The sequence below is a fragment of the Culex quinquefasciatus genome, chromosome 2, assembly GCF_015732765.1.
Source record: "Culex quinquefasciatus strain JHB chromosome 2, VPISU_Cqui_1.0_pri_paternal, whole genome shotgun sequence".
NCBI classification, from domain to species: Eukaryota; Metazoa; Arthropoda; class Insecta; order Diptera; family Culicidae; genus Culex; species Culex quinquefasciatus.
In genome coordinates, this window is record NC_051862.1 from 170,893,145 (window position 1) to 170,965,233 (window position 72,089).

The 72,089-nt window shown below is 34.1% G+C and overlaps 1 protein-coding gene across 1 annotated transcript; it reads right to left on the reverse strand.

Annotated features, from left to right (window-relative positions):
- Window positions 1–467: 467 nt before the first annotated feature.
- Window positions 468–48,999, reverse strand: LOC119766396. Its single transcript, XM_038250912.1, has 3 exons — window positions 48,799–48,999; window positions 33,535–33,643; window positions 468–699 (listed from the first exon to the last, which is right to left on the reverse strand). Exons 1-3 carry the CDS (start codon window positions 48,997–48,999, stop codon window positions 584–586), a joined length of 426 nt encoding a protein of 141 aa, XP_038106840.1. The 3' UTR covers window positions 468–583.
- Window positions 49,000–72,089: the final 23,090 nt, after the last annotated feature.

Below are 72,089 nucleotides of genomic sequence, written 5' to 3' on the forward strand. Positions count from 1 at the left end.
TGCAACAGCCAACTGCCAAAATTGTGTGTGGCAATGTATTCAACTATCTAGTTTACATTTTATGTCTGTTTGATTCTCGTGTCGAAAACGAAATTGGTCCACCGGATTACGGTGGTAAAAATACGAGTTTTCGAGTTCGTTTCGCAACAAAAAAAAGGACGAAATGTTATGCTCACCGGTTGACTGCGTATTTCTGACCTGGCCGGGGAGAGTCAAGTCGTCGTCGTCGACTCCACTGGTGGGAATTGCGAAGGAATAAAATGTGATAACTTTGCCGTTTTTATATTGTAATTTTGGGATTTGAGTTTATTTGTATTTATGATTATGAAAATTGGTTTACATCTCTCATAACACCTCGTGTTCTCGCCGTCCCTGGGACCTGCTGCCACACCTGCCGGTACAAGGTTGTCCTTTGGCAACAACGACTGTTGCGAAGGATTCGACTGTGTGTCGTGTGATGATCCCTTGGTACTTTATTTAGATTTCAACGCCATGTGTATGCTAAGCTGCTTCCACCTGGCAACACTCCCTGTGACGACCAACCTTCTCCGGGTCCCTGGGATGGTAAGCTCTCCAAAGCGAGTTATACTTTGGTTTGGATGGATTCGGAGGTTGTTATTTGGAATAACATCGGAGACGCCTTTTGGAAGATCGTAAAGTAGAAGGATCTGCGGAGCTTAGACAACAGGTCTACGGACTCTGGAAAGTGTGATTGGGTTTGAAAGGCAGGGAAGAGTTTTATAGATTAGAGTTTAAAATGTTTTCATTGGCTCACTAAAAATTCCATTTGCGATATTGGAAAACAATAATCCTGGTCGTTCAAATAATGCACTTTTAAGACTTGATTGAATAGACCTCCAACAAAAATTTGAGACAGCGAATGATATTCGAAACACAAACGGACTACCAACAAACTAATTTAATCTACTTTACCTTATTAACTTATCATTAAATATCATCAAACCAATTTCCCAAGCAAAAAAAAAAGAAACAACAAAACAAAAAAAAAGAAACAACAAAACAAAAAACAAAACATTCAAAAAAACAACAAAATAACAAAACAACAAAACAACAAAACAACAAAACAACAAAACGAGAAATTAAAATTTATGATATTTATCACTCAAAAAGAACAGTCCAGACTCGATTATCCGAAGCCTCTATTATCCGAAGTTTCGATTATCCTAAGGTTTGTAATGGACTTCGGATAATCGAATCATGACCAAAAAAATTGTGTTTTCAAGTTTTTTTTTTAATTTTTTATTGGAGTTCTGCGACCTCATTTTAGTCAAATTTAAATGTATGATTGCCTTTTGAATTTAAAAATTGATTTTTTTATCTGTTATCACTGCCATTTAGGCCGCCATCTTGGATTTTAAAATTCTAAATCATTTTAGAGTAGTTTATGGGTCATATCATGAGTCATGGTCGAGCTTAGGGACCATAAAAATATGACATAAAAAAATCGTGATTCGATTATCCGAAGATTTGATTATCGGAAATGAAATATTTCCGAGACCTTCTGATAATAGAGTCTGGACTGTACTGATACTGGTGATGAAAATGCAGAAAGAATATTTTAGATTAATTGGTACTTTTTCGACGCTTGGCGTTGCAAAAGAAAAGTATTTCAAGTTACCACTTTGTATTATACTGTTATTAATTCATGGAATTGCTTTATCCTTCTTTTCAACTGATTTATCTTAGCCAGATCCATAATAAATTGAGTACCAGAGTCACACTTAGGTCTATGTTTTCAGATATTGTTAAGGCTGTTAACAACTTTGGAATAGGATTTTGAAATATGTTTCTTTAACTAATACGAATGTGCATCAAAATTTTCTCATTTCTGTTCTATTAAAAAGTTAAAAAATCCCCTCTGTCCGCCTCTGTCCCAGTCTTAACTGTTGCAAAAAATTGCACCATCATCACGGTGACGGACCATGGCAGCCAAGTCTCTTCTCTCCTGCACGAAAGAATAAACTCACACACACAATTGGAAAACTACACCTGAGGGAGATTAAAATATACCAAAGTTGTGTGGAACGCTGGAAAACTGCTACCGGAGACCCCCAGGCCCTGGTGGCCCAAGATTGTGGCATCATATTGAAGGCATCAGAGCGGGCCCACCTCCTGCCCAAGCTGGAAGACTTTTGGAGCAGGTTCAAGCAAGCCGAAGTTCTGGGGTGCCTATAGAGGTAGGATGTTGTTCCACCGTCAGAAAGAGAGAGAGAGAGGAGAACCAAAGAAACAACATTCAGTGCCCGAGGTGTCGTCTGATAGCAGCCTGCCTGCTCGGAGTTGTTCCTGTGTATACAGCATAAAACGTTAAATAAACAACTTATGAAACTTAAACGAGCTGGAATGGATGAGAAAATGCTGTTTGATCATTACACAAGGCTCAGGCAAAGGAACGAGAAAGTGCCCTGGCGGTACACAAAACTTTCCCAGGCTACAAAGATTCTGGATTGACAGGTACGTTGACGATATTGAATTTAAAATTCGTTTCAAAGTTTAGCAACGAGCAGGCTCCATCAAAAGCATCAATTTTCGAGCTGGAAGGTAGCAGTGAAGGTACACACTCATAAATATCAATTTCAAATGAGGCATGCATTTTGCACCACTCTAGGGCGTGCAAGTTTTTGCAATTAAGTTTTCAATTGAGATGCGTTTTTCATCTTGATATTTCTCTAGTTTATGCAAATACTTTGAAAATTGAAAATGTGTCATCAAAGTTTATCCGAGCTTACATTTGTGTATCTGCTCTCCGTTTATCATTGAACACGATGTATGCCAAATACCGTAACTAACATTCGTTTGAACAAAAATGTTATCAGCATCAGAAACAGAGCCGTTTTTGTTCCAGTACATACCGAATAGATGTACCAGTACTCGTTCTAACTGAAATTTCCTGGCTTTTTTTCCTCCTCCTCCCATGGGACGACTCCAAGCTGCCGATTGCTCTGCTCACAATCAAATGCCTCAATCCAATTTTCGTTGATTGCTGGCAGGCTGCGCTGAATGCGGGTGGAAGGATAGATTTTTTTCGATTTTTTTTTGTAACCATCGGTGGAGGATTCTGGTTAAAAATGGCATTACATAATTTTGCATTATTTGATTTCTAAATAAATAAGTAAATTTATCAACCATAATGTATGATAATTTTTTGAAGACCTTCATAATCAACTAATAAATAATTCTGATTCTGCAGAGAACTTTTTCAGACTATAAGAGTAACATTAAATGTAGAATTTTGGATTCAATCATTCAAAATTGAAGAGAGATATTGTTGATTGATAGGTATCATGTGCTTTTTCGAACAGAAAAAGCATTTGTTTCTGTTTAAAATTTTATCCTTTAATGGAAAATAGCTTGAAATTTAAAACTTTTTGAAAATCAAACTTTCAATGCGATTTTTATGAACATAATACAGCAATTCCAGTTGAAAAGAGCCTAAACCGAAAAAAAAATCCTTGGCCAAAATAATTAGACACGTATTTTTTTGTTTGGCCATTAGGGTGACCTACATCGTGCTAGGGTGGTTCAAAAAATGGAAATTTTCGTCATTTTTCGCAAAAACCTCTTTTTCCAAAAAATCATATGTCCGCGCCATTGCATCCGATTTTAGCTGTCTTAGACGCAAAAGAAAGGTGATGAGTTTGGCTATTTGGGAAAAATAGTAAGAAGTTTCAAAAATCTAGCTTAACATTTGAAAAAGTCGTATGAAAACTTAAAATGGCGTTTTGACCGTGTCTGGACCAAAGAGCCTATGTCTGAAAATATTTTTATCGGATTCCTCGGAAAATTTCACATAACATATCAAAAAATTGGCGATGTCGAACCGTACGTTTCGGAGATATGATTTTTTGAAAATAAAAACTGAGTTTTCGACGCACCACGCGCAAAAACGGGAAAATGACGAAATCGGCAAAAAAATATTTTTTTCACTAAAACTGCGATAACTATACAATTTCAGCGATGTTTGGGTATCAAAATTTTTGTAATTGAAAGACGCAACTTTTGGTACCATTACATCTATAGGTCATTGCTGAAATTTTAAAGTTATCGCAGTTTTAGTGGAAAAAGTTGATTTTTTGCCGATTTCGTCATTTTCCCGTTTTTGCGCGTAGTGCGTCGAAAAACTCAGTTTTTATTTTCAAAAAATCATATCTCCGAAACATACGGTTCGATATCGACAATTTTTTTTGAATATTATGTGAAATTTTCCGAGGCATCCGATAAAAATATTTCCAGACATAGGCTCTTTGGTCCAGACACGGTCAAAACGCCATTTTAAGTTTTCATGCGACTTTTTCAAATATTAAGCTAGATTTTTGAAACTTCTTACTATTTTTCCCAAATAGTCAAACTCACCACCTTTCTTTTGCGTCTAAGACAGCTAAAATCGGATGAAATGGCGCGGAGATATGATTTTTCGAAAAAAGAGGTTTTTGCGAAAAATAACGAAAATTTCCATTTTTTGAACCACCCTTGCACGATGTAAGTCACCCTAATGGCCAAACACAAATATAGGGGTCTAATTATTTTGGCCAAGGAACCCCTAGAAAAATTTTGAGCCCGATCGGAGAACTTTATTTCGGTTATGGCTCTTTTCAAATGGAATTGCTGAATAATTATAGTTCAAACATAAAGCAGGAAAATGCATCAGAAAAGTTGATCAGTTAAATCGTTTTCAAAGTCCATTAACATTTTGGATTTCTATATGTACAAAGTGACAATTTTTTCCATTTTTCTTGTATTTTCAAAATACAATGTTTTCCGAAAATGCAAAACATGTAAGCTGTTGCAATGTGGGTATGAAGCGATCGGGAATTTTTCTAAACATTTCCGTAGAATTTTTTTGTTTCAGAATCCATTATTAAATGATCGGTAATTTTTCATACAATTCGATAGAAATAATACAAAGTTTTAAATTTCCACAAGGCCACGTATTTTAGTGTTTAACGATATAAGTATCAATCAATCGGGAAGTTTAAACGTTTTCTCATTTCTCACAAGACTACAATTTTTTCAACAAATTACTCAATTTTGTTGTTGTTGCAGTATGATTTCAAATATTCTAGATTTTTTTTTTATAATTTTAAACGTAATAATAAAATTTGCGAGTACATTGATTATTTTTCCATGATTATAAATTACGACCTTTCAAGAAATATCTACAATTTCAGTTAAGTGCTTTTTTAAAAATACGTAGCGAATTAAAAATTCTTCAGAAAATACTTTAAAAGTGTTTTAAAAATTCTCGATCAATTGATATCCATTTGCAACAAGGTTGATGCAAATATTTTCTTGAAGTTTAACATAATCTTTATAATATATTTGCAACGGCATGTCTAAAAATTTGAGTATTGATTCGGAAATACGTTACTAAATGAACATTTTGAGTATTTTGCTTTCTAAATAAATGCAAAAATCCAAATCATTTGATGCGAAATCACCCGTACGTTTTTGGAAATTCGTAGTTTTCTAAAATTTCAAGTATTTTGAAATAAAAAAATATTTTTAATTCAAAATTAAGGAAAAATTTCCGATCTTTTGACATGCATAACGTAATAACTGAAATATAGATTTTTTTATATTTTTTTTATGAAAATGTTGAGTTTGAATACGACCTATTTTTTGGTTCACTCATAATTCCAAAAAACTGTATTTTTCTTCGAAAATAATGCAATATATAATAATAAGTCTACTGCCATTTATCGTAACTCAATTTTTTTTTATGAAGGGTTATTTCCTGGGAAATTAAATTTACTTATTAAATAAAAAAAATAGAAGGGTCTTTTTCATTAAGAACATTCGTTTGCAAATTTTGAAAATTTAGTATTTTGTAACTTTGCAGGACTATTTGTATGTGTGACCACAGTGATTCTCAACATTTTTTTTTATCAATACCCATATTTTTATTGTTTATTAGTTTCTATCAATAAATATAATCAAATAAAGAAGTCAAATTTATGTAGGAAATTTTCTCAAGAAAGAAAAAGCAAATGAATGCAAAACCTCACAAATATATTTTGTTCGAGTAAAAAAATCTTTCGAAAATTCTTCTTTTTTAAACATTCTCAGGAACTGCTCATTTTGAGTGGATCAGGAAACTCACATGAATTCTCTTTTTTTTTAATGCAAAATGCATTGACAGGCATGTAGGCACGTGAGTTTAAAATTAATTATTTCCAGCCTATAAACAATAAAAAACATGAATTTCTAGAAAGTCTATTGAAGCTGTCCGAACGAAAATGGCCATTTTTGAAGGCTAATATTTTTTTAGTAAAAAAACAAAAAAATGTGATGTTTTCGGTAAAATTTTATTTCCAAATGAAATGATGTACTTAGTTCCGACAAAAGGGAAAAAAAAATATAAATATTGCACAGGTAAAAAAACTGAAACAGTTGCCTTTCTTCAAACAGTTTGACGATCTTTCCCATACAAACTTCAAGGGCTTATAAGGAGGGGTTTCCGTGGTCAGAATGAGCTCAAATTTGGAATTTAGCCTAGTGATGAGTCAATCTTTGATTTCAGGGGGTAGCCTCTAAGAAAACTAGGATTTGGACCATCCAAATCTTCATTCCACCCTCTCTCCCCCCCCCCTCTCCCCACCAATCTTACCGGTTGAGAAACACTGTTCCACAAAGTGTAGAGCAGACAATTAAAAAAAATATTTCTACAGATTAAACGTTGAATCGTATAAAATCTAGGAGTTCCAAATCCAAAGCTCCTTCTAACTCCTAGCCGAACCCAAACTACAACCAAATGACAAACTACTCATTGAATGCTGGCCAGCACTGATAAATGATCCCGGCGACACAACGCACGACGGTCACATACATTAGGGAGGGACCAACGAAGAAGAAGAATAAGAAGAAAAAAAAGTTACACACGACGAGAACGCGCCAAATACCCAGCTCAAATTGACTAAATTTGAATAAATAAAGCATAAATTGGACACAATAGGGACAGCAAGCGCAAGATGACGATGATGAAGATGGGGAAGGTGGGTCCGGAATTGAGCGGGGTGGGGTGGGAAAAGGAAAAAAGGAAAAAAAGGACAACAGTAACAACAACAACAAAAGCACACACAAAAGAAGATTCGAAAATGTGTAGAAAATGGATATCATATATTTGCTTCTTCCCCCCCTGATTTCCCTCCCGTACAGATAAGGTGAATGCGTCGTACATGACTAGCAGAAGTTTTGCAAAACGAAACCAGATCCTCTGCTAAGAGGGGTTGTTTTGCCTCCTTACTACCCTAACCTACCCTTTCTCGCATCAAACCCCCCAACGGTTAGTTGGGAACAAGACGACGACTCTTGTTTTTCGGTCGAATCATCCCCCTCTGCGCTGCTGGTCGCTTGTGGACCACGACAAAAGCTTTCTTTAAGGGTGTGAGGGAGGTGAAGAAGGGTGACGAAAGGAAGAAAAGCTGGAAGTTACCGAGAAAAATGAACATAAATAAAGCGAATCATAAATATATTTATACCACCGCTTCTTTCAATATTGCTTCGGTACGGGATTTCGGCGAACGAAGCGTATCGAAGCGTTCCGATGCATTGGGCGGGAGGTGTTAGGATGGTTCACAGAAAAAAAATGCAGATCTTTTGTGTAATGCTAACAAAAGTTGAAAACATTTTACTTCTCTCACGTCATTTTGATGAATTTCTTTTTGTTTGATAATTCTCAAAATTTTAATTAAAACCTTCAATATTTTAAACAAAGACGGTTAAAAAAACTTTTCGAAAAAAAATTGACAGTTTGATTCCTAAACAAAACAAACCATCCACATTAACGACCCCCGGGTCTTTTGTGGTCTCTATTGCAAGTTCCTGCTCGAACCATGGAGTCCGAAGGCTTGAATGGGGAGGGCACCCAAACCTCTTTCTACTCCAAGGAACCTTCCACCCCAGTGTTTGAACTGACGACCTTTGGATTGCGAGTCCAACCACCGCCAGCGATTCCACCGGAGCAGGCGTGTTGTTTGTACTTATGGCATGGAGACGATTCCTACACCTGGAATGACTTGACGGCCTAACAACCAAGGCCGGGACCGACATTTTACTTCCTCATCCGATGGAAGGTTGGAGCAGATGGGAATCGAACCCAGAATCATCCGCTTACAAAGCGAACAGCGTAACCATTCGGCCACGCACTGCCAGTTTGATTCCTATAAAAACTAATTTTCTGAAGTTTTGAGGTATCAAAAGAACAAAATTGTGTATTTATTGTTAATGAACCTTAATCGTGCAAAAAAATAAATGTCAAAATTGAAATTTTCTAATCTAATCTAATCAATTCTGTTCAAATCCTAGAGCAGCCACCATTCTTTCAGAAGCATCATGGAGGATGTTGAGGTGATTACATCCAACATCCTTCTTTTCTAAACTGCCAGGCCAACTGCGTACAGTTAACCGCAAATATGATTAGTTGAAGAGGATTGAGTTTGAGCATGGAATCAACATTTTCTGATCAATCTCAGATTTGGTAGCTCCAAACAAGCAAGAATCCTGATTTCCATTCAATCGGACCACACCCTCCTTTTTGGTACCACCCCAAAGTTTTGATTTTTTCTTTAAAAACAATCGAAAAACTTCAATTTTCAAACTTGATAGTGTCTATTTTCCAACTACATAGTGTTTTTGTGGGTATTGCTTTCATGAAAACTAATTGTTTGATTTACACTCAGAGCGCATAATTTAACATGAGTTTTAACTCATCCAGCGTGTTTCTGGGAATTTTACACATGAACAACTTTTTATCTGAATGCTTTTTGCACGAAAGATATCAATTCAATTGAATTTGAAGGTTAGAATTTAAAATAACCTTAAAAATGTCCCCGTGAGTACGCGTGTAGATTAGTATCAGAGCAATATCCTGCCTAATAGAGGGTTTTATTCTTTAAAAAATCAGTTTCTTGAGAACGAACTCTGAAGTAAATTGTATTTATGTAATTTAAATTGTTTCACTTTAGAAAAAAACAAACAAATTTTATTACAATACTTAGAACATTTGTTGAAAATGTGCAAAACTTTTGTTTGGGTAAATTATTTTTGAGAAAAAGTTTATTTTATTGGATTTAAAGAAATTAACCAGCTTTGAAGTTTTCGTGTCATAGGAAAAGTTGCTGGAAATAAAAGTTATTGTATTGAATGGGTTGAAAATTAGGGTGGTTCACTGTTAGGATAGTTTAAGATTTTTTATTTTTTTAGGTATACTTTTAAGATTTTTTTTTCTCTTTTAGAAAATTGTTGAGCATGCCTGTCTAAGCTGATTTTATGCAGACACTTACTTTTTTTAAAATGCTATCCCTAATAAATCAGTGTGCCTAACAACTAATTCCCCATATAGTGACAAATTATTTGTGGTATAGTGAACTATACCACAAATAGTTTTCACTATATAGGAAATTAGTTGTTAGGCACACCGATTTTATAAGGGATGCCTCTTTCTTTGACTTATTGTTTGAAAGCATCAAAGCAATCTCATAAAAATTATTAAAAATTAAGATTTAGAGGAATGTGATGTTCTGAGCACTCAAAATATTGGACTTATTAGTTAAACACGTTACTTAATCCATCTTTAGGTGGTTGGTGCCTTCCTCACATTCATATAGCGAATATACCACACAGCCTCAAAAATTTGTATAAATAAAACTTATTTTTATCAAAATATCTGAGATCCGGCCTCAAAAAAAGTTTATTAAAAACACTAAAGTACTTATTACTTTTGATATGGTCGTCAGATCTTCAATCTTTTGGGCACGTTGGAAAGGTATTTTGATTACCTATCCAACGATGGGTCGCATGATAGATCCGGACAACTTTTCCATCAAAATATTTTAGATCCGGCCTCAAAAAAGTGTATAAATAATACTTAAGTGCTCATAACTTTTGATGGGGTTGTCAGATCTTCAATCTTTTGGACGCGTTGGTAAGGTCTTTCAAATACCTTTCTAACAATATGTAGCATGACGGGTTTTCTTACAAAAACCACCCTTTTTTACAATATTTCAAACTCTAGCCAAATCGTTTTTTAGCATAACTTTTGAAGTACTTTTCCAAACTTCATAATATTAACTAGGGTCATGTGGGGCAACGAGACGGATCGAATGAAAACGGTCCAAATCGGTTCAGCCAGTCCGGAGTATGTGTGCATATTTTTCGGAGCACGGACTCACATCCAGACACACGCACAGACATTTGTTCAGAATTTTATTCTGAGTCGATAGGTATACGTGGAGGTGGGTCTACGAGGTCGAATAAAGAAGTTCATTTTTCAAGTGATTTTATAGCCTTTCCTCATTGAGGTGAGGAAGGCAAAAAATCTTTTTTACGGGTTGAATCCCATTTAAAGTTCAAATGCAAAGCGCCAGCTCCTGTTACGTCCAATCAAGCTCTTAATTAGGATTTAGGCTCAGTATGCCCACCGGAACAAACTCCTGAATGCCCGCCAAAAAGTCATTTTTGTTTCACCCTAGTGTTAGAGTTTACTGGTACACGGAAGAATAAATTGAGCAGGGGAAGGAAAAAAGTTACAAAATAACCTTCGAGTTGTAATTTCAGAAATCTGAAAATATATTTAAAAAAGTTGAGAAATTTTCACACAGGTATTTTTTTCGAGATATTTGATAATATAATTGCATCTTTTTTACCTTGAAATGGCAATGTTTTTAACTAATAAGTCCATTTTTTCCTTAGCAAAATGTTTCATTTTGAGTGCTCAGAACATCACATTCCTCTAAATCTTAACTTTTAATAATTTTTAAGAGATTGCTTTGATGCTTTCAAGCAATAAGTCAAAGAAAGAGGTATAGAATATAAAAAAAAGTATTGATCCTTGCACTGTAACTTGGATTTAGCCCGCACTTTTTTTTCGCACTTTGGCAGCAAGAGTTCAAAAAGCTAGGCAACCACGTTTTGTTTATTTACATTTCCAGTCGCAGTTTCCACCAAACTGAACTTTTAGCACTTTAAAAGTGCGATTGACAGGTGAAAACGAGCCAGCAACCTCGGCTCGCTTTGATCATTTTTGAGGAAAATTTACATTTCCCAAGGCAGTTTGACAAGTCGCAATAGTGCGATCGATAGCAATAATATAGTGCGAAGTCCATGTTAGTGGGAATTGCGCAATAAGTGTCTGCACAAAATCAGTTTAGACAGTTTCACACCGTTGGAATTAGTCAGCTGTTGAAAGGTACCCCATATCTCAGCTTAGGTTAATTACTGCACTGATATTTTTGCCAAAACAATCCAATAAATGAAATGTAATGAAACTACAATTTACATTTCAGTAGGGCCGATTAAATTGATGTGGCCAATTTGAAATGTATGTCATATTTTTAGTAATTAGGAAATATATTTTTTGGGAGTTGAAAAAAATCGATCACGTTGAACTTTCAAACATTCCCTAGTAACATTTTAGGTTTTAAGTAGGCCATAAAAGCCTTTTTAGGCCGTATGAGGGTTTTCAGAACCATGATAAAACCTGTAAGTTTAAAAATGTTACTAGGGTTTAAAATGTTGATTTCCAAGAAATCAACGATTGAAAATTCAAGTTCAATTGGGTAGAACTTAAAAAAATCTTATCTTTGGTGTTATTTTTCTATGTTGTAGAGAATTTTCTCAGCCTTTCAAATATGTTTTTTCATGAAGAAGAGTTTTAACTTTACAACTTAAATAGGCTTTTATGGCCTGCTTAAAACCTAACATGTTAGTTGGAAATTCAATCAGCAAGACAATTTCGTTGAATAATTGAACTAAAAAATGGCTTTAATTACAAACGCACGTTATCAAAATTTGACAAAATTTTGTTGCGATTTAGAATTATTTTTTGATTATTTTGTGTGCGTTTTCGATACATTCTTAAAAACACTATTATTTCAAAAAATCATAACTCATAACCAAAAACAAAACGTCCATCATACTCTATAGCTTAAAAATGGCAATTCTTGTCTGCTGAAACAGATTAAAAATTAATCAAATTCAAGGAGGTAAAGTTGTTGAAAATTGATTTTTTGTGATACAATGTTATGTAAAAAAACGGATTATTTTACAGAGTAACAACTTGTTTCTCAAAACTTCTTATCATAACATACATCTTTCCTTCAGACACCAAATCGATCAGAAAATCCCTTTTAGAGTTAGAGATTTTAGAATGTTTTCATAGCATTTTTGTATGGACAGCCCCCAAATTTGTATGGAGACTTGTATGAAGAAACTCATAATGCAAAATGGCTTTATGGTGAGGGAACAGTAGACAAAGTTTCTAACGAATCAAAATAATAAAATCAGGATTTTTTGCGGAATTCGTGATCTGGGACAAATATGTCCCCTCAGTATAAAGTTTCACGCAAATCTAAGAGAGAGGTCGGGCATTTTTTCAGATTTCGTGTGAGTTGGCGGGGATATACTTTTATGGTTTTTTTTTTTTTCAAAACATTGTCAAAATTTGCAGTCGAGCACTCAAAAATCACAAGAAAAGTTTTTAGTCAGAATATGAGTAATAACTGATGGTATATTAGGTATCCACAAAAAAAAAATGAAAGGCAACCGTCATCGTTAATCAAGAAAATTAAATACTACGGGTTTCCGCTGTTATTTTGATCAACAAATTACAAATAAATAAAAAGTACTGAACCACCCTAATGCCACTGTTTGTACTGCCAATTGCTTCTCCACTGATACACACACTTACACTGTGTCCCCTTTCGGTCGGGTGTATTACTTATTTTATGCTGCGTTGCTTTGCTTCTACGAGGAGCCGAGGATGCCGAGCTTTCCTTTCGTAGAGCTTCTGAGCTGACAGCTTAGCAGCGTTGCATAGCCGGATCGTATTGGCTGGGTGTACGACTGATACCGATACTGAACCAACTGGAAGGAAATCAGACGCACGGAATCAGTCTTCTTCGACGCGATGCTTAGCAATGATGTGTGTCGAAAGATTTCGTCTGGGTGGTTGGGGGGCAGAAGAATAGGGGACAACTTTCTGGTGACGGTGAATATTTGTTTGTTGAACAGCAACAACAGCTGTGCAGAAGCTCAGTTTAGTTGTTGGGGGGAACTTTGCAATCTGGCACGTTTTTATGACGTTTGTAGATCTGACAAGTTTTTTTTAATGTTAAATTTGTTCCATGCAAAAAATAATCTTGTTTTGTGTTATTTTTGGAGAAATGTAATAATTTAAAAAAAAAATATTTAATAATCTATAAACCCTTTCACAAATAATTCGATACAATATTTTCCAGTATGTACATTTCCCAGAGGTCCCAACTCTGGCGCAAACAAGCTTCTGGTTGTCGATACACTCCACTGGAAGCTGGCTGGCTGATACACATTGATTTCTGCTGGGAATCGCGACTACCCCCCACCAGCTCCAGTGATGACAGATCAAGGGGACGTGCAGCGGGCGCGGATGCCGAATTCACAGTTCGCCGTATGCGCCGGATGTTGCACGTGGGTGTACTCCAACTGTGCCCTGGAACTGTCACGGTCGCTTCTTCTACATACCGCACCAAATGTTACTGCTGTTTTCTGTGTCAGACGTGAGGGTGGGCGGCGCTGCTGCTAGTAAGCAACTTCAAAATGATATCTTTTGGGTAAAATAGTGGGTGTAAGGGAAAGCAGAACCTTGGGCAAGTTTTTGTCAACAGTTGGGTTATTTTTTGCATATTCAGTTTTTTTTTGTATCTTTCGTTTCCCTTTTACGAAGAATTAATTTGATGTTTGTTTAAGAAAAAAAAAAAAAGAAATCGTTCTGAACGTCAGTTGAACTTATAATTCAAATTTATAAATAATTATAATTCAGAACGATTTCAAAACGTAGAAAACTCTTCGTCGCATTCCCCATCCTTCTGTTTTCAATTTCCTGCTCCCGGGAAGACATCCTCCAACTGGGTGTAGCCGTAGGTATACGTGGGAGGAAGCATCCTTTATATTTCCTCCCCAGACATTCGGCATCAACTCTTTGCTCTGCTACTGCTCCTTTGACTGCCACTGAAACAAAGACCCCCTGAACCATGAAAATATTAAATTTCATCTTTTCGTCCATCAGGTTTGTTTTTGCTTCAATTCTTTCTTCACGTCCCACCTCGCGTTTTGGATTGCGAGCAATGTTTCTTACATTTTCCCTGTTTTCTTGTTTTTGTTGTTGTGTTCAAAAGGAAAAACTGATTCCCTTCACTGCTCCCCAGTTGAATGTGTGTGTGTTTGTGCCGGTCGATGCACTGAAGCATACCCGATATGGAAGCTACTCGAGGAATGTGTTCGCTTCGTTGCGATTGGCCCACACACACATGCAAACACACATGTTGGATTGTGTTTGCCGAGTAGAATGGCAACAAAAAAGTGGCACTCTCTGACGATGTTCGACACTCCTGAGAAATGTTTATTATGCTTTGCAAGCAGGAATTTTGCAACGGGATGCCTATGGACGTGACGAGATATGAGAAGGAGAATATTTACAAATGTTGAAACAATGCACTTCAAAGGATTCCAAAGTGGTTATTGATCAATGAAGTGCAAAGTTATTTGTGTCAATGTTATGTGCAGTAATGTCTCGAAAACTTCGAAGTAATGCAGAGTTCAGATTGACATTTGTATCCAGTCCTAAAATTGCAAAATTTAGAAAATTTTATTCCAACTTGAAAAACTAAAAACTAAAAACTAAAAACTAAAAACTAAAAACTAAAAACTAAAAACTAAAAACTAAAAACTAAAAACTAAAAACTAAAAACTAAAAACTAAAAACTAAAAACTAAAAACTAAAAACTAAAAACTAAAAACTAAAAACTAAAAACTAAAAACTAAAAACTAAAAACTAAAAACTAAAAACTAAAAACTAAAAACTAAAAACTAAAAACTAAAAACTAAAAACTAAAAACTAAAAACTAAAAACTAAAAACTAAAAACTAAAAACTAAAAACTAAAAACTAAAAACTAAAACTAAAAACTAAAAACTAAAAACTAAAAACTAAAAACTAAAAACTAAAAACTAAAAACTAAAAACTAAAAACTAAAAACTAAAAACTAAAAACTAAAAACTAAAAACTAAAAACTAAAAACTAAAAACTAAAACTAAAAACTAAAAACTAAAAACTAAAAACTAAAAACTAAAAACTAAAAACTAAAAACTAAAAACTAAAAACTAAAAACTAAAAACTAAAAACTAAAAACTAAAAACTAAAAACTAAAAACTAAAAACTAAAAACTAAAAACTAAAACTAAAAACTAAAAACTAAAAACTAAAAACTAAAAACTAAAAACTAAAAACTAAAAACTAAAAACTAAAAACTAAAAACTAAAAACTAAAAACTAAAACTAAAAACTAAAAACTAAAAACTAAAAACTAAAAACTAAAAACTAAAAACTAAAAACTAAAAACTAAAAACTAAAAACTAAAAACTAAAAACTAAAAACTAAAAACTAAAAACTAAAAACTAAAAACTAAAACTAAAAACTAAAAACTAAAAACTAAAACTAAAAACTAAAAACTAAAAACTAAAAACTAAAACTAAAAACTAAAAACTAAAAACTAAAAACTAAAAACTAAAAACTAAAAACTAAAAACTAAAAACTAAAAACTAAAAACTAAAAACTAAAAACTAAAAACTAAAAACTAAAAACTAAAAACTAAAAACTAAAAACTAAAAACTAAAAACTAAAAACTAAAACTAAAAACTAAAAACTAAAAACTAAAAACTAAAAACTAAAAACTAAAAACTAAAAACTAAAAACTAAAAACTAAAAACTAAAAACTAAAAACTAAAAACTAAAACTAAAAACTAAAAACTAAAAACTAAAAACTAAAAACTAAAAACTAAAAACTAAAAACTAAAAACTAAAAACTAAAAACTAAAAACTAAAAACTAAAAACTAAAAACTAAAAACTAAAAACTAAAAACTAAAAACTAAAAACTAAAAACTAAAACTAAAAACTAAAAACTAAAAACTAAAAACTAAAAACTAAAAACTAAAAACTAAAAACTAAAAACTAAAAACTAAAAACTAAAAACTAAAAACTAAAAACTAAAAACTAAAAACTAAAAACTAAAAACTAAAAACTAAAAACTAAAAACTAAAAACTAAAAACTAAAAACTAAAAACTAAAAACTAAAACTAAAAACTAAAAACTAAAAACTAAAAACTAAAAACTAAAAACTAAAAACTAAAAACTAAAAACTAAAAACTAAAAACTAAAAACTAAAAACTAAAAACTAAAAACTAAAAACTAAAAACTTAAACCTACTCAAAGGGTTCGTACCGCCCATCCGTCACGAGATACAACAAAAAAACGGACCTACCTCGGATTCGTCATCAGGCACAAAAGTTACCCGCAAATCGAAGACAGGTGGTCGGGGCAATTTTTCCCGATTTCGTGTGAGTTGGTAGAGAATTACCCATAAACTTAAATCTTTTGTTTTGATTTTTTAGAGGTAAATTTTAATAAAATAGTTTTGTCTGCTGATATGGATATGAATTGCTACGAATTAATCAGAATCATGAAGAAGAATGTTTAAAAAATTCTATGCTATATAAATAAATTTTGATGTTTTATGCACTTAATAAAATAAATTCTCAAAATCAATTAAATTATTATTTCATATAATGGCAATGCAAAGTCTACCTTTATTTGCTTTTGTATTTAAATAATAGAGTTTTGCAGCCTGTGTTCTGTTCAACATGTTTTAAATTATGTTTTGTTTTTAGTTGTACAAAAACCCGGCCTGTATAAACTCATGGTGGTTAGCACTTAATAAATTTTAATTATCACGCAAAATTGAGCAATTCAAACTAGCATTTGCATGTCAACGATAGTCATAGTTATTTTACCGGTAACTGTTAAGTAAATCCCACGAAATTACAGCATCACCCGTGGTGTAGAGAGTGGATATTTTTCCAACTAATTAAACATGCTATAAATACAATTATTATGGCACATCATAATTCATACGTCACCGCCGCAAATGGCACCGCGTTTGCTTTGGTTGCTGCAAATTACATTCATACCACACTCATCATCGTCATCATCATCATTGTAGTGTACCACATTTCATTTGGGCTCCACACTCCCCGAACCTCCTCTGCATAATTCATTCCATCACCGAGTTGATCTGCCGCCGCCGCCATTACTCATCTCCGGCGTTCGCGCGATGGTTGTCACTTTCATTAGCCCCTTATTACACCGTCATCATGTCACGTTTTAATTAGGTACCGTTTGTATTATTAGTGCTACACGACACACACATACACACACATTGCCACTACAAATCTCTCACTTACCAACGCACACATACACGTGCAAACATCGAAACTTCAGTCAAATTTAAGCCCCTCACCCCCCCCTCCCCCCCTCGTACTTCATTTTAGCCCAAAAAATTAGACAGCCAAAGTGACATCAATTCAGGTAAGTGTAGCAATTATTCTCCCCCACGTCCTCTCCCTTCATTTTCCAGTGGTCCGGGAGAGAAGGAGGTTGGTATCAGACTTTCAGAAGTGAGTGTATCACAAATTATGGCGAAAGTGCGCCCCCAATCTACCCCACCCAACTTTACCATATCTGGCACACAATCAAATTTAATTGTTCTGCTTGCTTTGGATTCTTGTCAAAGGACTTCTTCTGGCTGTGTCGATGGGTGGGAAAATTGTTGGGAGGGCAAGGAAATAAAAGTTATGTCACGCTAAATCATTTTGCAAATTTTACGGGCTGGTTTACCTCCTGCACAGGTGTTGTTTAATTGGAGCGAGTTGGGTTGGGGTGGTCATTTCTTTACCTTTATTTTCAGAATATTGGCTTTCGGCATTTTTTCAAACTTATTTTTCATTCTCTATTGTTTGTTTAAATCTAAAAAAAAAACTAATTTTGAACACATTTCCGACTTGTTTTGAACTATTTGTTTGGTTTAAAATATAAATTAAGAGCCATTGAACATAGTTTGTTTAATCATACCAATTGCCATATGGGTAATTCTCCGCCAACTCACACGAAATCGGAAAAAGTTGCCCCGACTCATCTTCGATTTGTGTAATACTTTGCCCTAAGGGGTAACTTTTGTACCTGATCACGAATCCGAGCTCCATTTCCATTTAACGGAGGGTTGGTACGACCCCTTTATTTTTGAAACATTCAAAATTAGACGTGTTTACAATAACTTGCAGCCTGAAATGGTGAAGATTTGGAAATTTGGTGTCAAAGGGACTTTTATGTAAAACTGAAAGCCCGATTTGATAAAAAAAACACACAGAAACAAGTTTTAAAACACTTACATTTTCCGTTACGAAACTTTAATTTTTTTTTCTCAAATCTATATTTACCCTGAAAGGTAAAATTTATTTTTTTTCGTTTAAAATCAATTCCAGCTTTGCTGTGTTATTTTTTTAGTTGTAGAAAGTTGTAGAACAGAAAATAACAAAAAAATTGTTATGAAAACATAAGGGGCTCGCTTGTAATCATCAAGAGTTATCGCGATTTAACGAAAAAAAAAAAGGTTTGAAAAAGTAACTTTTTGCGTTTCTCTTAGTGTCGTCGTTCGTGTCTGTCGCGGGTGACGATGAACGGACATGATCGGCACAACCAACTTTTTCACAACTTTTTTGTAAAATCGCGATAACTAGACACTTATTTATTTAAAAATATTTTTTGCCCGACCCCTCTTCGATTTGCGTGAAACTTTGTCCTAAGGGTTAACTTTTGTCCCTGATCACGATTCCGAGGTCCGTTTTTTGATATCTCGTGACGGAGGGGCGGTACGACCCCTTCCATTTTTAAACATGCGAAAAAAGAGGTGTTTTTCATTAATTTGCAGCCTGAAACGGTGATGGGATAGAAATTTGGTGTCAAAGGGACTTTTATGTAAAATTAGACGCCCGATTTGATGGCGTACTCAGAATTCCGAAAAAACCTATTATTCATTGAAAAAAAAACACTAAAAAAGTTTTAAAAATTCTTCCATTTTCCGTTACGCGACTGTAAAAATTTTTGGAACATGTAATTTCCAGGGAAATTTAATATACCTTTCAAATCTACATTGACCCAGAAGGGTCATTTTTTCATTTAGAAAAAAAAATCATTTTAAAATTTCGTGTTTTTTCTAACTTTGCAGGGTTATGTTTTAGAGTGTAATAATGTTCTACAAAATTGTAGAGCAGACAATTACAAAAAATTTGATATGAAAACATATGGGGTTTGCTTATAAACATCACGAGTTATCGCGCACGGGTCCCCCACAGACCGTTATTATGAAAAAAAAATTTCCACCCAAACCAATGATTGGACATGGTTCCTGGGACCATTATGCACCTCTGGGCCGAGTTTCAAAATATTTGCTGGCAGAAATTTCGAATACGGTCAGTTTTAGTGTTTCGAGTAGAAATGAAGGTGAAAACAAGGAAAACTAGATTGCACAATAATAACTTAAAATGGGGTGACTGTGAGCCAAGGGGTGACATTGTACCAATAAACGCATAAAGAATGCATTGATAAACTTGAATTTTATGTTAATTTATTTATTTGTAGACGGATTAATTTGGTCTATTTATGTTCCCACAAAGCAATTTGATGATATTGCTACGCTAATCTGCTTATTCTGTTTGAATAAAGCCTGTTGATTTAAAATTAAATTAATTAAAATAAATTTAAAATCTCCTGGAATCCTCCAAATTTGAAAATGATGCTCACATTTTTCAGTTCTAAATCAATTCCTACTGAAATCAATTAAAACAATCAAAATATTAGGGAAACAAATTTTGTGACGTGGCAAGTTTGTGACAGTGCAATCAATTAGAATAAAATTGTTCTTTTTGGTTTTAAATCGTTTACAAATTTCAACCTTACGAATGAAATCCGGAGAGTACTCCAGCTATCATTTAGCTCTTATATTTTTGTTGTCCTGTGTAATAATGATTTTACTTAGCAAAAGTTTAATGACACAACTTCCCACAGGATTAATATTTCAAACCAACCAATTATTTTTCATTATTTCGGTTATCGTCATAAAATAACATTTTATAATTGATTTAATTAATGTTGATACACTCATAGTTAGAATTCAATAGAACATATTGTTGATCATCAAGAACGTTCACTAATAATGTATACAACAAAACAAATCCTACTTCTGCCCAATGTGAAAACACAATAAATTTGTTAACAAGCCTGGAATATCTTATGAAAACATGAAAATAGTACAGTTAAATATCAAATCAAATCAAATTGTTCGCTCTACAACATTACCAGCCAAACCGGGGTGAGAGGCAACCACGTTTAACATTCTACCACCGAACCCGGTATAGTCAAGTATGTACTGGTGAAGTAAGTTTTCAATGTGACTTGTGTCCTAAAACTCTTGCGGGGTCAAACGGTAAGGCTTATGAAACTAAAGCTTTATATGTTTTTTTATTGTTTCGTACTTATTGAACTTTTTATGGCAGAGGACAACATTATCTAAGAACAATATTTGCAACGATTATACTTTGCAATTCAAGCTTATCGAGCTTGTTGTTAAGCTATCTGGCTATTATAAAATCGTAAAATTTGGTACAATGTCACCCCTTGGCTCAAAGTCACCCCATTTTAAGTTGTTTAGTTTTTTTTAAATATTAAGGCATAAACTTGTAAATAATATACTTAAGTCACTTCACTTAGGCTTAATCCGGCTAAGTCAGAGCTGTTAATCGTTTTTATATCATTCTGCTACATGTTAATACAATTTAAAACCATATCCAGTAATGTTTTGAAGTTAAAACATTGAAACTTTGATCTTTTTCTACGCATTTTACATGTGTTTTCACCTTAATTTCTACTCGAAACACTAAAACTGACCGTATTCGAAATTTCTGCCAGCAAATATTTTGAAACTCGGCCCAGAGGTGCATAATGGTCCCAGGAACCATGTCCAATCATTGGTTTGGGTGGAAATTTTTTTTTTCATAATAACGGTCTGTGGGGGACCCGTGATCGCGATTTTACGAAAAAAAGTTTTGAAAAAGTTGGTCGTTGTCGATCACTGGCCGTTCATCGTCACTCGCGACAGACACGGACGACGAAACAAAGAGAAACGCAAAAAGTAACTTTTTCAAAACTTTTTTTCGTAAAATCGCGATAACTCGTGATGTTTGTAAGCAAACCCCGTATGTTTATAAATCAAAATTTTTGTAATTGTCTGCTCTACAACTTTGTAGAATATTATTACACTCTAAAACATAACCCTGCAAAGTTAGAAAAAACACGACCTTTTAAAACGAAAAAAATTGTTCTTGATGAAAAAATGACCCTTTTGAGTCAATGTAGATTCGAAAAGTACATTAAATTTTCTTTTAAATTACATGTTCCAGAATTTTTTACAGTCGAGTAAAGGAAAATGGGAGAATTTTTAAAACTTTTTTAGTGTTTTTTTTTTCGATGAAAAAAACGTTTTTTTCGGAATTCTGAGTACGCCATCAAATCGGGCGTCTAATTTTACATAAAAGTCCCTTTGACACCAAATTTCTATCCTATCACCGATTCAGGCTGCAAATTAATGAAAAACACCTCTTTTTTCGCATGTTTAAAAATGGAAGGGGTCGTACCGCCTCTCCGTCACGAGATATCAAAAAACGGACCTCGGAATCGTGATCAGGGGCAAACGTTACCTCTTAGGACAAAGTTTCACGCAAATCGATGAGGGGTCGGGGCAACTTTTCCCGATTTCGTGTGAGTTGGTAGATAATTACCCATTATTATTATGATTATTATTATTATTATTTTCGTTTATTTATTCATGTTATTTAAGGCACGTGCCTTTTAATTCATTACATTGTGGCGGGACTTCACTTAGTGATGGAGTAATTAAATTTCACTTAACTTAAATAAATTAATGCTAATTTTCTCAAATTTACTACACATTTTCTCAAATGTATCACTGATTCGGGTTGTTGAGTTCGGCCAGGAGTTTGCGCTTGAAATAAGGTATGGACATACTTGTTTTGATATTTTAAGGTAAAAGATTCCAGGTTGAAATGCCTCTAACGAATAAGGATTGAAAGGACACAAAGCATTCAAGCACACTATACGTGAATTCCGTTTAATATTTTTTTAAACTTTTATTGATTTGGTTACAATCATCGTGGAACAAGAATGATGTTAATTTTTAATTTTTGTTTGTATGTCTATATTTTATTGCACGAAACCTTTTCTAAACGAAATACATAAACTAATTAAAATATTGATCAAAACATATTTAAAAAATCTTTTTTAATGCTTAGTTTACGAAATAGATTCTTCTTTTTTTTTCTTGTAAGTGGAGAAATGGGGAAATGGGTAGTCAAACAATTTTTATATATTTCTTAGTGGTGTTACGAAATTTTTTTTTTGCAATTCCGTCGTGAAACTAATTACTTTTCCTGTCTTTCTTGAACGACGAAATAGCCTACTTTTCTGTACCAAAAATAACAGAATCGAATAGCAACACTTTTCAAAATAAATGCTGAAAAGTTCTACTTTTCAGCACTGAAATGGGTGCTGAAAAGTTGAACTTTTCAGCACTTGTTTCGAAAAGTAACAATTTTCAACATTTTTTTGATTCAAACGATTTATTGACAAAATACATGAAAATTTGATATAAAATTTCACTCAATGGGTGTTTTTCGGAATTGCAAAAAATGTTGTATGGAACTCGTTGCAAAACTTGATTTTTTCAGCACTCTTCGTATTTATCCAACTCGGTGAACCTCGTTGGATAAATGTACGACTCGTGCTGAAAAAATCATCTTTTTGCAACTTGTTGCATAAACTACTATATTAAATCTATTTTTGGGTTTACAATTTTTTCTTAAAAAGCATCCCTAATACATTTTTTCCGCGACAAGTGACATCGCGCGAGTGTGTGACAATACAAATGAAAAGGATTTATGCTTAGGGAGGCATAAATTAAGTCTCCAGACACACTCGCGCCTCGTGCTGAAAACAGAAAGGAGCAGCAGAGGGAAACAGGCTTTTCTTTCTTGTTTCCCTTCAGGTTGCTCTTTTTTTTTGCGGCAACTAGGGCTCCGTGTGTAATCTCTTCCCTCCGCTGGGTGGGGGCTAATGATGAAGCACATAAAGTGTTAATTACCTGTGGGGCGCGCGCGGCCTTGTCGTTGTCGCGTCGGAGGAAAATCGCGCCGGGAAAATTGTGTTTCTATGGTGGGGAAAAGGCCTTTGAGGGGATGTACAGAGTTGAGGGAATGAAGATGGAAGAGAGAATTTATTCTTTCAGGTTAGTTGTTGTTTCCACAGATTGTATATTTCCTTTGGCATGTAAGGGAAAAATATCTTGAAAAATCAAGGAGTTAATTTTTCAAAAAATCTTTGAAAACAGCGTAACTAATAATAGACTCAATTCAAACCTGGAATGTTATTAAATTGTTTAAAACTGAACACAATTCTTTAAACATTTTTTTCCTATAAGTTTGCATTTTTTCCTATTTTTTGTCAAATATGACTTTGAACTCGACCAGTACCAATTAAACCTCCGTAAACTGTGTGCCTTCATACCAAAATCGAAACCGTTTCCACCACGGAAGCGGAAGACCCAAATTTTATGTTCGAAAAAAAAACCCATCAAATTATCGGTCCCCTGGTTGAAATTTCAGTCACTTCACAGGCCGACCATTTTTTTGTTGGTTCCGTTGCCTGACGTGGTCCCTCACATTCAAAATTGCACGGCGCGAAAAAAAATTCCCTCCAATTGGGTTGTGACTTCTATGGTGACGACGCCACCACCCAGCCAAATGCGGAAGTCCTGTGGCAAATCTGAAAGAGAAAGAGAAAAAAAACAATCGCTCTTCCTCTCTTTCTCTGTTCATGTGATGTGGCTGGGCTGGGAAAATTTGACACTAGCTTTTCCGACTTCCCCCGGGTTGGTGGTGAAAAGTGGCTCCACAATTTTGGCGAGCCATGGGAATATATTTTTTAAAACGTCACGTGCAGTGTGCATCGAAAGTACTTCGTGTGTGTGTGTTTTGTACATCGCCTGACTTCATACTACTTTTTCCCTCCAGCTGTTTAAGGTCAGTGAGGCTTTTTTGGTAGAGCTGATTTTTCAAAATACTCTTTTATAATAGTTAACATAAATAAAATTGGTTGGTTTCAAATCAAATCTTATAATTGAACAAGTCTCATGTTTGTATCAGTTTCTTAGATTTATAGCAAATCTTTAATTCCTGGTTTGCCAAGATAGGGTTGTTCCAATAATCTATTTTTTTGCAAATGGTGCAAAAAACATGTTTTCAAGAAATCATAACTCCACGTAATTTAAACCGATTTCAGTTCATATGGTGCCATTTGAAAAGTAATGCTTTTGGGGAAAAAAGTAATTTGTCTGCCCTCTGATAATTTGGAGAAACTTTGAAGAAAGAATAAAAAACGGCCATTTTTCAAAAAAGTTCAAAATAAGGTTCGAGATCAACATTTCGAATTATGAAATCTAACATTTTGTAAAAACCTAGATAGATATTTCAAATAAATTGCAATGTTTGTTCTGTTTTGTTTAATTTCAACACAATTATTATGTTTTTTTTTACTAAATTCTTTGGTTTCAACCAATTGAATTTTTGAACGGACGTATTCAAATAATACGGATTTATTGGAAATATTATTTATAATGACAAAATAAATATTTTTATTAACAGCACATCTTTTTGCCTTCCTCACCTTACTGAGGAAAGGCTGTAAAATCACTCGAAAAATGAACATCTTTATTCGACCTCGTAGACCCACCTTCAAGTTAACCTATCAGCTCAGAATCAAATTCTGAGCAAATGTCTGTGCGTAGACACTCGATTATCTCCGGCCTGGCTGAACTGATTTGGACCATTCTGGTCTCATTCAATCCGTCTTCGGGTCCCACAAGACCCTAGTTAATATTTTAAAGTTTTGTAAAGTACTTTAAAACTTCTACTAAAAAACGGTTTTAGCCAAACCCGGAAGATTCTAAAAAGGGTATACCCGGTGGTAGCACTTATGTGTTATTTATAAACTTTTTTGAAGCCGGATCTCAGATATTTTGATGAAAATGTTGTACGGATCTATCATTATTGGAGGTCAAATATTTGTCGACACATTGTTAAATATGTGATAAAAAGACCCTTTCAACGCGCTGAAAAGATTGAAGATCTGATAACACTTTCAAAAGTTATGAGCACTTAAGTGTTAATTAAACACTTATCAGAGGCGAGATCTCAGATATTCATATGAAAAAGTTGTCCGGATCTATTGTCCGGTTCATCGTTGGTGGGAAATCAAAAGACCTCTCTAACAACCCAAAAGATTGAAGATCTAACAACCCTATCAAATGAAAAATATAACTATATCAATGTGAGGAAGGCTTCAACCACCTTACGGTGGATTAAGTAACTTTTTAACGTCAGTTTGTTTTAAAAAAAAGCCATTTGTAAATTTTAACGGATATTTCTGTTAATTAGTTGATATAAGATTTTAATTTTCAGGACGTTATTTTGAATGCTTGATTCATAAAAATTTGAAAATATTTGAAAAGATCGGAAAATTTCACGAATATTGATTTTTTTAACATTGGAAATCGGAACATTAGTTGTTGAGACATCGGCATTAGAAAATAGAGGGTTAGACTTTGAAAACTTCAATTTTCCTATTTCTTCTTCGTTAAGCTGCTGTATCTTAGCAACCAGAGGTCTAATCTTTAATGTCTCTTCAAGAATTGTATAGAAAATTTTCTAAACATTTCAAGAAAAAAAGGTCTTCAGAAATGGTCACTCATGGTCACTTTTTTAAGAATCAAAAAACTGCAAATATTCCACTTAAATCAAACATTCGGTGGCTATATCTTGAAAACGGAGTACTTTATCAAAAATCTGTAAAGTTTCACATTCAATTTTACCTAAAAAAAGTTAGGTCAAAAGAGCTCATTAGTTGCGGGTTTTGGTCCTCTTAAACATATCAAAAAATCTCTAAAAAATACGGATTTTGGAAAATTTAGTTTTTGTGAAAACTAGTTAATTAAAGAATCAAAAAATAAAATTGCGTGTACCTTTTTTTCTGAACAGCCCTCATCAATACAACAACTACAACTTTGCCGAAGACAAAAAATTGATCAGAAAATTTCTTTCAAAAGTTACAGATTTTCGAATATTTACGTACCATTTTTGTATGGACAGCTGCCAAAATTTTATGGAGACTTGTTTGGGATAACCAATGACACAAAATAGCTTCTTTGGTCACAAAGTTTGAGCCCAGTAAAAAAAAAACAAAAAAAAATTGTCAAAATTGGCCGATTACGTAGAGAATTGCTAACATTTGAAATACTTGCAGGGATCTTAATTTGCTGCACGACTTATTTGTTTATTCTGTTATTTGATTCTAAAATACAATTTTATCACTGAACATATTATATCACACTTTTACTTTCATTTTTTAATTTTATTTATCTCATGCTTCTAATAAAAAGACATTTCAAATTTTCAGTTAGCAAAGAAAACAACTGCTCCGTACTTTAAATATCTTTAGTGTTTGCATATGATGCCATTTTTTAATTTATTACAATTTTTTACAAAACAGAACATATTTTATTTTCTTGTGTATTTTTTGCAATGAAATTATAAATTGATTCGGAAAACTAATAATTTGAAACAAAATAGAATTTAACTCAAACAAAAAAGTATTTTTGAAATGAATTTGATGTGGATCAATCGGACCACGCACTGGATTCACAATTCAGAGGTCATCGATTTGAATCCCGCGCCCTTAAAATTCGCGAAATCCTTCTAGCAATAGTGGCTAACAGTTTTTTTTAAATTTAGACACTAAACTTCTTGATTGAATAAATATTCAATAATAATCCGATTGCCAAATGGAATGGCTTCATGGGCATGATTGCCGCCTTTTTTTATTTGCATCATTCTGATTTTCAACTTATAACCTTTACAAAAAAAAAATAATGAAAGCATGGGTTCAAACGACAACTGCAAGAATATATTTTTTTTGCTGATACAAAAGGATTTCCCATCACATTTTTAACTTTACAGGTATGCGGTTCGTTATCTATTGAACATAACACTTGAAACTTTGGATTTTTCATAGCTAGAATGTTAACTTTTTGTAAAAATACCGAATTTTTTTTTGGTAAATCTTTCATAAACTCGCCATATAGCAATTCTTCTAAATAGTTGCTTGTTTTTCGAAAATCTTTTTTTGTTGTTTGTTTTATTCGACTAAATCTTATCATTTGATTACTTCCTTTACGACTATTATTATTATTGCAATAAAAGTTCGTTCATACGAATTGCCATAAAATTATGCTAGCTGTCGATTCAAAAATGGCAAATAAATATATCAAAAATCTTGAGTTATTTTTTTCTGATTTCTTTGGTAAAGTATTTCAGAATTTTTTTTGGAGGAGTTTTATTAAGAGCGTTCAACTCCCGGAAGTGTCAGAAATTCTAGTTTCTGACATTTGAAATTTTGTATTAAAAATGCAACAGAAATGTGATGGATACCCCAATCAATTATTTCAATAAAATAAATGTTAAAAAACATCACACAGTTTTTTTAAAGACCCAAAAAGACCTACACTTGCCCGATTCCAAACCAAGTTCAGCGTTCTGCTCTGTACCAGTTCACACACGGCCGTTGCAAATGAGAATTCTTTTGTATCCATTCTGCTGCGAGGAACTACAGCTTGCCCGGAGTAGCGGCCAAACCACGTTTCATTGGGAAATAAACTGGCCACGGTTTTTGGGCCAGATCGGTTCCGTCCGTGGCAACCAAGGGAAACTGTGATCCACCAGCCAGTAGTTGCTTCCCTTCTACCGTTTGTTTTAGCATTTTTAACAGTGTGGAGGGAACCAAGTTTGTGGGCTGCTGTGCCACACATATTGTGCTTGGGTGTTTAGAGTTACCAATTTGATTATAAATTTTTTGATTTGATTTTGTGACAACTTTCCGAATCAATAACATTATAATCAGTAATATTGATTTGTTATTTTTTTTGTAAAATTCAATTACTTTGCCGGAAACCCTACGCGTTTTTGATTAAATACGTCGGGAAAGTGAACCACCCGGGCTGCTCCAGATCCTGGCAGAGGACTACTTTTTTTCATTGCGGTTCAGCCACTTGTGGGCAACCATCAGAGCAGCATCAGCAGTGTGATCCACCACAGACACGGTGCTCTGCTCACCCATCAGGACACCACACCCTCTGCCAAATTTGTGGCGAAAGACCGTTGTACTTTTCCCTACCGAAAGCACTTTTTATTCCTTTACTTAGGAACCTGCCCAAACCTTCTCTAGACGTGAAAGCGTGAGTCTTTTGCACACTTTTGTGAGCATGTGTGTGTGTCGTTCAGGTATGTATTTAATTTTCATGTAAATTGACTTTTAAAAAATCTAAATAATAATGGCCCCCCGGTTTAAATTATTCAACGTACTCACTCGCTCCCTAGTGAGCTTTCCTGTGCAGCTTTTTGCAGCTTTTGCCCCTCGGGGAGGAATCTCATCTTGCTGATAATAACTGTTGACTGCTGATGAACGCGCAAAGGCGATGGTCATCACCCCGGGGAGCGGAAACTCTGAGAGCAGGGTGGTTAACCGGCACTTAATGAGCTTGCTACGAGCTTTTTTATGCTATTTTAGCGCAGTCAACCAGTGTCGTTAACTTGAGCGCGCAGGGTGGAACAGGTGAAACAGATTAACGCTTCAAGGTACCAAATGAAAGTGACTCCGCTGTGAGTGTGACTTACAGGGTTCCAAGGAAACCACCCGTTTTGTGGAGTTCATCTGAATTAGTGCGTCCATCCCGGGAATTCCCGGGACAAAAATCCCGGGATTTTTCAAAAACCGGGAATTCCCGAATCCCGGGATTTTTTGTAATTTGTACCGGGAAATCCCGAAACCCGAACAGACGGTAATAACTAAATTCATGCCATTTCAATAACAAATACTGTTAAAATAACAGAAAGTGTTATGGAGTATTCTTGCAAAATCCAATTTTGCATAAGAGTTTACTAACAGTTTATGTTATCATAACAAAATTTGTTATTGGTATGATATTGATTGCAAGCCAAAACAACTTAAGAATAACATTTTTTGCTATGGAAGAATACCTTCAACTGTTATTGGGATGATCGGACTAGTTGTTAAAATAACAAAAAATAATAACAAAGATTTGTTCGAAGAATAACTAAACATGATGTTAGTCTGTTATTACAATAACAATCCAATAACAAAAAAAAAACATAACGGCAAAACTTGTTATAAATAACATAAAATGTTATTGGCCTAGTATTTTCAAACATCAAATTTTTTTATTCCCACGTTATTTCCGTCTGCTCGGGAATTGAAAAAAAAATACAAATTTTGGTCAGAAAATTCAGATTTGGTTGTAGAAATAGATGAACAGTAGAATACATAGTAAGCGATACGAATTTCAAAGCATTAAAATCTCAAAAAAATAAAAAAAGAGTATTATATCTACTTATATTTAGGATATTAAATTTAAAAAAATATCCTGTTAAATTATTTTTCATCAAATACCAGCAAAATCTGGGGCAAATCAGGACAAATGTAACGAATTAAGACAGCTATTGAAGCCATTTTTTGCATAATGACTTCGGTTCAAACATGAACAGATCATTATAATTCCTAGTATTTCCAATTATATTCCTCTAAAATCTCCTGTACCTATTCAGACTGTAGTCCTGATGTTCATCAGTTGGCGGTAGTAACATAAAAATAATTTGTAAAATATGTTTTATATAAAACAAGAAATTCAAAACTTATCTAAAATTTAACATAGGCTGGAATCATTTTATTTGATGTCGTTTATTGTTTTTTTAAGACATTTTAAAAGAAAATTTTCGAGTTTTTGTAGTCATGTCATATAAAAAATATATAAAAGAAATATATTCATTTAAAATACTTATTTAATTTGAATCACATTTGAATTAAAAATCAAAGTTCATTTAAAATGCAAAGCACAACAGAGGATAAAAAAACATTTTTTTATTTCTTTTAATCTATTTCAAAACGGTCGTCCTTGTTTAGTTTGAAGTGTAGATTGTCACTAATTATTATTGTTCTGCTTATTCTATGATTTCAAGCTTGAAAACATATCAAATATTATGAAAACATAGATTTTATGACAGCTTTAAAAATTTCCCGGGATCCCGGAATTCCCGGGATTTCAAAAATATTTTTCCCGTTTCCCGGGAAATTCAAAACCCGGGAAAATTGGACACCCTAGTGGAAACATTTTTGAAAATCAAGAGATTTTTTTGTGTCACGATCAAATTTAGTGAAGTTTTTTTTAAGTTTGTTCAATAATAATATATAATGAAGCATAAAAAGTAGTTTCTGTGATTTAAACATAAGATTTTCAGAGTTATTTTAACATTTTTAACTTTCCGCGAAATTTCCGTGAAATTTGTTTTTTTGAAATTGAGGTCCCCGTGAAATTTGCTATTTTTGAGCGTGTAAAATCACTAAGCCTAATTATGAGTAATGATTTTAAGAAGCTGTACAAAACCAACTTTTTATAAGTAATATTCACAGCACTTTTTAAAATTGGCAACAACATAATTTTTAACTGGAAACAACAATATTTTTGTTATTTTTTAAGATAAGGTACCTTCAAATGTTGCTGTACAGACTAATAATGATCAATTCTCCAAAATTCTCCTTAAATTTTAAACGGGCCTTCCTAATTACCAAAGAATCATTTAGCGTCATTGGTTCGTCCATATAATTTTCCCTGCAAATTTGGCAGTTATCCATATAAAAAAGGTTTCTGAATATTCTAGAATCTGTATCTTAAGAGAGGAATTTTTGATGTACAAAGAAAAATGTTGAATTTTAATTGGCTGAAAATATGGATGGTTGAATTTTATTTTTTTTAGTAATTTTACCTAAAAATGTGTATTATTGTGAACCTGATGAAAAATTCCAAGTTCCTGATGTAATATTTTACATTTTTTTTCGACACAAGAACAATTTGATAAATATAGAAACAGTCTAAAAACTATTTTTGGGTTAATATTTTATCACAAAAACAAGATTTGCATAAGAAGATTATTTTTGAAGATATGTAATTGTTTATTAGGCCGATGCAAATTATGTTTTGAAGTTAATTTCTCTCGATTCTGACCGAAGCTAAAGGGAGGGGGCTGGGGCAAAAAATAAAAATGATGTTAACATTGGAATAACTAGTCAAGGTTTCAACATTATGATGAAAAAAGTGTTTTAAAATGCATTTTACTACATTTGTCTAATTGTTTTCTAAAAATATTTTTTTTAATTCACGATTTTTTTGCTGTGCTGCATATTGGTGCTTCATAAAAAATCAATATCTTTTTAAAAGAGTTCAGCATGTTTAATTTGATTTTAAACGCAGGAAAATGCACCATTTCCATTAAAACTATGAAGTTTTACAAAAATATTTTTATCTAGTTAAGGTTTTCAAAAAAAAATAAAAAAAAATGGCAAAACCGCCAAATGCTATTGAATTTTGTCATTGACTGGGACCGTGGTGCGTGGTTGCCTCTCACCCAGTCGGCCTAGGTTCTATCCCAGAAGGTCCCGGTGGCAAATTTTGAGACGAAATTTGTCTGATGGCGCCTTCCATCGGACAGCGAAGTAAATGTTGGTCCCGGTCTAACCTAGAGGTTAGGTCGATAGCTCAGTCCAGGTGTAGGAGTCGTCTCCCTGGGTCCTTTCTCGGTGGAGTCGCTGTTAGGCAGTATCCAAAGGTCGTCAGTTCGAATCCCGGGGTGGATGAAAGCTGAAGGTGTAAAAAGAGGTTTGCAATTGCCTCAACAACCAAGCCTTTGGATACCTAGTTTTGAGTAGGAATCTCGCAATAGAGAACGCCATTGCAATGCTGTAGAGCGAATAATTTTTTTGTCATTGCTTGAAAATTGTCTTTTAACATCCTCTTGAACATATAAAAAAAAAGTGTGTTAAAAAGTTAAATGTGAAATATAAATATTATGGATACATATTTTTTCTCAAGATACAAATTCTAAAATATTAAATCTAATCCATGGACAAAGATTTACCCAAACCTATAAAAAAAACATTTAAAATATAAATACATCGTAGGAATTCTTAAAATGGCGTGTACACCATACATGAACCAAACAGCTTATGTATGAAAATATTTGTATCGGATTTCCCAAAAATGGCCATAATTTGAACAAAAATGCATTTACATTAATAAAGTATCCCTGTAATTTTAAATCATGTCCAATTCACTACAAAATGATATTTTTCAGCAATTTTCGTTTGGACGCCTTATCATTTTCGAAAATATTTATCTCGGAAATGTTTTACTGAGCTTTCCCTATATTTGAGTTTATTATTTCAATTTCAGTCAGATTATGCCGAGCACTCAGTCAATTCAAATTGAAAAGCCAAGTTTCGGTTTCAAAGGGTGCCAAGCACCTCGGTACCATAACAATCTTCCGACAGGTTCTTGAGCACTGTCAAAACGTTTTTTTTTTTAATAATTACTACTTTTTTAGCTGTGTATGACTTTTTCAAACCCTTGAACTCATTTTATTTCAATTCAACTTTGTCTTTTTTAAAGACACAAAAGAAACATTCCACCAGGCGAGGATTTGCAAATATTAAACGCAAATTGTATGCACATTGCATTTCTGAACCTCGCTTCCGATGAGCTTTGCTGATTTCCGCGAGAGTAATTATTTATTGATTACTCTCGCTTGGCGCACTACTGCCGCTTCACAGTTTCGTCAATTTAAATATGCATTTCACGAGGACCAACTCGCAAAAAATTCGTCGTTGAAGGGAGGTGGGCATTGAGGTTCAGTTCCGTTAAGTGTTTGCCGTTAGTCCATGTGATATCCAATCACGGCGTGGCAAATTTGAGAGGAGACCAAAAAAAAGTGGCTGCACTCGTTTTTATGACCTGTTTGGCAGCCCCATACTAATTGGAAAATCCTAAATTGAAAAATCTTTCATCAAATATTGAAACACAAGCCTTGGTGGGTCCCTCAGGGGAGGGAGATGGGGTTCAGCTGGTGCACTCTGGTTGATGTGCAAATAAATGCATCAAAATTGTATAAAGTTTCCTCTGGTGAGCTTTCCCTCGCTGTTTTCCACCCAGTCATGTCTGACCGCCCCTTGCCTTCCACTATCTCCTATCCCTTGAAACGATGTATGTTTTCAGGAGCATCCACCTCGTACACACATTCACACACAAACACCCCCACATAGTTCGAATGTCGTCGGCTTCCCCCAACAACCCTCTTCACCACCCAATCCGTCCCCCTTCCTTTTTTCAATGAAATTCTGAGCGAACCCATGAGGCCAAATGAAACTCTCGTTGCACACATGATTCAACTAAAATTGAATTAATTAAATTTTAAACTGTCGATTATTTGCACTAGGATTTGACCCCTATTCGGAAGGGGAGTCCCCATTCGAGCGTTTGTCTATGTCTACGTGTGTGTGTGTGTGTCTATGTTTTGGGTGACCGGAAGCTGGAGGCATATTCACCGGAACCCCTGGCCTCCACCCACCTCCTCTTTTTCGGCACAGACAGCTGGGGCGTGACGTAACACCCCCCACGGACAGTAACTGCCACCAGGTTGGAGATCCACTGCCAAACGGGGCTGCTTCTGGGGTTGGCTGCAATTTGTGACTGAAACAAACCTCAAAAGTGGTCCGGAGTCGGAGTCGGGTTTTGTGGGAACAACAATCGCACGGGAGAGAGAGAGCTTCCGGGAGAAGGAGAGATGGTCTGATGAGAGATGTTGCGATGAGAGCGCCGACGCAGTTTGGGAAGGATGAGAGTGAGAGTTGCTCATGATTTACTGAGGAGTGAGGAGTGAGGAGTGAGAAGGAGCTTTGAGTGAATTGTGGATTACGTGCTTTTGTCATGTGGGATGAAATTGGTTCACCTAGAAAAGTGAAATCTCTCACGTCTAAGTATGATTCATGAGGTTAAAAATATGTATCTTGACATGTTTTTTTTTTTTTTTTTTTTTAAATTTATATTTATTCAGTTTTTCTTTTCCATGTACATTCATTCAGTTAAAATATTATTGAGTGTCCAATCACAATCGATGACTTTTCACCTCAATTTTAAATACTAGCAACTTTCATTTATTCATGAAATATTGTAGCTTTCGCTATTCAGTGATTTCAAATGTAGGAGGTCCTACATGTACAAAAGGAAAAGGGATACCTTAAAACTAACTTATAAACTATATAAAGAGCGGATCAATGCAGCTGAAGACTGCAATGATTTTTGTCGAAATGCATCAATTATCTTATTGGACATAACATCCAAAGTGTCAACTTCGGCTAATTGATGAAGTTCACTGGTGCTGAACCAGGAGGAAGTTTCAGAATCATTTTCAGAATTTTGTTCTGAATCCTCTGAAGTTTTTTCTTCCTGGTTAAGCAACAGCTTGTCCAGATCGGCACAGCATAAAGCATGGCAGGTCTGAAAATTTGTTTATAAATTAACAGTTTATTCTTGAGACAAAGTCTAGAATTCCTGTTTATAAGTGGATACAAACATTTAATATATTTGTTACATTTAACCTGGATACTTTCAATGTGATCCTTGTAAGTAAGGTTTTTGTCAAAAGCAAGTCCAAGATATTTCACTTGATCCTCCCACTTTAAATTTGCCTCATTCATCTTTATAATGTGATGACTTTTTGGTTTAAGAAAATCAGCCCTTGGTTTGTGAGGGAAAATAATAAGTTGAGTTTTTGCAGCATTTGGAGTAATTTTCCATTCTTTCAAATAAGAATTGAAAATATCCAAGCTTTTTGTAATCTTCTTGTGATGACACGAAGGCTTCTACCTTTGGCGGAGATGCTTGTATCATCAGCAAAAAGTGATTTCTGACATCCTGGGGGCAAATCAGGCAAGTCAGAAGTAAAAATATTGTATAAAATTGGACCCAAAATGCTTCCTTGAGGGACGCCAGCACGTACAGGTAGTTGATCAGATTTGCTATTCTGATAACATACCTGCAGAGTACGATCCGTCAAATAATTTTGAATAATTTTCACGATATAAATCGGAAAATTAAACCTTTTCAATTTCGCAATCAAACCTTTATGCCAAACACTGTCAAATGCTTTTTCTATGTCTAGAAGAGCAGCGCCAGTAGAATAGCCCTCAGATTTGTTGCTTCGAATTAAATTTGAAACTCTCAACAACTGATGAGTAGTTGAATGCCCAAGGCGAAATCCAAACTGCTCATCAGCGAAAATTGAATTTTCATTAATGTGCGTCATCATTCTATTAAGAATTATTCTTTCGAATAATTTACTAATAGATGAAAGCAAACTAATGGGCCGATAGCTTGAAGCTTCGGCAGGATTTTTATCCGGTTTCAAAATCGGAACTACTTTGGCATTTTTCCAACTACTGGGAAAATATGCCAAATCAAAACATTTGTTGCAAATTTTGACCAAGCTACTTAAAGTTGCTTCAGGTAATTTTTTAATTAAAATGTAAAAAATGCCATCCTCACCAGGGGCTTTCATATTTTTAAATTTTTTGATAATAGATTTTATTTCATTCAGATCCGTATTAAAAACTTCATCTGATGAAAATTCTTGTTCAACAATATTCTGAAATTCAATTGAAATTTGATCTTCAATAGGACTCAAAACATTTAAGTTGAAATTATGGGCACTCTCAAACTGCTGAGCAAGTTTTTGAGCTTTCTCCCCATTAGTTAATAGAATATTATCACCATCTTTTAAAGAAGGGATTGGTTTTTGAGGTTTCTTAAGAACCTTTGATCAATAACCTTTTGCAAAACAAGACACCCGAGGAACAGATCGATGTGATCGCACACTTGTTGACGCATGGCGCGGGAAAATGATCATCTACTACAGTTACGTTTTTTTTTTTTTTTCTCTCTTTTATTATTTTTGTACCATTGACCCTCGGTCCTAACCTGGTCGTAGCACCTAAAAGGACCTAATAAAAATAAGTTATGAAAAAAAAAAAAAAAAAAAAAACCTTTTGCAAATCTTTTTGAATTCGCTTCAGTGCAGGATCACGAGAACGTTGATACTGTCTTCGGCGAACATTTTTCAGACGAATCAGAAGCTGAAGATCGTCATCAATAATGGGAGAATCAAATTTGACTTGGACTTTAGGAATAGCAATATTCCTAGCATCCAAAATTGCATTAGTTAAAGATTCCAAGGCTGAATCAATATCAGCTTTGGTTTCTAAAACAAAATCATGATTTAAATTATTCTCAATATGATGCTGATACCTGTCCCAATTAGCTTTGTGATAATTAAACACAGAACTATTGGGTCTGGTAACTGCTTCATGAGAAAGTGAAAAAGTTACTGGAAGATGATCAGAATCAAAATCAGCATGAGTCACTAAAGGACCACAATACTGACTTTGATTTGTCAAAACCAAATCAATTGTTGATGGATTTCTAACAGAAGAAAAGCAAGTTGGCCCATTCGGGTATAAAACCGAATAAAGACCAGAAGTGCAATCTCTGAATAGAATTTTACCATTGGAATTTACTTTTGAATTATTCCAAGATTGGTGTTTGGCATTAAAATCACCGATGATCAAAAATCGAGATCTATGCCGAGTAAGTTTATTCAAATCCCCTTTGAAATAATTTTTATTTTCCCCAGTGCATTGGAAGGCAAATATGCAGCTGCAATCATAATTTTCCCAAAAGAAGTTTCAAGTTCAATGCCCAAACTTTCAATAACTTTTAACTTAAAGTCACGTAACGTACTATAAGTCATACTACGGTGGATAACTATTGCAACTCCACCGCCATTTCGATTCATTCTGTTATTGGTTATAACTTTATAATCTGGATCACTTTTCAAATAAGTGCCAGTTTTTAAAATGTTTCGGTTATAACAGCAACATGCACGTTATGAACTCGTAAAAGTTGAAAAATTCATTTTCTTTCGCTTTTAAAGAGCGAGCATTAAAATTCATAATATTGATGGAATTACTTAGATCCATGATTAAACTTCAGGGTAAGAACAACATCATTCGCAAATTTTAATCCAATCTGGATAGCTTCCATCATGGATGTAGCATTACTCATTGTTTGAATCAAACCAAACAGTGAGTTTTGCAAAAAAGTCATTTTTTCAAACGTAACATCGCCGAAATCAGAAGATCCCAAAGCGTTGCCAGCAGAAAAATTTTCAAATGAAATTTGAGGTACCTGCCCAATTTGAAAATTGGTAGAGGATTTAAAGTTCGTGGATGAACCCGAACCCGAAACGACGTTGGCATAAGAAATGCCATTGCTGTTACCTAACTTTTCCACGGTAGGGGTATTTCTAGCATTGTTCGAGTGAGACAGCACGAACGTTTGATTTAAAGATGCAGGTACAACCTGACTTTGAGAAAATTTCGGTTTGGATTTCGGCTGATGCTTAGCACGAGAATCCAAAACCTTTTTTCTGATGGGGCAATCCCAGAAATTTGATTTGTGATTTCCACCACAATTTGCACATTTAAATTGGATGACTTCTTTCACGGGACAATTGTCCTTGTCGTGAGAAGAATCCCCGCAAACCATGCATTTTGGAACCATGGCGCAATGATCAGTACCGTGACCGAATGCCTGGCAACGCCGGCACTGGGTCAGATTCTGGCCATTGCCGCCATGTTTCTTAAAATGCTCCCACTTTACCCGTACATGGAACAAAAACTGAACTTTGTCCAAAAGTTTCAAATTGTTGATTTCATTTCTGTTGAAATGAATCAGATAAAATTGTGAAGTCAAACCAAAGCGAGAAATATTCCCGTTTGATTTTTTCTTCATTGGTATTACTTGGGATGGGGCAAAGCCAAGCAACACCTTAAGTTCGTTTTTGATCTCATCCACCGACAAGTCGTTGGAGAGACCTTTCAGGACCGCCTTGAATGGACGAGCATTCTTGGTCTCATACGTGTAGAAATTGTGTTTGTGGTTTTCAAATAACCAACAAAAGTTTGGTGATCTTGTAAAGATTCCGTCAACAAGCGACATTCTCCTCTTCGACCAAGCTGGAACGAAACCTTCAAATTGCAAGTTTCCTTGCAATTCTTCAGTTGCGTTCGAAAGCTGGCCAAATCGGAGACGGAAGTCACTACAATTGGCGGAGCCTTTACTCGTTTCTCGACGGCAGAAGGCTCAGTACGAGGAGAAGGATCCTTGTCAACAGTTTCGGATAAAACACCGAAACTGTTTGCCAATGGAATTGGAGGATTGACCTCACTTTCAGAATCAGAATCAGACCTCGGATGAGGCTGTTTTCTTTTCTGTTTCCGTTAGCCGGTTTAGCGTTCAAACGCTTCACCGACGTAACGACCAAATCTTCAGAAGATTTGCGTTTACCTTTGTTTTGACGCATTTTGCAAGCAAAGTTCTCTTAAAAAGATGGCTTCGTTTGTAAAATACAACAAAATTTCAGGTGGGGTTAGTCTTGAAAAGACTGTTTAGAATTTTGGAAAGTAACTCAGGTAGTTTTTAAAAAGACTGTGAATTTTGTTTGAAATAACTCTGAGCTTAGGTAGTAAAAAATACCGCAGCTCTAGTGTCCGTTCACCACGAAGGTTCGCAAGACACTGTATCTTGACATGTGATTTTCTGATTGATTTAGTGTCTCTGGCTAAGATGTAGGAAATTTCAGAAAAAAATAGCTACAATTTTTTTTTTTTAAAGAGCAGAACATTTTAAACAATTAATTTTTAAGCGTTCAAACTAATCATCGAATTTCCGAGATATCGTCAGTTATATGAATATGGCTAATTTGGTGAATTAGAAAAAATTATCATCCACACAATTTTAACTTAAAGACAATCCAACCTTAAAACTAAAATGTAGCAAATCACAACTTTTGATCAAATAGTTTGCTTTTAAAATAATGTTTTCTCCACAAATGCAAAAGAGCTTCTTTTTAAAAATATTGCATAAATAGAATTTCCCAAACATAAAATAAATGCAATTCTTAAATTTTCGGAGTTAAAAAAGTGAAATTCTTGAGAATCGAAAGAAATGAAAGAAATGAAAAAAAATGAAAGAAATGAAAGAAATGAAAGAAATGAAAGAAATGAAAGAAATGAAAGAAATGAAAGAAATGAAAGAAATGAAAGAAATGAAAGAAATGAAAGAAATGAAAGAAATGAAAGAAATGAAAGAAATGAAAGAAATGAAAGAAATGAAAGAAATGAAAGAAATGAAAGAAATGAAAGAAATGAAAGAAATGAAAGAAATGAAAGAAACGAAAGAAATGAAAGAAATGAAAGAAATGAAAGAAATGAAAGAAATGAAAGAAATGAAAGAAATGAAAGAAATGAAAGAAATGAAAGAAATGAAAGAAATGAGAGAAAGAAATGAAAGAAATGAAAGAAATGAAAGAAATGAAAGAAATGAAAGAAATGAAAGAAATGAAAGAAATGAAAGAAATGAAAGAAATGAAAGAAATGAAAGAAATGAAAGAAATGAAAGAAATGAAAGAAATGAAAGAAATGAAAGAAATGAAAGAAATGAAAGAAATGAAAGAAATGAAAGAAATGAAAGAAATGAAAGAAATGAAAGAAATGAAAGAAATGAAAGAAATGAAAGAAATGAAAGAAATGAAAGAAATGAAAGAAATGAAAGAAATGAAAGAAATGAAAGAAATTCAAGAAATTCAAGAAATTCAAGAAATTCAAGAAATTCAAGAAATTCAAGAAATTCAAGAAATTCAAGAAATTCAAGAAATTCAAGAAATTCAAGAAATTCAAGAAATTCAAGAAATTCAAGAAATTCAAGAAATTCAAGAAATTCAAGAAATTCAAGAAATTCAAGAAATTCAAGAAATTCAAGAAATTCAAGAAATTCAAGAAATTCAAGAAATTCAAGAAATTCAAGAAATTCAAGAAATTCAAAAAAATTCAAGAAATTCAAGAAATTCAAGAAATTCAAGAAATTCAAGAAACTCAAGAAATTCAAAAAATTCAAGAAATTCAAGAAATTTAAGAAATTCAAGAAATTCAAGAAATTTAAGAAATTCAAGAAATTCAAGAAATGCAAGAAATTCAAGAAATTCAAGAAATTCAAGAAATTCAAGAAATTTAAGAAATTCAAGAAATTCAAGAAATTCAAGAAATTCAAGAAATTCAAGAAATTCAAGAAATTCAAGAAATTCAAGAAATTCAAGAAATTCAAGAAATTCAAGAAATTCAAGAAATTCAAGAAATTCAAGAAATTCAAGAAATTCAAGAAATTCAAGAAATTCAAGAAATTCAAGAAATTCAAGAAATTCAAGAAATTCAAGAAATTCAAGAAATTCAAGAAATTTAAGAATTTCAAGAAATTTAAGAAATTCAAGAAATTCAAGAAATTCAAGAAATTCAAGAAATTCAAGAAATTCAAGAAATTCAAGAAATTCAAGAAATTCAAGAAATTCAAGAAATTCAAGAAATTCAAGAAATTCAAGAAATTCAAGAAATTCAAGAAATTCAAGAAATTCAAGAAATTTAAGAAATTCAAGAAATTCAAGAAATTCAAGAAATTCAGGAAATTCAAGAAATTCAAGAAATTCAAGAAATTCAAGAAATTCAAGAAATTCAAGAAATTCAAGAAATTCAAGAAATTCAAGAAATTCAAGAAATTCAAGAAATTCAAGAAATTCAAGAAATTTAAGAAATTCAAGAAATTCAAGAAATTCAAGAAATTCAAGAAATTCAAGAAATTCAAGAAATTCAAGAAATTCAAGAAATTCAAGAAATTCAAGAAATTCAAGAAATTCAAGAAATTCAAGAAATTCAAGAAATTCAAGAAATTCAAGAAGTTCAAGAAATTCAAGAAATTCAAGATATTCAAGATATTCAAGAAATTCAAGATATTCAAGAAATTCAAGAAATTTAAGAAATTCAATTTTTTTTAGAAATTCTGGTAAATTATGAAAAATTAAGATTAATTAAGAAACATTAAGCTATTGAAACAGATCAATTTCTACCAAATTTTCAAATCGTGAAGTTTCATATTGATGTTGCTCGCATTCATACGGTTTCTTCAAGTGACTAGACAAGACTTATTTTTTGAGCAATCAAATGAACCTGTTTGGAAGCATTCTACAAAAAAAGAAAGCGCACAAATCTCATTACATAAATCTCTCTTCATTAACGAAGCGACGTTTCACTCAACACAACATCTCACTTCAATGCATAAGAAGTGCATCATCATCATCGTCGTCGTCGTCGTCGTCGTCATTATGCACCATGCCCGGCAGCATAATCGCGCCTCTAGACAAACCACCCACTTCTTCCCATGCTGCGCCATCAGAAAACCGGTCGTCCCTCCTCGGAGTTATTAAACACTCCCGCCCGGTGCAGAAATCAGAAAGCGACAATTACCGGGGACGCACAATTTGCATATTTTCATCAGCAGCAAAGGGGGTGGAAGAGGGGTCCTGTGGGTGCTCAGCTGCAATCATCCCTCGTCCTTCTTCTGTTGGACGAAGCCATAAAGGATGCACCTTGTTTTTCTCACCAAATATCACCAAGTTTCGAATTGCACCAGAAGGGGCTTTTGGCAACGTTGTCTTGAACAGGTAAACAAATCGTCACTGTAGTGAAATATTTTGCAAAAATGTTACTTTTATGTTTTATGTTTTATGTTTTATGTTTTATGTTTTATGTTTTATGTTTTATGTTTTATGTTTTATGTTTTATGTTTTATGTTTTATGTTTTATGTTTTATGTTTTATGTTTTATGTTTTATGTTTTATGTTTTATGTTTTATGTTTTATGTTTTATGTTTTATGTTTTATGTTTTATGTTTTATGTTTTATGTTTTATGTTTTATGTTTTATGTTTTATGTTTTATGTTTTATGTTTTATGTTTTATGTTTTATGTTTTATGTTTTATGTTTTATGTTTTATGTTTTATGTTTTATGTTTTATGTTTTATGTTTTATGTTTTATGTTTTATGTTTTATGTTTTATGTTTTATGTTTTATGTTTTATGTTTTATGTTTTATGTTTTATGTTTTATGTTTTATGTTTTATGTTTTATGTTTTATGTTTTATGTTTTATGTTTTATGTTTTATGTTTTATGTTTTATGTTTTATGTTTTATGTTTTATGTTTTATGTTTTATGTTTTTTGTCATTTTCTTATAAATAGTCGCTTCTTTTTTGATTTTTTTAAATATTTTTTCATCCGGTGTCTTCCGATTTGTTTTCACTATCACCACCACAACAAACTGCAACTGTGCATCGAACCAACAGCGGCGTCGCACCAATAATGGAATTCATAAAAAGTGCAACTTTCTTCCTTGCAGCCCTGCCTCCCTCTATGGCCTATCCTGCATCGCCTCAGCCTGTTCTGTCTCTCTGCTCTACTTTTAAAATTCATGAACTTCAAAACGCAAATGAAAGAACTGGCTCATGCTCAGGCTGATGGGAAAAAGAGAATAAGATGAAGTGGATGCTGGAGGCAAGTTTAGTACACATTTCCGCTACCCTTTACCCCGCCGATCCACCCACACCCCACCCAGCTTCAAGTGAGGTAGTTTTGAGTGAAATACGCTTAAAATTCGATGGAAAGTGGCGCGAGGGAGGAAGGCACGAGCGGTAATGATTGAAAGAAAAATCGCTCGAAATATGTATGCACATAACTCAAAAGCGTTATTTGAATTGAATTGCATTCCATATTTCAAAGTAAAATTTCTGGCTTTTTCAGACTACCTACCGCCTTCAGCTGCGAGGAGCGTAGAGTGGTGGTTGGTTCTTTTCAAAAGCAGCCAGGCATCCCATCAGAAAGGGGTGTTTCTTGGCAATGGTGGGAGCAGGGAGGGAAAATGAGCAAGGCACGAGCAACAGCTGAGTTGTGAAGTGGCATTCCACAAATGGTGAATTGGTGGTACTGGTACTGGAATGTTATCGTTTTGACAAAAAAGGCTTAGAATTGATAAAATATTATTTAAATCGTTTGATGAGTTTACAGGAAGCGGTAGTCCGGTTTTTTTTTAAATTTTATTTGTTAATGTCTTGAAACAAAGTCGTAACAGTAAATTCTATTACATTTTAAAGTAACGTTTCGATATTTTTGCAAAAAAAAAAAAATAATACATTTTAGAATTAAGTAAAATTATGATTGAAACTTTTCTCACTAAAAAAAAATTAAAAAGATGATTTATAAAACAGTTCACAGGAATGTACATGACCTACTCCAAATATCTTTTAAAATCCTAAGAAATAACGATTCAGTAAAAATCTCAGCTCATTTTCCAAAAAAGTTCATCTATAAAAAAGAGTTCCGGTACTGAGACTCGAACCCAAGACCTTCGGCATTGTGAACCGTGCCTTTTTTATGATCGTTGTTGACTACTATTTTTTGCAGTCATAAAAACCATGTTTTCACAGTAAAAAATTGTGTAAATTTGGTAGGCGTAATTTGGAAGGTTGAATATTACCTCTTTTATGATGTAATTTTACCTCAATTAAGACTGAAAAAGTGACATTACATAAGAAAATTTTTAAAATTACACACTTTTAGAGGTAAATTACACATTTATTCTGACATTAAAGATATACCGCTTCCCAGACGTAATATTACCATGATTTTTTTTTAATTTTATTTGAAATAGTCATAAAAACCATGTCAACTTTATAAGTTAATTTTTCAAAGCTTTAAATCACAGAATTAGGACAAAAGCTTTAAAAAAAAATTACCAGCCTTAATAAAACACCAATATTTTAAAATATAACAAAATTACAACGAAAATATTCAAAGAGTTACGCATTTTGCGGATCTATAAGCATAAGCATAAGCATAAGCATAAGCATAGGTGCCCACCCGCAGTTGCTACTCCGTTATTGACCAGGACCTCCAGAAGTTACATCCACGAGCCGTGGAAGATGAGTGGGCGCTATCTTTCCTCGCTTCGCAACTTCTCAAAGGCCCCTATCATGCTGATCAATACCGGCGCCGGCCACGACCAGTGGTAGGGTCACGGGGAAGTGGATGGGAATGTTAGTCCGATACTTGAGTGATAGAGACCGCCCAATCGACTGCTTCTCCGACAAAGTATCACATGAGTTTTGAGGGTGTTAGTAGATGGGTATGAGGTCAGGATTCACGAGTGGCAGTGATGTGACCATGAGCATTTTGTTTATCGGTTGAAAATTTTAAATCTTGGGCAGCCGGCTGCGGAAAGATAATAAATTGATTATTTAAAAAAGTTTTTTAATCGAACGCGTGCCAACCGAGCAGAAGTGCTATGGGCAGGACTTTTCAGTAATTTTTTACTGTTTGTACAATTTAGATGACGCGATCAATGAATTTAAACGTAAAGAAAACAGGACACCACGTAACCGATTGTAATGAAATTAAAACAATATCTTAAACGAAATAAACCGGCGGCGTGCCTCCCAATCAACGATGATAAAAGAAGGACTTATGAAAAAAAATAAAAAGCTCAGAAAAACACGTTGCAGAGTAACCGCAAGGTCCCGCTTTTCACAATTGAATCAGAAAATTAAAAAACGTGCGCTGATGGTCTATCCTAAATGTCAGCGTGTCTTTCGATAAACGATTCTATAGAAATGAGTTTTCCACCGTGAAAATTTAACACATTATTTGGATTGGTTCTATCTACTGGTACAGTTGACAAACTAACGAAACGACAGCAAAATGGTCAAGAACGCGTATACTTAATGTATGTATGTATGTATGTATGATCCCCATACCCGCAGGCAACTTGGTCCTGGAACACATGTGAGCGCTAGGTGAACAATTCGATCATCTTTTACTCTGTAATCTGTACACCCACGTGCATAAGTTTTTTTGCACGAATTTTTATGCTACAAATACCGGCGCATAGATCAAAATGGTTTCCCGCTTCCCTCCCCAAGCGCCGGAAATTTGTAGCGGGTGTAGGGACACTTCGTATAGACGCCCTTGCTCCCATCACGTCACTGAGGGTATGGAGCGACGAGAAATTAATAAGCATGCCCCCCCAGTCGAACCTTCATTAGAGAAGCAGGCAATCCACAACTCACAGCGAACGACCGAGGGAACACCCTACCGCGTATATAATAAGGTTGGCGTAGTTGTCTTGATTGTTTTGTGCGTATGATAGAATAAGTGAGAGTTTTTTGTGTTAAAAAAAAAGAACGGGCTCACCAAATAAGAAAACATCAAATCTTGATCCAATCCAGCCTTCAAACTTCAGGTTTCCAATGATGACAAGTTCCAGCTTCTTGGAATTGAACCGCGACGTCCATTTACTGTTACTGTTGCTGCTGGGGAATGCTGACCGTGATGAAAACCAGAAAGGAACACCAAATTTTGAAGCTGTCACAAGTTCTTCAGATCTTGAGTGATGACTTTGAAGGTTTTCCCGTTGAAAGGTTCCGTGGTTCCTCTGCCAATTGTAAAACAGTTGCTCAGGTTCTTGGCATGGACACTGAAACGCCGTGAGCCGTTCCTCTCTACACTTTCACTTTTGAATTCGAACATTCAAATATTCTTATTTAATACTCCGCTAGAACCACTACCGGGGCACTTCCACAGCAACCAACACCAGTACCGGAATCACCGGAATCTGCCGGAATCACAATTTTGGAACAAATATTCAAAGAAAAAAAACGACAGCGAAAATCTTTGACGTCCTTCTTCGAGCGTAGCTTACTTCGATCATCCGGTCAAGAACGCGTATACTTAATAATTAAATAATGACCCTATAACGATTATTTTCAATGAGATATGATTTGGATTTATCGACCGATTCTGTAGATTTTACGCGGTTTTAAATATTTATTGTGATAAATATGAAAAAAAGAACAAATTCACTCATTCACACTCTCATACACACATAAACTAATTTACATTTTTAGACTTCAACATTACAGCTAGAAATATTTTTTTGCAATTTACCCGACGCCGTACCTTCTGATCAACGGTGATACAGGAAGGGCTTTTAAAATCACAAAACAATTAATGTAATCTTAATTAAAGCACAAAAAAACCCAATCACTGAAAAAATGACGCTCGAAACACGAATAATCCTGCAAGGCGTGCGCGCTGCCTCACCATCCAAATTCGACTCTTTAAAAGAACTTATTAAAAGTAAAAAACGCGTGAAATAAAAACGAAAGTAGTGTTTAATTTATCAGAGTAACAAAATTGATCGAAAACGTATAGAATTTATTGATTACGATAATTACGTTTTGCGTGGTGATGTTTTGTATACTTATTAACCTTTGAAGCTAAAAATTAAAGTTATAATCAAAAAGATTTTTTCACGCAACCGTTCACTAATGAGCCGAAACAACATAAATAGATATCTTAAAAAAGCTTCTTGAAATAAAAACCTTGAACAAACATGTTTTTTAATAAAAATAAAATAACTAAATAATCACAAAAAATTATAATAACATTACATTGAATGATAATTGGCAACACTTTCTAAACAACATCTACAACCACATTCAAACATAGTTGTGTGGATCAGTAACTGTTGTTTTGGCTCAATCTCATTCACTCAAGCACTCACCCTCAAACATTCCCAAGTAACATTTTTTTCCAGGAGTTCTACAAGAGCTCTTCAAGATAGCTGCAGCATAGCAGTTTGGACCGCGGTAGAATAAAATTCTCTTCAAAACTTCTTCAGGAGTTTGGAAGAGTACTTGAAGAGAGTTTTATCCTACCGCGGTCCAAACTGCTATGCTGCAGCTATCTTGAAGAGCTCTTGTAGAACTCCTGGAAAAAAATGTTACTTGGGATTCGCACTTCTACATTCACAGAACAATTTCCTATTGGAATTGGCTCACCCGATTTTGTGGCGTCCCACCAGCATCAGCACCCAAAAACAAGTTTCCAAAGAGTTATGCATTTTGCGGATCTATAAACTAAAAATTCAACAATTTTGCTAAATAGTCCAAATTATTGTATGCCCAATAATAAATATAATGCTTAAAAACTCCGTTGTATAAATTCGACTGTTCCACTTTTTTAATTACCAAATTTTAATTTCTTAACAAAGTATAAACACTTGTGCAGATAAAGGCTTTAAAAAAAGCTGATGTATAAACTGGTTTTTGTTATTAAAGTGTGAATTATAATAAACCCGAACAGATGGTAATAACTAAATTCATGTCATTTCAATAACAAATACTGTTAAAATAACAAAAAGTGTTATGGAATATTCTTGCAAAATCCATTTTTGCATAAGAGTTCAATTACAGTTTATGTTATCATAACAAAATTTGTTATCGGTCTGATATTGATTGAAAGCCAGAACAACATAAGAATAACATTTTTCGTTATGGAAGAATACTTCAAACTGTTATTAGGATGATCGGATTAGTTGTTAAAATAACAAAAAATAATAACAAAAATTTGTTCGAAGAATATCTAAAAATGTTATTTGTCTGTTATTACAATAACAATCCAATAACAAAAAAAATCATAACGACGAATAACAAATCTTGTTAAAAATAACATAAAATGTTATTGGCCTAGTATTTTCCAATATCAAAACAAGTTATTCCCGCGTTATTTTCGTCTGCTCGGGAATAAATTTCGTAGAAAAATTAAAATTGAAGTATTTTCAATGTTATGTCATTAAATGTTTTTTAAATAACATTTCAAATTGAACCCACTTATCTAATTCGTTTTTCTGAATTTTTAAAAAGACACGTTTTTCTGTAATTTGTAGCTCAAAACCGTCAAGTCGTCGCCGTCGTGCTAACTTGTCGTACGTGCATTTTGGGCCAAATTGAGTTAAGAATGCCATTTTGTGCATCTCACAATGCCACATCTTTTGACCTTCACAGTTCCTCTAAATTCGATTTCAATCCTAAAATATTCAATGAAAACCAAAAATGCTCCGAAAATTTTTGTCACTTTTCATATGAAAGTTGTTTCAATCTTGTCGTGCTATCTTGTCACTCCCTGAAATTTGATGCAAGTGCGACAAATGGCCAAAGGGATTTCAGGTCAGGATGCGTTTGACGCACGTACAAGGTAGATTACCGTAAACATTTGTAATTATAACTCGGGACTCCAGCAACTAACTTCAACCAAACTTCGGGACAATGCACAGAATGGTCAGCCAAACAAAACGTATTTGTTATTGTTTACATTGCGTGCTCTCGTTTTTGTTTATTCAAGGTCAAACATTAAAACGCGTTTTTCTCGGAACGTCGAAATGACGGGTGCGACAAGATACAAGACGACGTCGAAGTTATAGAAATTCGGTTCCAGGTCCGATTTTTTGTCGTACTCAAAATTCCGAAAGCGTGTTTTTCATGAGGCCGATGCAAATATTTTTTAAAGTTTTTGTCTCTTGGCTCTGGCCGGGGTCGAAGGGGGAGGGTGAGGAGGGGCAAAAAACTTAAAAAATATTTAAATTCGAATAACAAGCCATGTTCAGTACTTCAACCATCACCTTGGCAAAGTGTTACTTCAACCACATTGGTAAACTATGCGCAAGTTGAAGAGCAAAACGATGTGAAATCATACAGCTAAAACTGGAAACAATTTTTCAGCGAACTCGTCAAAAATATTTCCCTCTCTTCTCTGCGTTACCCGTCACTCCAAAGTGCAATTCATATTGTTTCCATTTTGAACACAGTACAAAAGTCTTGAAGGGATGAAGGGGGTGGGGAAACGTAGAAATTGTTGCTTCCATATCGCTTTGGCGTAGTTTTCTGGAAAAGTTTTCGAGCATTACTTCTCTGCTCACCTGGTTTCAATTATTAATGGTTTACGATTTCAATGCTAAAAATATGCAGTGAAGAAAGTCAAAAACTGTTGAACAAAGTCCTCACCATAACCTCATATTTCAAACTTTGTTTGTCCTCCTCAGAAGAGTTCCACGCTCGATGGACCGCGTCAACAGCTTCCACAAACACGTCGAGCACATCACTCGATCGAGAGGATTTCCCGCTGTTCCGGGGGTCGTAGGCAGCAAAATAAACATCTGTCCATGCGAAACACTCGACTCCCACCCTCCGGAAGAGTGAGGACATCTTTGCCACTTGTGAAAATCGTCTTGCCAACAGTGTGGCATCGCTCCCCCTTCCGAGAGTGGAGCCTTTGTTAAAAAGCTAACAAATGTTGTTATCTCATAAATGGTTCCACTTTTGATTCCGTCCCTCTGACCTCTTTTTCGCAAGACCGGAGGAGACCCGGTTCCAGTCAAATGGAGCACGCAGACATTCACAGAAAGGGGAGCAGAGACATCGAATGTCACTTTGGCCAGGGCGAGAATGGTGTGTTTCATTGCTAACGTTCCTCGCCCCACATTTGCCCCCACGATTTTCGGAAGCTCGTCTGCTGACACCTCCCGGAGCTTCTCGGTTTCTGCTGGCAGTGAGATTGCACTAAGAAATGGGTTGAGTGGTGTGAGGGCTGCACCAGCTGATGCGCTCACAGTTCGTTATGTTGAGGAAATCCATGCAGGCATTCTGGTATTTTCTCAGCACGTGAGATAATATATGTTACCGGTGGGTGGAGGGACATTGCACATATAGCTAAGCGTTATCAAGTAGAAATTTTTGTTAAATTTAAGTAATTGTTCGCAAACTCACACAAAATCGGAACAAGTTGCCCCGACCCCTCTTCGATTTCCGTGAAACTTTGCTCTAAGAGGTAATATTTGTCTCTGAGCACGATTCCAATTTACTATATCTCGTGACGGTGGGGTGGTACGACCCCTTTCATTTTTCTGGATTTGAACTAAAAAAAAATAAGTTTGATTTTTTTTTATTTGTTTAAGGGGACAAAACCCACAAGTTTTGAGCCATTGATAAGATAAAAATTTGCGACCAATTTTAGCTTCAACACTTTTTTTTTTTTTTGAAAAAATAGACATTTTACTCGAACATTTTTTTTTTTGTTTCAATTTCAGTTCAGTAAAATCAAATTTGAAATCGAAAAGAATTAAACAGTTTTTTTTTTATATGGTGCATTATTTTCAAGATAAAGCCACTAAAAGTTTAGTATTAACTGAAAAATTTGAGTTTTTAGATTTTTTTTTTTAATAGTTTCCATGATTGTCCATTCCTGATTTTTTTTTCGAAAAGTTCGTGAAATGTTTAATTAAAAAAAACTTAAAAGATATTGAAGATTGTACCTCTGGTTGCTAAAAAACAGCCTCAAAAAAGAAAAAAAATCGAAGAAAAATTAAAAGGTTAAATTTTCAGATCATTTCGAAAACAAAAATTTCTAAATATTGAAATCAAGACTAACACTTCAAAAGGGCCAAAATTTCAATGTTACGCCCTTTTGAAATGTTAGTCTTGATTCCAAAATTTAAATAAAATACTTTGAAAAAACGATCATAAGTTTCTGAGACTTTGGTACTAGAAAAAAAGGCTGTTTGGATGAAACTTTAAAAGCCTAAATTTTATTGTTTCTTTTATTCGCTGTATTTTAGCACGGTCCAATCTTCAATGTCTCTAAGGCAATTTTATTGGCAATATTTCTCAACCTTTCCTAAACTATAATCAGGAATTAACAATCATTGAAATAAAACTATTTTCAAATAAAATCGAAAGACTGGATTTTTTCAGTTAAAATTAAGCTATAAGTGAGCAGTTCTCTCAGGTTTCGGTCATTCGATTTTTTTGTATTTTTTAATCCGACTGAAACTTTTTTGGTGCCTTCGGTATGCCCAAAGAAGCCATTTTGCATCATTAGTTTGTCCATATAATTTTCCATACAAATTTGGCAGCTGTCCATACAAAAATGATGTATGTAAATTCAAAAACCTGTATCTGGTATTTTCTGGTATGTTTTAGAGGACATCAAATGCCAACTTTTCTGAAATTTCCAGAATGGGCAAAAAATCTTTGAACGAGCTATGATTTTTTGAATCAATACAGATTTAAAAAAATGAAATATTGGTCGCAAAAACTTCATTTTTCGATGTAAAATCGAATTTTCAATCAAAAAGTACTTTAGTGAAAATTTGATAAAGTACACCGTTTTCATGTTATAGAAATCTTTAAGTAATTTTTTTGAAAATAGTCGAAAATAGTTATTCATTTTTTTAAATAAGTGCTCATGTTTGCACATTTTTGGAAAAAATATTTTTGAAAAACTGAAAAAAAATTCTCTATATTTTGCTAATTTGAACTTTGTTGATACGACCCTTAGTTATAGCCATACAATGGTTTAAAAACAGGAAAATTGATGTTTTCTATGTCTCACCCAATCAACCCATTATTTTCCAACGTCGATATTTTAGCAAATAATGGTCCGATTCACAATGTTAAAATATGAAACATTCGTAAAATTTTCCGTTTTTTTTTCGAAAACAATATTTTCAAAATTTTTAAATCAAGACTAACATTTCAAAAGGGTTAAACATTCAAAATAACGCCCTCTTGAAATGTAAGTCTTGATTTAAAAATTTTGAACATATTGTTTTCGAAAAGATCGGAAAATTTCACGAATGTTTCATTTTTTAACATTGTAAATCGGACCATTAGTTGATGAGATATCGACGTTAGAAAATGGTTGGTTGTTTGGCTTAGACTTGGAAAACATCAATTTTCTTGTTTTTAAACACTTGCATGGCAATATTTCAGCAACTAAGGGTCGTATCAACAAAGTTCAAAAAAGCAAAACGTAGAGAATTTTCTCAGCTTTTCAAAAAAAAAATGTTTTTAAAGCTGGGCAAACATGGGCACTTATTTAAAAAAATGAATAACTGCGACTATTTTCAAAAAAGATACCTGAATATGGCTATAACTTGAAAACGGTGCTCTTTATCAAAATTTTACTTCAGTACTTTTTGATTGCAAATTCGATTTTACATCGAAAAAAGAAGTAGAACATTTTTTGCGACCAATATTTCAATTTTTTGAAAAAAATCTGTATTGATTCAAAAAATCATAGCTCGGTCAAAGATTTTTTGCCCATTCTGCAAATTTCAGAAAAGTTGACATTTGATGTCCTCTAAAACATATCAAAATATAAAAAAAAATAAAAATAGATTTTTTTTGCAAATCAAGTTTTAGGGAAAAAAAGTGAAATAAATAATCACCAAAAATTGTTTTACCGTGTATCATTTTTTTTTCAGTGTAGTTCGTATCTATACCTACAACTTTGCAGAAGAAACCAAATCGATCAAAAAATTCCTTCAAAAGATACAGATTTTTGAATCTTCATACATCGTTTTTGTATGGACGAACTTTAAAAGACGTCTGTTCATGTTGAAGGCTTTATTGAGAATGATCCTAAAGTTACAATGTTGGGACCTCAATAGCTTAGTCATAGCTTGCTAAGTCATAGACTACTTAAATCTTAGCTAAGCTAGTATATTACAACATTTCGGTCCAGCTGCCAAATTTGTATGGAAAATTATATGGACAAACTAATGATGCAAAATGGCTTCTTTGGGCATACCGAAAGCACCAAAAAAGTTTCAGTCGGATTAAAAAATACAAAAATTAAAATTCTAAAAAAAATACCAATTTCGTAGAGAATTGCTCAAGTGGTGATGTCTTGAAAACGATGCACCTTATCAAAAAATCTGTAACGTACTTTTTGATTGCGAAATTTGAATTTACAATAAATCTGATGTCAAACAAAAATTTTCTAGTAAAATTTCTATTTTACAAAACAAAATTTTAAAAATTTAAGGAGCCTTGTATTGGTGAACCCTTTACAAAAAATTGCTTCTTTAGTCACAGATATTTCATTCTTAATTGGTTTGTATGTATTTGTTCACCAGTTTTCAGAATTTTACGAAAAGGATTTTTGAAAAGTCCAGCAAACTTCTCTGAACGTTTGTTTTGGCTCTTGCACTGCTTGAAAAAGGGGACGTTTCTTAAATAGAGAAACAATCCAGATAATTTCGTTATTTTAAATATATAAACTTTTGCAAAATTTGCTGTTATTTACGCAAAAAAAAACTTCAAAAATCAAACGATTTAGATTTTGAGGTTAAAACATCAAAAAACAGGATAAAGTTGTCAAAATTATCTTTAAAAAAAAAACGTTTTAGGGAAATTCTGATAACTCGTAAAGAATACAAGAATACAAACCCTTTATATTATCAAAATTGTTGTTTGTGCTTTTCTACAACTTTGTAGAATATTGGTATACTCTTAAAATAACCTTGCAAATTTACAAAAAAACACGTAATTCAAAAATGAAACTGTTTCTTTTAATTGAAAAAAAAAATACCTCTCTTGCTGGCAGATTTGAAAAGTATTAAATTTCCAGTTACAGTTCATTTCAGTTCAATTTAAGAATTATTGCTCAATTTCAAAGTCATTTGGTTGATACTAAAACATATTTTATTTAGTTTCGTTTCATTTGATTATTTATCTAGAATTAAATTTTAGTAAATTATTTGAAAAATATTTGATATTTGTTTCTACGATAGAGTGTCAAAATTTACATTGTATGATGTATGATAACATCTCAGGAATTCCAGGAATTTAATTTTGATGTAAAAAGTGGATTCAAAATAATCTAAAAATTATTAAACCCTCCCAATGTTGTTTAAGTATTATTTATTAACTTTTAGTTTTTTTTCTTATTTTTGCTTTTTTCCAAGTTTTCTGTCATATTTTGCGACAATTATCATTTCAATTTAAAAAAATACGTGGATCGTTTTCTGGAACATTACAAATGTTACTATAAACATAAAAACAAATGTTGGTAGCAAATAGACAGAAGCACAAAAACTTTTAACTTTTTTGAAATAGTGGACCAGTTCATGATTTGTACCCTCCTGGATGGCTCTGCTCTACTGTGGGTGGGTTGAATGGTATTCTGGAGGATCAAATTATGGGAAATGGGACAGTTTTTTTTTATTTTGGATAGAATCCTTTTCTTACCCTGAATTACCGACAGTTGTTCTTCCAAAATAATTGATACTATATGAATTGATAAACTTTTAATTTCAAACCCACCTGATTCAACGTTTCCAAGTCTAAAACGATGCAAGTGCAGCAAGTCATCCTTTGTCGGCAGCTTCGTCGAATGGGGTAGCATCATCTCATGTGAATACTTATTCCCTGTTCTTGGATGGAATCATCAGCCATCCCCACCCACTCTGGTACCGAAAAGGCCAAAGGTATTGCCACGTTGTGGTGCATTCTGCGAGCTACGTTGCATTTGCAGACAGACAAGCAAGAGTGTCGGAACGATGAGAAGGCAGTTTTTCAGTGCTTGGAAATAGGAAGAGAAATGTTGCATCGACATCGGGACATCAAAAGAAATAAATGTATTTTTTGAGTTAACTTTTTCGAAGGAAATGAACTTGCCGGACTTCGATGCATGACATGAGTAAGTTTTTCGGATAGTTTCATTCAATTTGAAAGACGGGAAGGTATTTTTACGTGTCATTGCTTTGGACAGGAAGTGCAGGCCATTTGCTGTCTTTCAGACACTTTAGATGACTTTGCAATTGATTGAATGGTTGTCTTTTTTATATTTTTTTAAATGTTTTATCATTTTTTGGGAATTAATGGCAATGTAAACTTATTGTTTAATCGTGCTATATTTAGTCAAGAATTCAATTTTCTTTTACAATACTTTCAATATTTCAAAACTTCCAAAACTCAATTAGCCAAATCGTAAAGATCAATCATATACAAACACTTTAGTCCAATTGCCCAGCCCCCTCAAAATCAACTCATGCTGTAATTCAAACAAAAAAAATAACATCAATTGCCATTCAAGCTCGAGAGCTGGGTTGGAAGGTGAAAGCACTTTCCCAAAACAGTCGCCATTCAATCCTTATTGCTGGCTGGCACACCGGTTTATCAACACGAGCCGGACAACCGAATCCGTCGACTTTGTGGTGCGCCTTTTTGCTGTCGGTTCTGAGACGAAGACGAAGGCTAAAAACCCAAACAAATAACTCACTTTCTTGGGCAAATGTTTACCCCTAAGGAAAGGAGGAGGAGGAGCGACGTCAGTATACCAAAAGTTGGGACGTCGTCTTAGGGCTGGCCGCATTGTTCGGGCTGGTCCTGGTATGGTTCCACAACTTCACACACAATTAGAATAAATCCTCTTTTGCTTTGGTTCTAAATGGCTTCATATGCTAGGTTCGCTTGTTTATCGTCTCGATATTTTGTTTTCTTTCTTCGCTTTGTTGGATTGTGGAACATTTTGGATGGATTTGTGGACATAAAATGTAAAGTATTACATTTTATAGTATCTTTTCACTTTAGTTAGATTGTTTTGAAGAAGCAAATATTTTAAAAAAAATCTTTATTTCAATTTTCTAATTATTTATGGTTTCCAGGTACATTGAACAGTTTTGCTGCTTTGAACCTTAAAAAGAAATTTCAATGCTTTTGAGTTGCAATGATTTTTTTAAATTCATAATTTGTTTTAAGGTAATGCAGGGAATGTTCTTTTGGGAACCTAAAAATTAAATATTCTGCTAGTCTGATGACACCGTGAAAGAGAAGCTTTTCCTCGACATTATGCAAATAAAATCAAAAAATTTCGTCGGAGTGCAACTTTTGTTATTTCAAAAAAAAGGTAAAAAATTGTCGAAAAGCCTGGACGTAATTTTAAAACAAACAATTGCAAGCAAACCCTTTATGTTTATTCATCAAAATTATTGTTTTTAACAATAAGCCATAAACATGTCGAGCATACACCTTTACAGCTATTTGTGACACTTTGACTTTGGAAAGTTTCACAGAAATCGAAGAGGAAACAGAACAAATGCTGTGTGATTTGCCGGAGAATGACTCATTTTCGACTCATTTTGGGTTTTAATACGTTTTTTGGGATTTCAAAGTTTAGTAATCAAATGCAAATGCAAGAATTGAAAAACTTTCTTTTTTGTGTACCTATTTTTAATTATCACGTACAACTTTTTCGCAGTCAACATGTCGATTATAAATTCACTACTCGAATATGATTTTTCGAATATTCACATGCCCATTTTGTATAATACGTCCTCAAAATTGTATTACACCTTTTATAGATAAACATTATGATACTAACTGGCTTCTTTTTCATAGGGAATGCATGGAAAAAATCAATTCAATTTAAAATAAATACAGAGTCAAAAATCTATAAAAATTATAAATTCTATAGAATAACCCTTTTACCAAAAAAAAAAAAGTTTAAAAAAAAGAAGAATGAAGAATGTATTGTTTGTCTTGGAATTTGTTGGCTACCCGAGCAAACGGAAATAACTTGGGAATAACATTTTTGGATATTTGAAAATTCAAGGCTAATAACATTTTATGTTATGTATAACATGATTTTTTATTTGTCGTTATCAATTTTTTGTTATTGTAATAACAGACTATATCATTTTTAATAACTCTTCGAACATATCTTTGTTATTATTTTTTTTATTTTAGCAACTAATCCAATCATCCCAATAACAGTTGGAGGTAGTCTTCCATAAAAAAAAATGTTATTCCAAAGTTGTTTTGGCTTTCAACCAATATCAGACCAATAACAAATTTTGTTATGATAACATAAACTGTTATTAAACCCTTATGCAAATTTGATTTTTCAAGAAGATTCCATAACACTTTTTGTTATTTTTGCAATAGTTGTTATTGGAATGGCATGAATTTTGTTATTACCATCTGCCCGGGTAGGAATCTAGAAAACTGAAAAAAGGACTTCAAAAGAAATAAGTAATTAGTATTAGTAATTTAGTAAAATAAGTACAAAGAATATATTTTCATGTTGTTTTGGGTTTAATTTAATTTAAAAAATTCCATTTTTGAATTTTTTTTGAAATTGAATATGTCTTTATTGAACTTTCTTATAATAGTTACATTTCTTTTACATGCTAAGTGGTATGGCCTAATGCTCTTCATCTTTGTTGTATTTTTCGTTTTATTATTAACTGATCACATTTATTTTATTTACTTCAAATTGTTTTACATTGTTGCATTGAATCGAATACATTTGGGTAAAAAAAGAAAAAAAAAACACTTTTACAACTAATCCTAACTTAAAACTAAAAAAAAAATTCATTGAAATATTCAAAATCACTAGAACGAGTAAACTACGAACTGTATCTTAAGATGAATGCTCCAAGCGTTCTTACTTGTTCTTGGCGAGTTTTGCAACCACGCAGTGTTGTTCTCATCTCGATGAAAATGTTCAGAAGTTCTTGTGGTGAAAACAGGTCACTACTGCCTTCACCCGTTGATGTTGGTTGGTTTTCCCTCGGTTGCTGACTGAAGCCAGGAGGTGTTGTATTCTCTGCAACTTTTTGCCGCTGATTCAACGGCAATGGCTGCAGATTTGGAACCACTCGAACAGATCCCGCTCCTGGTGACGCCAAAGCAGGAAAATCCACGTCCGTGAAAGTTGGTGGTGTTTTGCGACGATTTGGTTGGTGCCTCGTCGTCGCTTGCTGCCGAATTTTTACAAACTCAGCACGTTTTGGGCAGCTTCGATTCTTGGTAGAATGGTCGCCGCCGCAATTGAAGCATTTCGCTTCGATGTTCTCGTTGATTGTTTCGCAAGCTTGAGTTTTGTGCTCACCTCCGCAGGTTGCACAACGACTCTTGATGAAACAGTTCCTTCCACCATGCCCAAACTGCAAGCAGTTCGAACATTGTGTCACGTCACGGTGCACTGGACGATAACGTTCCCAAGTCACGATGATGTTGAAAATTGCCCGAACTGCTTTCAGCTCAGACGGCGTTGTCGATCCTCTCTCGAGATGAACCAGGTACAGTTGATCACGATACTTGATGTCCTTGTTGTGTCTCGTCATCTTGAAGACTTCGATCACGTTCAACTTCAGAGTTTTGAGCTCTTCTTTCAGCACACTCACATCCATGTCGTACAGGCCTCGGAGGACCTGTTTCATGGGGCGTTTACCTGGATCGTCATGGCTGTGGTATTCAATCTTTGTGTTGTTCAGGAAATCCCGAACGTAGTTGTAATCCTTTCTGGTAGGTAGCAGAATTTTGAGTCCATCAGCACACAAGCGAATGGAAGCTCGTAAAGCACCAGATTTGATAAACCCGGTCAGCCACTTTCGCACCGAATCCGATGACGATGTTTTCACAAAAATGGGTGGCAACTTTTCCCGTCGTTCAAATTCTTCCTTCTCGCTCACGTCCACAGGGAGGGTAGCGAACTGGTTTCCAGACGAATTTTGAGCGTCCTTGCTCAAACTGCCTGGCTTTGCAGGTAGCGCTTCGGCATTCTTTAGCTTCTTCAAATCTGCCGATCCTGCTGGTGAGGACCGCCTCTTTTTCTTGCCGTGAGGCATTTTTGTACTTTTAAAGCACTTTTCAGGAGCTAATATCCAGGAGTACCTCACTGATCGGTTGTCCACAAAGGAATTAAAAAAATTCCAATCTTTTAAATAAAACATTAATTTCAATCTCAAAAAACTTTACAGATTTTTCAATTAGGTTTATTGAGCAATCTTTTGATTTTTTTTAAGGAATTTTTGATTTACAGTACCGCAATTTTGTTTTCGCTAAGCATTTTGTTTTAGTCAAATCTTTTTTTTGAAAACTAACAATTTCAAAGTAACTGAAATAACGTAAAATGCAATTGTCTAATGTCAGAGTTGCATTCGAAAACTTTTCTCATGTTTGTTTTGAAAATGTCTTATCAAATCAACATTAAATATTTAAATCCAAAATGTTTAAATGTTTACAGCAAGAGTCTTGATTGCTTCAAGAAAACTCATTCACTTGACGTGCGAGTACAAATTGAATACGACGCAAAACTGCTTTGATATATTCCTATCGTTTGTCTCTTCCACACCAATCGCTACTGAAAACTCTCTCTTTGCTCTCCCTCTCACTGCAATCGGTTAGTACAGCGGTTGCGCCATGTCACTCAAAGTTGACTCAAAATAGTCAGTGATCGACTTTGTTTTGATCATTTAATAAACTTACAAAAAACTTATATAAAAACAAGTGAGCGCCTTGCTGCTATTTTGTTCTCCTCCTTACTCTCCACTCTGAGCATGTTCGTTAGTGACTCGGGTCGACGGATGGAATAGACTAAGAAATTCACAAAGTATTTGTATCGCCTCGTGGCGCGGTGGTTAGCGGCTTCGGCTGCCGATCCCTTAGTTGCTATGGAGCGCGGGTTCGATTCCCGCCTTATCCTCCTGGCCTTCTATCGGATGGGGAAGCAAAACTTCGTTCCATTTGCATAAAAGAGGTTTTGAGTGAGTTACCACACATTCGGACTTCGGATGCCTAGAAAGGAGCAAAAACTTGCAACAGAGACCACAAACGACACGGGGGTCGTTAAAGTGGATTGCTTTGCTTTTTTTTTGTATCGCTGAGCGAGGCGATTGGCCAAGACGCTGACAGCTAGCGGTTCGTGTTCGCTCACGAATGGTCCAGTCGGCCAAGATTCGTTCGGCGATGAGTGAGTGCTTTGTGATCTTTGAACTGAAAATCAGGACGTTTTGGTGAATTGTATTGATTATTTATTAATTATTAATTTAATAAGCTTAAATATTTCCCATAAAAAATAGGACTAAGAAAACAAATTGTGGTGATTGAGAGTTCATTTTTTAACAATACTTTTCAATTCATTTGGTGTTTTATTATAACTCATCACTAAATGTTCAACCATTTGACCACTGTCGAATCCATTGCCGTCACAAATTCACGGCGTCTTTCCCTTCAGAATCCTGGTAACGACGTTCAGACACTGTTACGCGCGCTCACACACTCACACAAACAAACTCCGGAAAGCTCCGGAATATTGGGTCAATAAAGTTTTATTTTCCTCGGTCGCTTTCTCTCGGCAACCCAAAAGCTGATGCGGAACAGTTGTTTTGCTCCAAATGTTTGTTCGGTTGATATGCCTAATCCGAGAGGAAAACGAAATGCTTGATTCGGCACCAACACGGCGGGGCATTCCATTCTATTGGGGACGGTGTGGAGCCCCGGGATTAGACGGACAATTGCTGATGGTTTGTGCGAGTGTGCTTACCAGAGGCTGGTCTAATGATTGAAGGTATTAATTTGAACGAATAGTTTGCGCTAACTTTTGATCAAATTAGGGTGATCATTAAGGTTGAAAAATAATTTAAAGTGGCAGATATAAGTAAGAATAATTAAAAAAAACTTAGTAAAGTTCATTTAAAAATAAAATCACGATGCATAAAATCCACTCGTAGTAAGTTTTTGTAATATTTTTTTTATTAAACTTTAGAAAGTTCAAACTAGGTTGTCAACCTAGCAAATCAAATCCTGCTGATGAGAATGTCCTCACACCTGAGGAACAAGTTTCGTGACTGATGATATGCACTTTGGGAAGCGCTAAAGTTTGCAACCTCCGAAAAAAAAATCCTGCTGCTCATGGCACGGCACCATGGTTCAAAGTGAATCTAATTTTGCCAGGGGGGGATGCAATATAAATTTTGGCAACCGTGTGGCTGAAAACTTCATGTCACAGCGGGAAGGAGTTTCACCTGTATGGTGAGAAATAAAAGTGATCTCGTTGCCACATGCGTTTATGAAACAGGAAGAAGTGAATATTATTATCATTTTTTGAAACTTTATTTCAAAATGTTTGGAGTGATCTTATAACGTGCTATTTCCACTAGATTTTTTTTTTATAATTCATTCCAATTTTCCCAAAATCTCAAATCCCAAAAGTCTGTTCAGAAAATTCTTCTCATACTGTTGCTACTCCCCCTTTCCAAGCCTTCCGAAAATGATGGCACCAAGTGCGCTGCCGCCATTGCACCATATCGCGATCATGATCAGATTTTCAATTTTCTCCGTTGCACATTTTCCGAGCGAAACCCAAGTCAAACTTTAATTCAGAATTGATGTTTGCTCGTTCCATTCATCATCACTTCCGGTGTTTCTCGTCGTGAAATGAGAATTTTGTCGCCATCAACGTTGCCTGAAGTGGTTTTCTTCCCCCCCGGGAGGAGGTTCAGCTATATCGTTGCCACCGCCATCAACGGAAGTGGTGGTTTGCTATTAGAAGCCAGCCGCCGCCGCCACCGTGTTTCCGTCACCAAGTTTTGATGGCTTCGTTTGTTAGGGTTAGAAGGAGGGAAGCGACAGTTGCGTTGAAACTGTTTTCTAACCAAATTTGCGCTTTGGAGGGGGCTGTGATTAGTTTGAGTGGTTCAGATTTGTGGGCAAACAGTTATTTTTTATCGTTGTGGATGGTATAAATTCAAAGTATATTAAAGGTTGCTTGTTTCGAGAGAATTATAAGCAAGCTTAGATAGCTTTGAACTTTGACGATGGCTCGGTGTAAAATTACTGATTTAATATATATGATCAATTGAAATATTCTCAAAAAATTAAATAAAAACAAATTATTCGCTCTACAGCATTGCCATGACGTTCAGATTGCGAGACTAGGTGTCCGAAGGCTTGATTGTTGAGGCAATTGCAAACCTCTTTTACACCTAAGCTTCCAGCCACCCCGGGGTTCGAATTGACGAGCTTTGGACTGTAAGTCCAACTGCCTACCAGCTGACTGAGTCATAATTTCTCTAGCTTAGGCTAGGGAATGGTTAATTGGGAATGAAACCAACTCCACAAATCTCTATCAAATCTCCACCACTTACCAAGGACAAGCAAAGGGATTTGAAAAACGGATTGCTACACATTATTAAGGGGACAAGGGAAATTCTCCACGGTATCCCCAAATAAGTATTGCTTGGAGTTTGACAGTTTGAAACAGTTAGATTTTTAACGATAATCTCAACATATTTTAGTTGAGTTTTTGATGAACAAGACTTAAACGGCTTCATTCATTTCGTAATTATATAAGCTGCAAGTTTTGAATAAAATGTGATTGCTCTTTTTTGGAAATGTTTCACCAGATTTGATTCATTTTGAAACAATTAGAGTTTCGTTTGTTGGAATATTTTGAGTTTTATAGAATCTGTTTAAAAAAATTCAATATTATAATAATCAATCATGCATTTGAAAAATTGTTTGCTTAGAAATAAATCACAATCTGTGAGTAAGAAAGCAATTGTTTCTTTCTTGGTAAACGACGTAAAATTCCGCGAAATTAAAAATAATGTTTTGTCGAATTGCTCCTCAGTACAGAAAAGCTGCACTAAATTCGGAAACTAATGTACCAAAATTGTTGTTCTTTGTTTGTTATAACCAAAACCATCTAAAAATGTCAAATGGATAAAACCTCCCACTGTCCCAATTCCCCTCATTTGTCCCATTTTGCCCCAGATAACTGTACACATTTTGCAAAGGATTCAGAATTTTCAGAAATTATCAATAATATAGCTGAAAAACATCCAAAAATAAAATATTTTCAAAACTTTTTCTAAACACTCAAATTTTAAAGGTTGCTGAAAACCATAACAACAAACAAAATAGTTTTCCCCCTATTCTACTGATCGTTATATTGGTTAATCTTTTGTTTGAGATGTGCTTCGCTATGAAGATGTATTAGAAAATGTATTCCTTAAATCTCAGTAAAATAAGGGTAGTTGAATAGTAAATTTAGCAAAAGAAAATTCAATAAAATTTCTCAAAATTGAAAAAAAATGGTTAGTATTTAAATTAAGATGTTACAAAAAGACTAAGAAAAATGCAGGATAGAGCAACTCACCTAAAAATCCATAAATCATTCATTGAAATTGTTCTTTTTTTAAAGTGCTGTCAACATTTTCAAAGATCGAACATGGTAATAGATTTTACAGACAATTTTACATAAAAGTCTCCATATTGATCATTGTCCTAAGTGTAATCCTTGTGAAGTTACAGCGGCTTTTTCTAATAAAAATGTTGAAGAAAATGTTTTTTTTTATGATTTAAGCTAATTTACTCTCCAGGTGACTACCATCCACTGAGCTAAGGCCGTTGCAAATATTTTTCAAAGTTTATGTCCCCCCCGCTTCAAAATTTGTCCGAAAAATCAGGGGGCAAAATTTTTTTTTCAAAAAACTTAAAAATTTCAATAAAACCAGAAGTTAAATCAACTGAAAACAATCTAAAATGCATTTTTCTGCATTGATAATCATATTTAGCATGTTTGGGCTGGATTTAAAATATTTTGAATTTTTATGAAGTTCCAATCTGCCCACCATTGAAAAAACGGCTAATATCCACTTTTGGCAAAAACGAGTTATTAGCACCAGTTGGTAGAGGATGTTCCAACGCTTCTTCTGAAACTTGAATTTCACTGAAATAGTGTTTAGACTTGGCTGCCAATGCGAAAAATCAAACGGCTAATATGCCACTCTTATGGGAAATTGCCTTGACGGAGATTTGGTGACAAACACTAAAACGCGTTTTTCTCGGAATACTTGATTTGGCATAATAGCCGAATTTTCAATTATGGGCAGCAATGCACAGAACAGCAAAAACTTTTTTTTTTGCGAAAAATATTTTTTTTGTCAATACTTAGATATTTTGGAAACTAATGATTGCAAAACAACTGGACAGGTGTATAATGCATTTTAAAACACTTTTTTCATTCAAATGTTGAAACCATGGCTCGTAAATTGAATTTTTAAACTTTTATATTTTGTGGCCCCTCCCCCTACCCTCGACTTTGGTCAGAGGCGAGGGACATAAACTTCAAAAAATATTTGCAACGGCCTAAACTGAAAAAAAATCTGTTTTCAGTTATGAGCAATGCAATTAGCTTATTTCTGTAAGCCCATACAAAGAAAAAATGATATTAATATTGATCAGGAAATGGGAAGACATTTTGCGTCAAAAAAAATTTAATATTACATCAGTAATTGGTGCATATTAATCAGTTTTTGAATTGGCATCAGATTCGCATTTTTACACATTTTTATGTAATTTTACTCAAAAAAAGAGGTAATAATCATCCTATCAAATTTCCAACCATCCAAAATTCAACTTTTTTTTATGTGTACTTCCAATTGAAATGTGGTAATAATGATCTACAGTTTTGTAGATCAGATAATTACAAAAATTGTGATATACATAAGAAATTTTCTTATGACCATCACAAGTTATAGCGATTTTACGAAAAAAAAAGTTTACAAAATTTTAGAACATCATAATTCTTTAAAAAATAACTCGACAAATTTAAAAAATTATTTTGAAGTGCTTCAAGATTTAGATTTTCATCAAGTTTTACGAAAATTTTACCAATTTTAGGATTAAGCTGCTTTGGCCTCATATTTCAAAAACCGTTTTACTCCACTTCGCTATGTAGAGCGCGCTGAAAGGTTAATCAAAATTGGGTCAGTTTGAAAACCTGTAGTAAAAACCGAGGAAACCCTAAATAGTTACTTTTCGAAAAGAGTCGCAGAGTGAACATTTTTCTTTAAATTTTCATCACTCATATTTTTTTCTTCTATTGCCTACATAGAAAAAAAATATAGTAATATTCGTCCGGGATAGATTTTGGTGACAGATTTTGTGTAAAAAAAAGTTTAATATTTTAACAGGAACTGTTGAATTTTCATCAGTTTCTGATAAATTTTCACCAGGTTCACAGTTTTAAACATTTAACCTTCCAAAATTAAACTTTTTTTCTGTGTAAGATAAAAAATTAACAGACAATTTCGATATTTATTTGACTTTAGAGTAACAAAATCACCGCATGTTACCTTGATATCTGAGCGAATTTAAATTAGCTTGCGTCGAGATATCACAGACACTACGGGTTAATAAATTAGTTCAAAAATTTTCATGTAATTGGAATCCATCACCATAATCACCATTATTAAATTTTCGCAAGCTTCAAACCTGTCCGTTCATTCACCTGCCCAGGTAGATGTTACAAACCATCCGCCAGCAAGACACGTGCTCTCTCCAAATAAACAATGCGACCAGCGCAACACTGATCTACGGTTAGACAAATTGCAACAGACAGATGAATTTTCCCGAAGCAAATGAGCGGGTTGTTTCCGGGATCTACCTACACGCCGCTCTCCCCAACAGTTTCCCGAAAATTATACCCTACGCTGGGACCGTTGAAATACAATTAACCTGGGGCACTGAAAACCGCTCCCGCTCATTCGCGTTGCATCATGACACACAGATGGCGCATCAACATCCCCACCCTTCCCCTTCTTATACCAGAAACCGTCTAGCTGACAGTTAGTTTCCAAATTTTCAACAACTTCAAACCAATTCACGCCGCAGCTCGTTAGTTTGCTGGTGTTTATGCAAATTTGTTGCAAATAATAAAACCACTCACACACACTGTGAACACGTGGAGAACATGTGTGTGTTAGGGGAAAAACGTGATCCTTAGAGGGTCGACAAGCATTGATATATGCAGCAGTGGCCTGGTCCTGCGCTGCCTTCCTTTCAGCAAACCGCACCTTTAAACTACTCTGCATCTGCAGTCCATCAGGCCGGGACGGTGGCGCCAAAATTGGATGCAATTGCATGCTTGTATATGCGGGACTGAGCTACCACTGCTGTGGAGAGTGATTCACAATTGTACACTTCGAAGGACATGAGTGGTAAGCTGGAAAACATGGAGGGGGGTTTTCTGAAATTTTGGGAGAAAAAACAAAAGCTGCTGGGACAGTGCTGCCAGCGGTTGGGAAATTTGTGTTGTTTTGGAAACTAAAAACTTTTCAAAAAAAAAACAAAAAGATATTTTTTTAAATCCTGAAACGCTAAGAGCTACGCGACGAGCAAAGCGAACCCATCACGCATACACCTCATCAATCAGCAAAAAGTACAATTTTAAAACTGAAATAAAAATTTGTTCCATCCAGATATCGACTCAGTTCGACCAAGAGCTTGTAGGGGACATAAGTGAATTTTTTAGGCTTACATTTTTGCTCTGGAGGCCACTGTCTAAATAAATCGAGTTCCTGAGTCAATTTAACAACTGAAACATGCATCAAACTGATAAATGAAATCATATCGCCGATAATGGAGAAAAACTCATTTTTAAAATCATTTAAAAATCGACATCATTCAAATAAATCATGCTAAATTTTCAATGCAGAATATATTTTTATAAATTTAGTAAGGCCGTTGCAAATATTTTTTAAAGTTTCCTTCGACTCTAACCAAAATAAAAAAAAATTAAAATGTTAAAAAATTAAAATTATCAGTCATGGTTTAAACATTTGAATGAAAAAAGTGTTTTAAAATGTATTACACAACTGTTCGGTTATTTTGCAACCATAAGTCACCAAAATATCTAAGTATTGAAGCAAAAATACTATTTTGCAAAAAAAAAGTTTTTGCGGATTTTCATAAAAATTCAAAATATTTTTAAACCAGCCAAAACATGCTAAATATGATTTTAAATGCAGGAAAATGCCTTTAAAATTGTTTTCATTTGAATAGACTTCTAATTTCATCACAGTTTTGAAGTTTTTTGAAGAAAAAAATATTTTTTTGGACCAAATTTGAAGGGGGAGGTGACATGAACTTTAAAAAATATATGCAATGGACTAAGTTTCATACTATAAATACTCAAAACTGTTCACAAAATTCCATATTCTTCTAAAGTACTCAAATTTTCATAATTTGCGATATGAGTATCAAACGAAACAAAATTTTGTATGCTTTTTCACTTTATTAGATTTTTTTTGAAAAATAAAAAAAAACAAAAATATCGTATTTTTTTCTAAAAGACTACAAATTTTAAAATTTGCAATATGGGTTCCAAACGAAACTAAATTTGTTATGAATTTTCAAATTTTTAGAGTTTTTTTTATGCTAATTTTTTTTACAAAATGCTGTATTTTTTCGAGAGTACTAAAATTTTCATGATTTGCGAAATTTGATGTGCATTTTAAATTTATTAGAGTTTTTTTTGTGGAACACTAAAATTTTCACAAAATAACGAATTTTTCAAAAATTCTCAAATTTTGAAAATACGCAAAGGTATTTAATATTATATGAGAATTTTAGTATTTATCGGAACAAAAAATATCAAGGTAAAAAAGCACAAAAAATATCATTCCTTGTTTTTGTTTTTGAAATCGCCTTGAGTCAGGGGTAAAACTCCAGATACGCAATTTAACTTCGTTTAATACCCATATTGCAAATTTTGATAATTTTCGTAAAAATACGGTATTTTGTAAAAAAATTAGTTTTAATAAAAAAAATCTAATGAAGTGAAAAAGCTTACAAAATTTCGTTCGCTTTTTGTAATTGAAAGACGCAACTATTGGTACTCAAATATGTAAAGGCCATCAGTTATTGCAGTTTGAGTAAAACAGTTGTTTTTCTCGCTTTCGTCTTTTTTTTTTGTAATTTTTTTTGTGAATGAAATTTTACCATTTTCATCTTATGTTACGTAGAATTGTCCAAGGAATCCGATAAAAATGTTTTCAGGCATAGGCTCTTTGGTCACGAGACCTTAAACACCGCATTTCATGTTTTCATACGACCTTTTCATATTTAAGGCTAGATTTTTGAAACTAAAATAACTATTTTTAAAAAATCTCTAATCATTTTTCATTTGCGTCCAATACAGCTAAAATCGGTCGAAGTGAGTCACCTTTATGGCCAAACAAAAAATATGGGTCTTATTATTTCGGCCAAAGAACCCCCAGAAAAAATTTGAGCCTGGTCGGAGAACTTAAAAGAATAGATCTTCAGAAAAATTGTAAAGTTTTGGAAATTTGGTGTCTTGAGAAGAGTTGTTGCAAATGGGGGGCAACTTTTGGTTCGGTTGAAAATCAGGGTGGTGCATGATTGGGGTGATTTAAAAAGTCTAACTTATAAGGAATATTTTTGGGATTTTTTTGTTTTCTAGTAAGTTATTGAACCTGGCAATGCAAGCAACTTTGTCGAAGACATCAAAATTTTATCTCGCGATCTACGTCTTCTATGACCAAATTTGAAAAAAGCATCTGAGCAATCCTTCAAAAATCAGTTTTTTTTAACATGGCAATGCAGGGTTAAGTGATATTTTGGACACTTTTAGAGCTCTAAGAAACAAACATTTTAATTTTTTGACAAGTCAATTTGGACTTTAGGGTCAAAAGTAAAAAAACCATTATAAGGGAAAAAAGATGCAAATTTAAAACTTAAATATCTCGAAAAGGCGCAGGTCAAATTTTAAGCGCCAGGTTTCATTCGAAAGGTAAAACCTAGCTCTACAAACGTTGAAAAAATCTCAGGGGTATTTTTCTTTAACCCTCTACTGCCCAGATTTTTTTTTCGATTTTTTTTATTTTTCTTGTTTAGGTCATTTTGCGCAACTTTTGTTCTAAGAAAAACTTTACTTCTCTTGTTTTATGTTTTTCTTGTTTCATTTATAGTATTTTAATTTGCATTTATCTTGTTAAGTTTATGTTTGCTTTCGGTAGTATTTGACCTATTGTACCACCTCCTATCATTACATTTATCTATTTTTTCGTGTTATAGCAGTCACTTTTTCAATTTTTTGCTTGTTTTTCATATTTTCTGCTATAAAATGGCACCATTATCATATAAATTGTAAAAAAAAATGCGTAGAAGCATTGTCTGGGACACTAGAAAATTTACTGCATACTTTTTTTAACTAAAAATATAGAAAATGCTAGTAGAAAACACAGCCAAAGTTGACCCCTAACAAAATTACATTTATAAAAACATTGGCAAAATCACATTTAATAGAGTTGTAGAGGGTTAAACTTGAGATATCTTCATTTGAATATGCCTAATTTTCAAGGGAAAAGTGTATGGGACCACCCTAACGTAATTCAAAAAATGTCCAACTGTATGTTTTTCCATTTAATTTTGCCCACTGAATCTGAATCTGCCCTCAGAATTGAACCAAATTGTCAAAATATCGATTTTTGGTTTATTTTTTTTTTTCACGTAAAATTATCATAGAAACCCAAAGTATGACCAAAAATCAACAACATTACATGGGAGATTTCTGAGCAAATATTCATCGATCTTCAAAATATTCAATCAATATTACAATGAAAAACGATTTTTGAAAACATATCTTAATATCAAGAAGAAAAAAATATCATCCAACCCTGCCACCCATCTCACAGCGAGTGGCCATAACTTCCGGCACGGAACTGGGGAGCAAATTTGGTTAATTGTATTGGAGACAACCGACGAGGGGAAATCCTGCCATCCAGCGGTACAATTCCTTGTACACCATCAGGGCAAGACCCCGCCGGGTCCAAACGAACAAACTAGACCAGCACCCGTATAGAATATCCCCGTGGGATGAGGGTTTCCGCAACATCCGTGGATTTCTCGGTGTGTCTGTGTGAAAGCGACTGCGGGACACAGCAATTTAGAAGTTTAATTAAACATTAAAAACTTTCGAAATTTGTCAGTTTAATTTATCAATATTGTGTGCCCGAGGGGGGTTGTGGGAAGGGGAGTGCTCCTCTCGCTCTGAATTTCCCAATAAGATCGGTGGATTGTCGTCTGGTGGCAAAGGGGGGTGGAGGGGAGAGGAAAATTTCTTGTGACTCACACATACACGAAACACATTTAATCAGTTCCCCAGGGATGTCCTGCTCTCTCCAAGGAACTGATCCCCAACGTGGGGGGGTTAGGGGAAAGGGCCGGATCACGTGGCAGCCAGCAACTATCAGTGTGATAAAAAGTTTTTAACCAAAAGGAGCATGTGGGGTCGTGTGCTTGTGTGTGTGAGAAAGTGTGCGATACAGGACAACGCTATCAATGTGTGTGAGTGTGGTGGTCGTGGTGGTTAAAAGTTTAACCCACATAATCTGAGAATTTATGTGCGCGGGTAATTTGCTGCCAGCCACTGTGGATTTATTGTTTTTGGCACACTTTGCAATCATTGGGAATTTATATTGACGTGACACTGTAAAGTTGTGACTTGGGTGGGGGTGATTTAGCTGATAAATTCATTGTTTGGGATAATTAAACTCTCAGAGTTTGACTTTGGGGAGCAAGATAAGGCTTTTTGATTAGTTTTGTTTTAAATTGTTGTGATACTTATTACAAATGGATTGTCCTTATACCATTAAAAGTCGATAAATTTTATTGCAGAATTTCACTAGTGACTACTTGTGGTTTATTTTTTCAAAGAATCCTCAATTCTGAACCACATTACGGCTAATCAGTATTTACAGTGAAAACATTACTCACTTGAACGCTCGTAAACAGCATCGAACAGCCATTAGCATGCATATCACTCAGAAATATCTCTCATTGCAGAGCATCAACCACATCAAATCAGCATAATTCAAATTTTCCACTCATGATACCGGCGTTGGCTCTTTACAAACTCATCAATCACCGCTCATTAATAATATCGCCTGACAATGTATTGTCACATTTTCTCGTTACAAAATAGCTGCCTCTCTCTCTGAGGTTCTTTGCCAGGCCTGCCTGTTTCGATAACCAAATTGCCTACGTTGGCTCTTTTCCCAACCCTCCCCCCTCCTAAGTGAACTTCTGAGTGAGTGCATCGAGAAAAGCCTTAGACCTCCCCGGACGACCTCTCTTGGAATTTATCGATGTTTGATTGTTTTATGGACCGGGTTCCAGTGTTGACTTTTGCAACGACCATGGTGTGTAGCTGGCTGCACAACTCTCTTCGAGTGCAACTTTGTGGTCGAGATTATGCCCAAAGGGCCTGGACGGCCCGGGCCGGACGGGGCTCGGTTTAGAAAACATTGAGGCGGTGGTCAATGGACAAGAACACAGGAAAATGAATTATTATCAAATTGCCACAGAAATGGCCTCCCGGTGCATGGTGGGAAATTGTTGGAGAAGTCGTGGTGAAAAAAATATGATTTGAAAATATTTTTAAATTTTCAGGAAGGTTTCGAAATAAGACAAAGGTTTCAGAGATTATTTTACTGGAATCGGGCTTTAGATGTTTTCGGGTTTGGTACAGAGTTTTCTGGGTACTTAGCTTTTTGATGAAGTACTTCAACGAAATCTGTAATAAACCCGGAGCTAGTTCCATTCCACAACAATCTAGATCCTTATTCATTTCTTGTAAAATTAATGATTTTTGTAAATGCCCTATTTGCCGTTGAGCAATTTTCTACGAAATTGGTCTTTTTTCTTTAATTTTAATTTTTGTATTTTTTAATCCTTCTGAAACTTTTTTGTTGCCTTCCGTATGCCCAAAGAAACCATTTTGCATCATTAGTTTGTCCATATAATTTCATACATGTCCATACAAAAATGGTTTATAAAAATTCGAAAATCTGTATCTTTTGAAGGAATTTTTTGATCGATTTGGTGTCTTTAGCAAAGTTATAGTATGGATGAGAACTACACTGAAAAAATATGATACACATTAAAAAAAATGCAAAAAATAACAATTAAAAAAATATATTGTCTAATATGTTTTAGGGGATTTCAAATGCAAACTTTTCAGAAATTTCCAGAATGGGCAAAACATCTTTGATTTTTGAATCAATCCTAATTTTTCAAAAAATCTAAATATTGGTCGCAAAAAATTTTCATTTTCATTTTTCGATGTTAAATGAAATTTGCAATCAAAAAGTACTTAAGTGAAATTTTGATAAAGTGCAACATTTTTAAGTTGTAGCCATTTTCAGGTAACTATTTTTGAAAATAGTAGCAGTTATTCATTTTTTAAATTAATGCCCATGTTTGCCAATTCTTAAAAAAAATATTTTTGAAAAGCTTAGAAAATTCTTTATATTTTGCATTTTTGAACTTTGTTGAAACGACCCTTAGTTGCTGAGATATTGCCATGCAAAGATTTAAAACAGGAAAATTGGTCTTTTCTAAGTCTCACCCAAACAACCCACTATTTTCTAATGTCGATATCTCAGCAACTAATGGTCCGATTTTCAATGTTAAAATATGAAACATTAGTGAAATTATCTGATCTTTTCGAGAAAAAATATTTTATTTTTTTAATCTTGACTAACATTTTAAAAGGGCATAATAATAAATGTCTACACTTTATCAAAATTTCACTTTTGTACTTTTTGATTGCAAATCTGATTATGCATCGAAAAATAAAGTTGAAATTTTTTTGCGAACAGTTTTTCGATTTAAAAAAAACATTAAGATTGATTCAAAAAAGTATAACTTGGTCAATGTTTTTTCCCATTCTGGAAATTTCTGAAAAGTTGGCATTTGATGTCCCCTAAAACATATCATAAAAAATAATAAAAATAGTGTTTTTTTTTTCGCAAATCAAATTTCAGTGAAAAAAAGTGAAATTCAAAACAACAAAAAAAATTTTACCGTGTATCATTTTTTCCAGTGTAGTCCTTATCCATACCTATAACTTTGCC

Excerpts from the sequence above, each read along its gene's own strand:
- LOC119766396 (XM_038250912.1), bottom strand. The coding sequence starts at position 48,999 with ATGTCCTCACTCTTCCGGAGGGTGGGAGTCGAGTGTTTCGCATGGACA. Across the intron at positions 33,644-48,798 it reads GTTTGAAATATGAGGTTATG|CCAACCCCAGAAGCAGCCCC; the intron begins GTGAGGACTTTG and ends CACAAATTGCAG. Across the intron at positions 700-33,534 it reads TCTGTGCCGAAAAAGAGGAG|AGTCCGTAGACCTGTTGTCT; the intron begins GTGGGTGGAGGC and ends CACACTTTCCAG.